The sequence below is a fragment of the Rana temporaria genome, chromosome 3 (assembly GCF_905171775.1).
Source record: "Rana temporaria chromosome 3, aRanTem1.1, whole genome shotgun sequence".
NCBI classification, from domain to species: Eukaryota; Metazoa; Chordata; class Amphibia; order Anura; family Ranidae; genus Rana; species Rana temporaria.
Window position 1 is genome coordinate 195,915,045 of NC_053491.1, and position 72,089 is coordinate 195,987,133.

General features: G+C 45.3%; 2 protein-coding genes across 3 annotated transcripts in view; one reads left to right on the forward strand and one right to left on the reverse strand.

Annotated features, from left to right (window-relative positions):
- Nucleotides 1-28,329: 28,329 nt before the first annotated feature.
- On the reverse strand, nucleotides 28,330-59,490 carry IRAK3 (interleukin 1 receptor associated kinase 3). 2 transcript variants are annotated; one of them, XM_040344068.1, is made up of 10 exons: nucleotides 59,294-59,490; nucleotides 55,851-56,027; nucleotides 53,668-53,819; nucleotides 50,490-50,548; nucleotides 46,755-46,869; nucleotides 46,450-46,568; nucleotides 44,599-44,797; nucleotides 35,430-35,495; nucleotides 29,697-29,861; nucleotides 28,330-29,223 (listed from the first exon to the last, which is right to left on the reverse strand). In XM_040344068.1, the coding sequence occupies exons 1-10, from the start codon at nucleotides 59,409-59,411 to the stop codon at nucleotides 28,819-28,821; spliced, it is 1,575 nt and encodes a 524-aa protein (XP_040200002.1). In that variant the 5' UTR covers nucleotides 59,412-59,490; the 3' UTR covers nucleotides 28,330-28,818. The 2 variants fall into 2 exon arrangements, with proteins under 2 accessions (XP_040200002.1, XP_040200001.1); XM_040344067.1 differs by having other exon boundaries at nucleotides 50,490-50,551; nucleotides 59,294-59,489.
- Nucleotides 59,491-67,397: 7,907 nt separating this feature from the next.
- TBK1 (TANK binding kinase 1) overlaps nucleotides 67,398-72,089 on the forward strand; it is a 67,648-nt gene continuing 62,956 nt past the window's right edge. Inside the window, exon 1 of the mRNA XM_040344069.1 lies at nucleotides 67,398-67,503. The gene's annotated coding sequence lies outside the window, so the exon portion shown is untranslated. The remainder of the gene's footprint in view (nucleotides 67,504-72,089) is intronic.

Genomic DNA, 72,089 nt, shown 5'->3' on the forward strand with positions numbered 1-72,089 from the left:
GTATGCCTGGGTGTGTTCTTACTGTGGGGGGGGGGGGTGGCCTCACTAGGGGAAACACTGATCTTCTGTTCATACATTGTATGAACAGAAAATCAGCATTTCCCCTGCTGACAGGAACGAGAGCTGTGTGTTTACACACACAGCTCCCGTTCCCCACTCTGTACCGAGCGATCGCGTGTGCCCGGCGGCGATCGCGCCCGCCGGGCACACGCACGGGAGTCGGGGGCGAGCGGGGGGCCCCTAGTGGCGGCTAAAAGGCAGGACGTCATATTACGTGCTCTCGCCTAGGAGAGCCACCTTGTGGACGTATTATGATGGTGCGGCGACGGCAAGTGGTTAAAGCAGGGGTTTAACCTAAAAAAAAATTCTAACATTACATTAAGCAGACTTCTGACACTGACAGTACGCTGATCTTTTTAAAAAAAAATTCGTACATACCGTTTTATCGCTGTTTTTCACCCCAGCTTCCGGGTAGTAAATCCCGCGGGAGTGGCCGTTCCTATTCACAGGCTAAGTGATTGACGTGATGAGAAAAGCTTCCCACCGGCGCATACGGGCGCGTCACGAGTTGCCGAAAGAAGCCGGACTGCGACTCGGCTCTATACGGCGCCTGCGCACCGACGTTCGGCTTCTTTCGGCAAGTCGTGACGCGGCCGTATGCGCCGGTGGGAAGCTTTTCTCATCACGTCAATCACTTAGCCTGTGAATAGGAAAGCCCACTCCCACGGTGTAATTTTAGATTTTTTTTTTTAGGGTGAACCCCCGCTTTAAAGCAGTAGTAAACCGCTGAAGAAAAAAAAAAACCTGCAAGACAATAGCATAATGTGCTAGTTTGTGCATCACATACTAGCACATTATTAAAAATACTTACCTTAGAACGAAGCCCCCGCAGCACATCCGGTCACCTCTGAGGGAGCTGACATGTTCCCTTTGTGTTTCTTCTGGGTTCCCAGCAGGGCCGATCCGCCCTATAGGCTCACTATGCAAGCCGCTTAGGGCCCCACAAAGCTGCGGAGTGCCCCCCCAAATTACTAGAGGCCCTGCCTGGTGAGAAGACATTTTCAGTCCCTTGCTTGCTGGCTGCATGGGAGAAGAGGTAAGAAGTCAGCACCCCCGCTTCTCACTTTAATACAAGGTAATTTCCGACAGCAGAACACCCCCTCCCCCCCGCTTCTCAACTTTAATGTGATATGTCATTTTGCTTAGGGCCCCAGGGAGGTCAGGATCGGCACTGGTTCCCAGGCTCCAGTGATGTGAGTGGCCGGAGGCGCGATGACGTCCTCTGTCTCGGCAAGGAGCTCTGAAGTCCCGTCTTGATCCGCCAGATGCTACCTACAGAGCGTATGTGCCGCTGATGTCAGCGACTGCATGCAGGGTGAAAGGGCCTGATCCTCAAAAGGGATACGCCGGCGTATCTACTGATACGCCGTCGTATCCCTGTTTCTATCTATGGAACTGATCCACAGAATCAGTTTCACATAGATAGGGAGAAGATCCGGCATGTGTAAGGGACTTACACTGTCGGATCTTAGGATGCAGTACCGCAGCCGCCGCTGGGGGCATTTCTCGTCGAAATGCCGCTTTGGGTATGCAAATTAGCACTTACGGAGATCCACGAAGCTTTTACGCTTCGTTTTTTCTCCGTAAGTATTAGTTTGCTGTCGCAAAATTAGGGCTGCTTTTACAAGGCCTAAACTGTTTACACCTTGTAAAAGTAGACCCTTCTACCCCGCGTCGCTTTCAATTTTTTTTTTACATTTTTTTTTTCCCTGCCCAACTCTTGTTTTTTTTTTACGCCCGTCGCGATTCTCAAAACCTGGCGCAACATAAAACTGCGCAAAGCACGTCGGGAAAATGACGTCGGGAGCATGCGCAGTACGTCCGGCGCGGGAGCGCGCCTAATTTAAATGGGACTCGCCCCATTAAATTAGGAACGCCTTGCGCCGGACGGATTTAAGTTACACCGCTCAAAATTTCTAGGTAAGTGCTTTGTGGATCGGGCACTTAGGTAGAGATTTTGCGGCGGTGTAACTTAAATGGGAAAAAATACGTTGCGCCGGGTTTTTGTGGATTAGGCCCAAAATTCCTAAACCTTGCACATTTAGGAGATATTCATTTTACCTACAGGTAAGCCTTATTATAGGCTTATCTGTAGGTAAAAATGACCAAGCGGATAATACAACCGATTTAAAGTAGAGCTATAAGCAAAATGTTTTGTTTTTTTCATTTTGAATAGAGCAAGTGAGGCTTATAACCCCTGTAGAAGTCTTCCATTCACTTCCTGTCTTATATCCAATAAGTTAGTGAGAGGAAATTCCTGCAAATTGAGGGAACTCCTTGAGAACCCCCAGCTCACCAGAACTAGTGTCCCCATTAGAAGATTTCCCCTCTATTACTTTTCTGGGGACAGCCCAAAATGTGGGATTTTCTTTTACTTTCACTTTCAGCCTAGGTTCACATTGTTCTGATTTAAAGCGGAGCTCCACCCTCAAATCAAACTCTGCATCAGCACTTTAAAAAAAATGTCATTAGCCGAGTAAAAAAAAAAAAAATGTTTTACATACCTTAAAACGGTTGTTGCTAGGCAGACTTCCTAATCTGCCTTCCTCCTGTACCGCGGTTGTTTTCCTCTGTAACCTACACCCCACAGACTCCTGGGAATGTTTGTCATCCCCCCTCCTGGGAGATGTTTGGCACAAATCCCAGAAGGCAGTAGCCACGCCCTCCCGTTTTTCAATCGCGGCATCACCCCCCCTTCTCAATATTTTTTAAATGAACCGTAATCGTGGCACCCGCGGATCAATCCCCCCCCCCCCTGCTTTTCATTTTTTTTTTCAATGTTTCACTCTATTTACTTTTAGGGATCGGCAACCCCCCCCCCCCCCCCCCGGGTTATCAACTTCGGAGATCGGCAATCCCCCCCCCCCCCATGCCCACTTATCAACTTTTAGTGGGCGATGTCATTGTTTTTTATTATCAACTTTTTATGTCATTTACTTTTAGCGATCGGCAATCCCTATCCCCTCCGCATATCAACTTTTAATGGGTTATTTCAGGAGAGGTTTACATAAGTGGCAGCAACTTCGTCTGACACTGCCGTTGCTGTGGAAACCTGACCTGAAATCTATTACACTGCTTGTGCAGCACTGAGCATGTGCAAGATCTGCAAAGCTGAAATCCAGGAAGTAATACAGTCTGGCTTCATATGCTCACACTTAAGATGGCCACGGTCTAATGCTAGTTTATAAAGTTTCAAAATGCTGTAATAACCTAACAAAAAGGACCTTAGTTTACAGACTAACTTTACTAGAATACATTAAGCAATGTGCAGTAACCTCTAGCAACCAATCAGTGAGCAGTAACCACTAGCAACCAATGAGTAAGTGGTAATGATGTGCAGTAACCTCTAGCAACCAATGAGTGAGCGGTAATTATGTGAAGTAACTTCTAGCAACCAATTAGTGAGTGGTAATAATCTGCATGTAACCACTAGCAACCAATTAGTGCGTGGTAATTATGTGCAGTAACCTCTAGCAACCAATCATTGAGTGGTAATATCGTGCAGTAACCTCTAGCAACCAATGGGTGAGCAGTAATTATGTGCAGTAACCTCTAGCAACCAATCAGTGAGCGGTAATGATATGGAGTAACTTCTAGCAATCAATCAATTGTTTTTTTGGGATGTTGGGGTGGAGAGCAACATTTCTAGGGGTAGGGTTTCCCCAGGGTCCAATTAATATTAAAAACAGCTTCGGGTGTCCCCAAGCTGGCGGGGTGAGCGGGCCAGCACACACTGGGGTAATGGAGGGCCATGGAGGTTCCAGACAGCTGTTACACCCCGCTAACACAGAGAACATCTTATCAACTGCAGCCAATAGCAGTATCTACCGCCATCCTAGCCTTCTCCCAAAGCCGGCACTACATTGCAAGGCACCACATTGTAGTTGTCCACACCACACACTTCATGGCTTGATTTATGCTCATCACATGCCTGATGAAGGGGCCCTGCGCGGCTCCGAAACGTTGCCCCTATTTCTGTGATTTGATCTCTCTCAATAAAAAAACCTTTGGACGGAAGTGTTGATTCATGGTGTGCTGGCGAATATGATCACTTGTTTGATGTTTCCAGGACCCAACTGGTAATCGTTACAGCACCCACCATTTTAAGAGCCATACTTTCCAGGAGCGTGTGCGATAGGAATATTGACAAGATTGGTTTATACCCTGATATGCACTGTTTGGCCCATTTCACACTAGTGGACCATTCAGGTCTGCCAGTCAATTTTTATCGGTGGACCCAAACTGATGCTCTATGCAGGTCTATGGAGCGACTGATGTCAGCGGTGACATGTCCCTTGACATTTGATCTGCTCCAATCCACTGAATCCAGATGGATAGAAACCCTATTTTCCATCCATCTGGCAAATCGGAACGGATGAAAACTGACAGGTCCATTCCTGTACAGTGAGTAGAGATGGACCTGTAATCCGCCGGCTCAGCGGGGATCAACGGAGCAAGCGGAGTCCATCAAAACAGAAAGCCCCATGTGAAAGGGGCCTGAGGCTGGGTTCACACTACTACACTACTTTCATCCTACTTTGCTCTGTGTTCAATGTTTCCCTATGAGAGCGTCTTGTAGCATCCTACACAAGTCGGTCTGACTTTGAAAATGCTCCCTGTACTACTTTTGGTCCTACATTGATCCTACTTCAGGCCCATTGAATATCATTGAAGTCGGACCAAAGTAGTATCCTGTTCATGAAAGTAGGATGGATGTAGGACCAATGTAGGATAAATGTAGGCCCAATGTAGCAGAGCAAAGTAGGATGAAAGTAGTGTAGTAGTGTGAACCCAGCCTGAACTGTGAAACCTTATATAGACACATGTGTACCTTTCCAAATCATGTCCAATCAACTGAATTTACCGCAGGTGGACTCCAATCAAGTTGTAGAAACATCTCAAGGATGATCAGTGGAAACAGGAGGCACTTGAGCTCAATTTTGAGTGTAATGGCAAAGGCGGTGATGCTTACGTACATGTGATTTTTTTTTTTATTTTAATACATTTCCAAGATTTAAAACAAATTTATTTCACTTTGTCATTATGGGGTATTGTATTGCGGGTTTGTAGAATTTAGAGGAAAATAATGAATTTAATTCATTTTGGAATAAGGCTGTAACATAACAAAATGGGGAAAAAATGAAGTGCTCTGAATACTTTCTGGATGCACTGTATAAAATATTTGGCTGTTTATATGTTCTTATTGATTCAGGATTAGTGATGAGCTTCGTTTTCTAGTCAAACGTATGTTCGACTCAAACATTGCCTGTTCGATTGTTCGTCGAAATACGAACAAAACGTGTCGTTCGCTCCAAATTCGAGTGACACACCACGGCCCATAATTCACTGCGGCACTGCGCGCTGATGATTGGCCAAGCATGCACTATGGCCCGCATGCTTGGCCAATCACAGCGTGCAAAAAACGGAGAGACATAATTGGCCAAAGCCAGGGTGGCTTTGGCCAATTATGGCTCAGGGCTTTAGCACATGCCCCACACTATAAAAGGCAGCCTACAAGGCTGCCTCGTGTAGTGTGTTGCGGCGGTGTTAGAGAGATCAGTCCTAGAGAGAGAGAGAGACAGTGACCCAGATTCACGTAGATGGGCGCAAAATTGTGCGGGCGTAACGTATCTCATTTACGTTACGCCGCCGCAAGTTTTTCAGGCAAGTGCTTTATTCACAAAGCACTTGCCTGTAAAGTTGTGGCGGCGTAGTGTAAATCACCCGGCGGAATTCAAATTCGGCGGGTAGGGGGCGTGTTTCATTTAAACGAACTGCGCATGCACCGTCCCTAAAATATCCCAGTGTGCATTGCTCCAAATGACGTTGCAAGGACGTCATTGGTTTCGACGTGAACGTAAATGACGTCCAGCCCCATTCACGAACGACTTACGCAAACAACGTAAATTTTTACATTTTCGCCGCGGGAACGACGGCCATACTTAACATTGGTTGCGCCTCATAGACCCAGGGGCAACTTTACGCCAGGAAAAGCCTAACGTAAACGTTATAACTTTACTGCGTCGGCCGCGCGTACGTTCGGGAATTCGCGTATCTAGCTAATTTGCATACTCGACGCGGAAATCGACGGAAGCGCCACCTAGCAGGCAAAAAAAAAATCGCAGTTTAGATCAGACGGCGTAAAAGACTTACACCTGTCGGATCTAATGAATATCTATGCGTAACTAATTCTAAGAATCAGTCGCATAGATACGAAGGCGCTACGCAGGCAGAGCAGGCAGGCTAGTCAGTTTAGTTAAATTTACAGTGTGTAGAGGATATATATACATCCCAGGTGTTGTACATATATTTATACACTGTAGTTTAGCTAGATCAGCTATTCCTATATGTCAGGCAGTTGATTGTGCTAGCTGCAGTGTTCTAACATGTTGTATTGCCCGCGTGCTGGATAGTTTGCACCTAAACCTACTTGGTGTTTACTGCAGGAATGCAGGCAAAGAGATGCCATGCGGTGCTAGAGCTGGTGTGTTTGGGAGACAGGAGCCACACTGGGGCACACTCAGAGGTGGTTGACGCCACACCAGCTTAAGCCAGGAATGGTGGTTAGTGACAATGGCACCAACCTCCTCTCTGCCCTGCGACAGGGACAACTGACCCATGTGCCCTGTTTTGCTCATTTTCTGAATTTGGTGGTGCAGCGGTTCTTGGGCAGGTACCCGGGCTTACAGGATGTCCTGAAGCAGGCCAGGAAAGTCTGTGTGCATTTCCGAAGGTCATATAATGCCACTGCTCGGCTGACAGACCTCCAAAGGGAATGCAACCTGCCCAAGAACCGCCTAATCTGTGACATGCCCACCAGATGGAACTCTACATTGGCCATGCTGCAGCGGCTGCACATGCAGCAGAGGGCCATCAATGAGTACCTGTGCCAATATGGCAGTAGAACTGGGTCAGGGGAGCTTGGTTTTTTTCCCCACGCCAGTGGGCCTTGATCCTGTCACCATTTGAGGAGGCCACAAGGATGGTGAGCAATGACAGTGCATGCATCAGTGAGACTGTCCCTCTTATTCACATGTTGGAGCACACGCTACGTGGAATAATGGACAGGGCCCTTGAGGCAGAACAGAGGGAGGGAGAGGAGGACTTCCTTACCTCTCAAGGCCCCCTTTATCCAGACGGTGGTCCTGCTTGCCCGCCTAGCACACAGGAAGAGGAGGAGGAGGTGGAAGAGGAGGAGGATGATTGTATTAGCAGCATGGAGGTGGAGCCTAGCACTCAGCAGCAGCAGTCTTCATGGGATCACTTAGGCCCCGTACACACGACCGGATCTGTCCGCTGATATTTGTCCGACGGACAGTTTCAGCGGACAGATCCGGTCGTGTGTACAGCCGACCGGACCGGATTCCCGGCCGAACAGACTTTTTCCAGCTGACTAAAATTTCCTAGCATGCTAAGAAATCTGTCCGCTGGAAACCTGTCCGTCGGACGTGTTCGGTCATCTGTACAGACTCACCGGACATGTCCGACCGACCGCCATCCCTCGCATGCGTCGTACTGATTCAACGCATGCGTGGAAGCTTTGAACTTCAAGGCTGCCATCGCTGCGTCATCGTCGCGGCAACGGCGCGGCCACGTCCCCACGTATTGTTTACGCGCGGATTTCTGTCTGATGGTGTGTACAACCATCAGACAGAAATCTCGGGCGGACATGTCCGCTGAAAACGGTCCAGCGGACCGTTTTCAGCGAACTGTCCGTCCGTGTGTACGGGGCCTTACAGTCCCATGGAACCCATGGACTTTTACCTGGCTGGGATGAGGTGGCTGCAGATCCTGTCGTCCTCAGTGACCCAGAGGTCTGTGCCCCGAATGCCTCAGCAAACCTACGCTGCATGGCCTCCCTGATCCTGCAAAGCCTGCGTAAGGATCCTCGTATTCGTGGTATCAAGGAGAGGGATCATTACTGGCTGGCAACTCTCCTTGATCCACGTTACAAGAGTAAGGTTGCGGAGCTTATCTTGCCGTCGCAGAGGGAGCAGAAGATGAAACTTCTGCGGGAGGCCTTGCAGAAAGGTCTGTGCAACGCGTTCCCAGAACCTGGGGGATTACCAAACCCTGGTCCTGGACAACGTGTTGCTGAGGCTTCGGTGAGTCACAGAATGAGCGGTGGAGAAGGTGACCGTCTGACCGATGCGTTCAGACAATGTTTTAGTTCGCAGCCCCAAGGTATGACCGGTTCCAGCAACCATCGCCAGCGTCTGGTTTACATGGTACGGGAATACCTAGGGGCAAGATCAGACTTGGACACCTTCCCCACCGAAAATCCTCTGGCTTACTGGGTCTTGAGGATGGATCACTGGCCAGAGCTTGCACAGTGCGCAATTGAGCTACTGGCTTGTCCTGCATCCAGCGTTCTTTCAGAACGCACATTCAGTGCTGCTGGAGGCTTTGTGACCGATCACAGGGTGCGCCTCTCCACCGACTCCGATCGACTGACCTTCATAAAAATGAATCAGGCTTGGATGAACACCAGCTACCAAGCACCTGATGCTGATGTAACTGAATAATTTTTTGGAAATGTCAGATCCCTTGTAGATTGCCTATGCTGATGCTGAGTGACTGTCCTGTTATGCTGCTGACTGAATATCCTTTTCCTCCTCAATGATCTTGCTGATAGCTAGTAAGAACATTGTTGGTTCTGAGCACCGCCACCAGTTCCTAAGGCCAAATTTTTCTGCCCCTGTTTAACAGGGGCGTATAATAAAAAATGTTGATGCAATACTTTGCATGTGGCTCTTTGCTGCGCTCCAATGACATTAGCTGTGAGGGGTTGCAGTGTTGTGGCACCGCCACCAGTGCCTAAGGCCCAATTTTTCTGCCCCTGTTTAACAGGGGCGTATAATAAAAAAATTGGATGCAATTCTTTGCATGTGGCTCTTTGTTGCGCTCCAATTACAGTATCTGTGAGGGGTTGCAGTGTTGTGCCTAAGGCCCAATTTTTCTGCCCCTGTTTAACAAGGGCGTGTAATAACAATTTCCGATTAATTTTTTTGCAGCAGGGCTTATTACTGTGCTCCAACTAGAGTATCTGTAAGGGGTTGCAGTGTTGTGGCACCGCCACCAGTGTCTAAGGCCCAAATTTTCTTCCCCTGTTCTAGTATTTTTCTTTGTTTGATTATTTTCTAATTTGAGTTCATTGTAGCTTTCTCCTACGTTATCATAGTGTCATGTTTATTTTCCTGTACTAAATACTCATCATTGTCAATGTAAACACCACAAATCTAGATTTGTTCTTTTAGGCAGCATTGATATAATAATAAGCCACACATTGTTGAGTATCCAAAAATATTTATTGTTTCACAATTAAAATGTGTAATTTTTATTTTTTCAAAAGATATCTTAATAGAAATTCTTTATTTTTTTTATTTTTTTATTCTCAAGAAATATATTTTTGCTTAGAAATATTTGTCAACATCATTTTTTTTGTTGTTATTTTTTTTAGAGATATCTTTTTTTTTTTATTGTATATCTTTTTTTTGGTGTATTTTCTTTGACAATAACAAAATTAACAAATATCTGGTTAAAACGCATGAACAATGACCAACTTTTTAGCAGTTGTCATTGTTTATGCGTTTTAGCCAGAAAAATAGAGATTACACTTTAAAAAAATAAAACAAAACATACATAGAAAACCAAGAAAAACTTTAAAACTTTTTTTTTGTTTTTTTAAACCCTCCCCAGAACATCTATTAAATTCTTTAGTTTTCGCTCCACCGTTTGTGTTTTCTTTCTCATCTGCCCTAAGCAGATGTGGATGTCCTCAATTTCAGACCTGCAGGACAACACCCCCCCCCCCCCCCCCCCCAATTAAGACCAGGGCGCTGTAGGTGTCCAATCCGCCCCCAACAGCACAAATACCTCCTGAAATTTGGAAACAAACCATGTATTACAATTATGCAGGCCTACATCTATTACCTGAAGCTATGCTGTATGACACTGACCTCATGTGGTGGCATTTTCCACTTCCTGCACATCCCGCGGGGGTGGGGCTTGGGTCTGTGTGGGGTTTTTCTGCTCCACTCCTGAAGCTTGATTGCGCCCTATGAGATTGCAAAAAAGGGATACGTGAATCAAAAAGATTAGAGGTCTGAACGAGGAATATCAATCATTCTTTTTATAAAGTGTGGTACAATTGTCTGTTTTTACAATCTAAGCTTAACACAGGATTGTATCCATTACCAAAGCTGCTACATTTCTCTATCTTTGGCCAAGTTTCCTACATGGAAAAACACCAAGTATCCACTGGATCACCTCTGTGTGACACCCTAACTAGGTTGTTCTTGTGGCCAACACTCAGTGCCGATCCTGACCTCCCTGGGGCTCTAAGCAAAATGACATGGCACATTAAAAATGAGAAGCGGGGGGGCGCTGACGACAGTGACATGTCACATTGAAGAAAGTTCAGAAGCGGGGGGAGGGGTGTTCTGCTGTCGGAAATGACATCTTACATTAAATTAAGAAGCAGGGGGTGCTGACTTCTTACCTCTCCTCCCATGCAGCCAGCGAGTTGAGAAGCGGGGTGAGGGGGCCAAAATGACTTCTTACCAGGCAGGGCCTCTAGTAATTTGGGGGGCCCTTCGCAGCTTTGCGGGGCCCTAAGCGGCTTGCATAGTGAGCCTATAGGGCGGATTGGCCATGCCAACACTTGAGCATACTCTCCTTTTACTGCTGAGCATACTCTCCTTTTACTGTATATTGACTTAAGTTGGATTATTTAAATCTAGTTTAGAACACATCTACACTAAATAAAAAATTGGTCTCACATAAATAGATCATAAATAGAATGAACGACGACTCAAACGACCAATTATTATGCCCACAAACATGAACCTTGAGACATCTATTCTTGAACTGTATATTTACAACCTGAAAGAAAAAGCACATGCCGCAAAATAATAAAAACAAATAATCAGAGTACACATGAAAATTACTTACTTCTTCTGATGACTTTTTGAATCCTCTCCATCTGCTCCGGCTCTCTTAATTTAAGGTCAGACCACCTTTTACGCAACTGTTCCCTTGACCTCTGCACCCCGAATTTCTGATGGATACTCCTCTGCACATTCTCCATGATCTGGGCCTTCACTTTCTTTGGGTTCTTGTAAGGGCCATGTTTGCAATCATAGTCCTCCCTCCTTAGGATTGTCACCATTTCTACCATCTCCTCAAAGGACATATTGGTGGCCTTGTACCTCCTGCTCCTGGTGTGTGCTACCGCCTGGCCTCACTCCTGGCTTGAGGTTGCAGCTTGCTGTGTGTCCTCCATGGTGTCTTCACTGTCTTGCATTGACCGACCGAAAAGGGGAGTTGCAAGTACTAGAACGATCGTCAGGGGCGGGGAAACATGCGGAGCTTCTCGCATGCGCAGTGTATAAAGGGATATTGCGTGAGTGAAAACGTTGTTCACAGTCTGTAGAAAAAGGCGGAAAGAAACGATCGTATAGTACGACAGTAAGTAACTTGATTTTGGACTTTATGATCAGTGGATGAGTTTGTGGGTTAGATATGGGGAGAAAGCTTAGTAGTAAGAGGCTTGACTGACATTAGCTTTTTTTGCTTAATTTTGACTTGCAGAAATAATGGAGGCCTTCAGAGAACAGGAGTTCTTCCCAGAATGTGTTCAAAGGCTGTATGGCCATGCTCACGGGCCACCACTGGAACATCAATGGCCTCATCAGGCACAAGTGTCATGTAGTTTGTTGAGGGTCTCTTTAGGAAATTGTGCAATATGCAGCAGCAAAGTATGACATGGTTCAGATTCTACTTAACAAACCTACAGTCCTTTTCTTGTTTGCACCACCTGTATACTGCTGTTCAAAGTATATAGGGCCAAAGGGTCTTGTAATGACCTGGGGGGAGTGGTGGCGGGGAAACCCATGCTATTTTTTTCAATGATTTTTATCCATATTGCAGGGACCAAACATTACATTACATTAAAGCCTCAAGCAGTATTACATTTATTTTTTCTTATAGTAATCTCATTTTGTGCATGGGCAGTTCTAAACACGTGCCACCTCACAGGCATACTATAGACACCCAGCAGGTATGATATTTAAAGGAATTTTTCATATTTTTTCTCACTTTAAGCATCATTAAAACCGCTGCTTCAGAAAAAACTACAGTTTTTAAAACTTTTTTTTCCATTGATACATGTTCCCTTGGGCAAGACCCGGGTTCTCAAAGATGTTTTCCAACATTAACTTGAATATTGGGCTTTAAAATGAGCACTTTTGAATTCGAATGTTCGAGTCCCATAGACATCAATGGGGTTTTAAATGTTTGCGCGAAAGTTCGGTCCGTTCGAAGGTTCTGGTGCGAACCGAACGCGGGGGTGTTCGGCTCATCCCTATTCAGGATACACAGAATGGATGCATCTGATTTTTGTGCTATATTGAAGATGCAGAAAAATAGCCAGACAATTATTGCTGCTAGAGAAGCCTATTATACAGAAGATACACACATTTCAGTTTTATAGTCTGCACTAATAAACTCATCAAACTGAGACTATATAGCTCATTTTTATTGAAATGTTACTTTGCTTTCACAATTCCTGGCAAAACTCTACCATGCTAGTTATTCTAACAATCAGATGGACAAATAAACTGAATATCTGCAACATAATTATATATGAGCTCTGCAATTGTTACTGTTACAACAGTCCTCCTCTACATGAAGTCTGTTGGCTGGTCTGATGAATTCATTCAGTTGCCAGAAAGCCCTTAAAATATTGAACATGATACAGAATATTTAATTTCCAAGCATCTGTTTGCACTCCATTTCTCTTGCAGGAATAAAGCGCCCTCTAATGGAGATTAGATGCCACTTGTCACTTCATACAATGAAATTATAATGTCTTCAATAAAAATGAGTTTCCATTTACCACATCATCCAATAGCTTGTTATTTCTATTCATTATACACAGTTACCAAATTCATCACTGAACTCTAATGACATTTTTATTTATCTTCGCATCTTCATAAGCAGGCTTGGGTACATTTTTGTTTGTAAGCTTCAAGGCAGAGTTTTTACTGCATTGGTGAAAAATATTACAATAGCAATAATAAAAACATATTAGGCCGAAACTAACAAAGTTTACGACCACCTTGTGGTCAGGAAGCATTTTTTTTCATGCAATATGTTTCACATACAATAATTCTGGATGCAAATTAAAGAGGATCTACAGTCCCCCCCCCCCCCCAAAAAAAAAAATATTTAAAAGTCAGCAAATACAAATATTAAGCTGCTGACTTTTTAATAAAAGGACACTTACCTGTCCAGGGATCCAACGCTTTTCTCACCTAGGCTTGGCCTTTGCTGGTCTCCGGGGCCCCGGGGTCACCATGTCTAGTGTGGGAAGGCGGCTATGACTCGTTGTGGCTTCACAGTTAGCTCCCCAGTGTGCATGCAGCACTGTACTGTATGAATGGACCCACATTCTTCTGGGACCTGTGATGTGTCCCAGAAGGCTGTGGGAAAAGGCGGGGGTGGGGGGGACGGGTGAATTTTCCGCTCAGATCTTTTAACTGGTCTGAGCGAAAGTAGGAGTTGGTACCCATCTACCCCACCCTTAAAAAAAAGTTCCCAAAAGTTAGAGTTGGGGGGGGGGGGTGTAAAAGCAGAACTTCCTCTTTTAAAGTGTTACTAAACCCAGAACCTGCATTCACTATATCTGGCCTCCCACAGTACACAAAACATGGAAATGCAATTATTTTAGTAAATATAAACTGCTAAATACCTTTTCTCATCAGCAGTATAATATAGCATAATAAAGTTTGTAGGAGGAGTTTTTATTCTCCCCTGGCCCTCTGTCTGGACATGTCTGGACAGTGCTGATTGGCCCTGAGCTGATCACATGCACTTTCCCAAGAAAAAACAAAAACTCTTTAGCAAAACACACCAAACTGAGCATGTGAAGCTTATCCCCAAGCTCTGTATTATCAGGAAAACATTTGGGGACAATGGAAGAAGAGGAGGATCAGAGAGACAGGATCACACAGCCTTTATACACAATGCAGAGGATTAACCCCGTAGGTTCCACAGTGAGTATAACAAGCAGACTTTACTGCATGTACAGACTGATTTTACTGTTGTGGGTTTAGTAACACTTTAAGTGAAGTTCAGCTTTAACCACTTGACACCCGCACGCCGTCATATGACGTCCAAAACGGGGACCTGTTATCCTGGGTGGACGTCATATGACGTGATGGGCTTTGCGGGGGGATATCTCAATGATGCCTGCACCCGGAGGCATCATTGAGATATCATTTTTTAGCGGCGGCGATCCTGCGCACCGTAAGAACGATCATAGCGGCGGTTCCGCCGCTAGATCGTTCTTACAGGCGGCGGGAGGGGACATCCCCCCCTCCCGCCGCCATCCGGTGCTTCTCCGGGCTCTCCCGTCCCACGGGGGGCCCGGAGAGATGATCGCCGTCCGCCGGATGTTTGCCATAGAGAAGACTGGTGACCATCTGGTCACCAGTCATCTCTATGACCGTCGGAGGCCCGGGCGCGATGTGATGACGTCATGCCCGGGTCCCCGTAAGTAAACAAACCGCAATTGCGGCTAGTTTGAATGAGATCTGTGAATTTTTTTTCACGATCTCATTCTTTCCAGCCTGCAGGAGAGATGTGAGGTCTTATTGACCCCGCATCTCTCCTTAAAGAGGACCTGTCACACACATTCCTATTACAAGGGATGTTTAGATTCCTTGTAATAGGAATAAAAGCGATTGAAAAAAAAAAAAAGTGTAAAAAAAAGTGTAAAAAATAAAGAAATAAGTAAAATAAAAAAGAAAAAATAATAATAAAAAAATTAAAATGCCCCTGTCCCCGGTAGCTCGCGCTCAGAAGCGTACGCACACGTAAGTCCCGCCCACGTATGTAAACGTCGTTCAAACCACACATGTGAGGTGTCGCCGCGTGCGTTAGAGCGTGTGCAACAATTCTAGCACTAGACCTTCTCTGTAACTCTAAACTGGCAACTTGTAAAAATTTTAAAGTGTCGCCTATGGAGATTTTAAAGTAACGAAGTTTGGCGCCATTCCATGAGTGTACGCAATTTTAAAGCGTGACATGTTAGGTATCTAGTTACTCGGCGTAACATCATCTTTTATATTTTACCAAAAAATTGGGCTAACGTTACTGTTTTGTTATTTTTTAATTTATGAAACCATTTTTTTTACAAAAAAAATCCATTTAAAAAATTATTGCGCAAATACGGTGCAAGATAAAAAGTTGCAATGACCGCCATTTTATTCCCTAGGGTGTCTGCTAAAAAAACATATATAATGTTTGGGGGTTCTGAGTAATTTTCTAGCAAAAGAATGAGGATTTGTACATGTAGGAAAGAAGTGCCAGAATAGGCCCGGGAAGGAGGTGGGTTTTAAAGCCCGGTATTGAAGTGGTTAAAGGGGTTGTAAATCTTTGTGTTTTTTCACCTTAATACATCCTATGCATTAAGGTGAAAAAAAGACCTTGCAGTCACCGCCCCCCCAGCCCCCGTTTTACTTACCTGAGCCCAGAATTTCCGAGGGCACGATCCCACATCTTTCTCCCCGTGGCTGGTCGGCTCTTCATTGGATAGATTGATAGCATCGCAGCCATTGGCTCCCGCTGCTGTCAATCAAATCCAAAGACATGGCCTCCGGGGGGGGGCCCAGTCATACAATCGGCGGCTTTGAACGCTGATTGTATGGCATGGGAGTGCACCCGCAAGGTAACCCCCTCAGGAGAGCGCTTCCCAGAGGGGGCTAGCTCTTGCGGGGAAGAGCCGCCGTGGTACCCCAGAAGAGGATGATCGGGGCCACTCTGGGCAAGTATGACGTGTTTGTTATTTTAAAAAAATCTATCACTTTGAGTATTTCATTGAAACTGCATTGGGCCTACCAAACCTCGGATGCCCCAAAGCATGCCTCCTGGGGGTGGTAGAGGATTGCCAAATTTCTTCACATGCTAAGATATTACTGAGAGCATTATATTTCTATACTAACAAAAAGGTATTCTGCATACCTAAAAATTGCTCTCTCTACCTTTGCCTACTGAATGAAAAAAAATAAAAAGATTAAAGGGGTTGTAAAGGAAAACATTTTTTTTCATAATAAGCATCCTTTACCTGCAGACATTCCTCTTTTCACTTTCTCATTGTTCGTTTTTGCTCATAAGTTTCTCTATTTATTCTCTGTTCTGTTCACTTCCTGCTTGTCTGATTTTACTGACCACCGTGATGGGAGGCTTTACTGCGGTGGTGAGTAACGTGCTCGGCCCCTCCTGGGAACTACATCTGTGTGGCAGGACGCAGGGGCGGACTGACCATTGAGTCACTCGGGCACTGCCCAAGGGCCCCATGCCACTAGGGGGCCCCATCCGGGTTGCCAGGCTCAGTAAAACCAGGGACAGTATGTAAAAATCTGTGTTTTTTTTAGATCTGTCCCTGATATGTCCGAAAATGACATGCTTTTAATGTGAATATCCCAAGATTTTAGCTGCCCTGCCTCTGCACTGCCTCCTGGCGTGGTGGCCATCTGTAAGCCAGAGAGGCCCCATACTCTTCTATTGCCCGGGGGCCCCATGAGTTGTCAGTCCGCCCCTGGCAGGACGCTCTCTACATGTTAGAGACTTCAAGGAGGTGTGAATTACTGGGCGTGCCGCAATTCATACTGGGAAATGTAGTTCTTACATGAACAAGCGCTGCAAACCAGGAAGTGAATGAGAGAACAGAAACTAGAACGCCGGAGGTGATATAGATGAAGGGATTTAATAGGTATTTACTCGTTTTTTAACAGAATCATGACACTATTCTGTCTGTCTACCTTGCAGACATTAATTTTAGGCAAAATTATTTTTTCCTTTAGTGACCCTTTAACTCTGCCCTCCTCTGTATCAAATCACATACTCTAACTGATGTTCTCTGCTGAGGGTGGCATCAAATCTGGGGTCCATGATCTTATTCATCTTATACAACATCATCTGCAGATGGAGGAGATAGGAAATAGTATCATTGTTATCTATCTAATCTGATATGTTAAAAGTTTTTTTAGGTGTACTTTACTCCAACCACAATGACTTTGACACTTTTCTGTATTTTTTGAATCAAGGATACAAGTCTATACAGGTTTTTCTTGTATATTTTATTGTAAGATATGTTGTTGCTTGATTGTCCTAATGTATGAGTTTTTGATTACATCCAAATACAATAAAAAGCATCTTTACAAATAAAAAGCTTATAGTGATCTTTTTGGTCTGTTCAGCAAGGGATCCATGAACAGATCCTCTGCTGAATCAGAGTAGAAAGGGATGTACATTCAGGGGCAGATCCACAAAAGGATAACGCCGGCGTATCTATTGATACGCCGGCGTAATTTTAAAATTCCTGCGTCGTATCTTTGTTTTGTATCCACAAAACAAGATACGACGGCATCTGGGATCGATCCGACAGGCGTACGTCTTAGTACGCCGTCGGATCTTAGATGCAATTTTTCGGCGGCCGCTTGGTGGCGTTTCCGTCTAAATCCGCGTCGAGTATGCAAATTAGCTATTTACGGCGATCCACGAACGTACGTCCGGCCGGCGCATTTTTTTACGTCGTTTGTGTCCGGCTTTCTCCGGCGTATAGTTAAAGCTGCTGTTATGAGGCGTACTCAATGTTAAGTATGGCCGTTGTTCCCGCGTAGAATTTTGAAATGTTTACGTCGTTTGCGTAAGTCGTTCGCGACAAGGGATTTGCGTAGAATGACGTCACCGTCGGAAGCATTGGCTTGTTCCGGGTTAATTTCGAGCATGCGCACTGAGATACCCCCACGGACGGCGCATGCGCAGTTAAAAAAAACATTGTTTACGTCGGGTCACGACGTATTTACATAAAACATGCCCCTATTACATCCATTTGAATTAGGCGCCATTACGCCGGCAAAGATACACTACGCCGCCGTAACTTATGGCGTGGATTCTTTCTGGATTTGAAAAAAAAAAAGTAAGTTACGGCGGCGTAGTGTATCTTAGATATGCTACGCCCGGCGCATAAATGCGCCGCTGTACGAGGATCTGCCCCTGTGTTTAGCTTAATTTGAAAAACTGAAGCTTTCCGGATTCATGTTGAATCTATGGGCAGCTGGCCTTCCCCCAAACTTACATGGAGCTTCTGATCAGGTCTACCTAAAAAAACGGATAGGCAGACCTAATGGGACCACCTGCGTAAAAGGAGCGTTATAGCTTTCACACGAGGCACTCTTCTAATTTTGTCTCTGTATTAGAACGTCAGCCATATACATTGTAAAGTCCTATGCTAGCTATCAATCTCTGAAACCCATCAAAACATCCATTGTTTTGGCAGTGATATAGGTTTTTGCTACTGTATGAAGCTTCTAGGAACAGCACATTAAAACACTATGTTCTCACTAATGGGAACTGTCATTATTGTTTATTTTTACAAAAGACCCCTGACTGAGTTACTTAATGTGAGATAAAATGCTTATCAGGAGTATAATAAGTCAACATTTGAAGCCAATAATGAAATGCTTCATTTGTAAGCTCTACACATTAATGAAATATTTATAAATAGCTAACGGAAAGCTAAATGATGTGTTATGTGGAAGCGAATATTTAAAAGCATAAAGATGGCATTAAACATTGGAATTTGGAAAATCCTATATCTGATTACGTGTTAATGTCAGTGGTTCTCAACCTGGGGTCGGGACCCCCTCGGGGGTCAAATGATGATTTGCCAGGGGTCACCGAATCCTGGGCTGTTCCTGAAGTCCGCACTGCTCTCCCAGACTTTTCGCGGCCGCCCAGCAGGGCTGTCCCTTGAGCCTGTGGCCGCCCAGCTGGGCTGTTCCTGGAGCCCGCGGCCGCCCACTCAGCCTCTTTGCAGCCACCCATTCAGTTCATGGCATGGCTGGCCATATGTACTGATTTCGACATAGGTGTCACTGCTGCGAGACACCACAAAGTTGGAGACACAGTGAGTAACAGTACCTGTGATTATAGCTGCCATTAAAAGTCCCTACTACAGTTCTCTGATCAGCAGATGACCTTGATCAAGAGCACCTAAGTTGGCTGATCAGAACTCCCCACTAGCACTGTCACTAAACCACCCCCCACCAGCACTGCCATTGATCCCAACCCCCACCAGCACTGACACTCATCCTATTCCCTCCACCAAGGAGTAAGAGACACTTTTGTAAAAAAACTATATTTTTGACTTTTTGCTATAATAAATATCCCAATTAAAAAAAAAAAAAAGTTTAGGCTGCTGTGTATTCTTCTACATATTTTTGGTAAAAAATTGCAATAAGGGTATATTGAGTTGTTTGCGCAAAAGTCATAGCATCTACAATATAGGGGATATATTTTAGACTTTTTTTTTACTAGTAATGGCAGTGATCAGCGATTTCAATTGGGACTGCAATATTTAGGCGGACAAATCGGACACTTTGACACGTTTTCAGGACCACTGACACTTATACAGCGATCAGAGCTAAAAATAGCCACTGTAAAAATGTCACTGGCAGGGAAAGTGTTAAAACTAGGGGGCCATCAAGGGGTTAAGTGTGTGTTCCCTAGGTGTGTTCAAACTGTGAGGGGATTGGACTGACTGGGAAAGAAGACAGATCATTGTTCCTACTTAGTCGGAATACATGATCTGTTTCTCCTCCCCTGACAGGACAGGGATTTGTGTGTTTACACACACAAATCCCTGTTACTGCTCCCGTGCCCACAACCGCGGGTGGCCAGTTGGGGATCACACCCACCGGCCACACGCATCAGGTCCCCCGCCGTACTGTGGCCGCTACGGCTCTTAAAGTGGCTGCAGTATATATACGAGGCGATTTGTGCAGCAGAGCCATTCTGCCACCATATATACAGTATATACAGGAGCCAGTCAGGAAGCGGTTAATACTTTTGCAAAGATTTATTTAGCATTGTCATTATGAGGTATTGTTTGTAGAATTTAGAGGAAAATAACGAATAATAAAATTAATTAATTTTGGGATAAGGCTGTAACATAACAAAATAATATAACGTAATAAAAATACTTATCAGGAGTATAATTTTTTTTAGATTGTAAGCTCTAATGAGCAGGGCCCTCTGATTCCTTTTGTACCAAATTGTAATGTAACTGTAATGTCTGCCTTTATTTTGTTAAGCGCTGCGCAAACTGTTGGCGCTATATAAATCCTGTTTAATAATAATAATAACTCAACATTTGAAGCCAATAATGAAATGCTTCATTTGTAAGCTCTACACATTCATAAAATAGTTATAAATAGCTACTAGAAAGCTAAATGATGTATTATGAGGAAGCGAATATTTAAAGGCATAAAGATGGCATTAAACCTTGGGATTTAGAAAATCCTATCCCTAATTATGTGTTAAAGCTTGTGTCAACAGGCTTTGTTTGGGTATGTGTTGATGCATAAACACAGATTGCTTTCTGGTGCTTTCTGCTTGCATTTTAGATCATAAAAAGTAAAATAGAGTGCAATGCATAGAGCAGATAAAACCACTTTAAAGCTGGGTACATGCTATGAGAAAATCAAAAGAAAAATTCCATACGAGGCGCAATTGTTCGATTTTCGTATAGTGTGTACAGAGATTTCGACAACTGATTGAGATGTTCCAAACTAAAATTTACAAAGATACAAACTCCAAAAATGTTCATGAACATGAACAGAATGAACCATTTTCATTTAATGTGTAATGTTTTTGTATGGTGTTAATACGAGAAAAATCAAATGTGAAAGACTGCGCATGATTAGAAACAATAAAAAACAAAATAAAGCCTTTGTCGTCTGAGAATTTCCAAACATTATTTCCATCCTTGGTTTCGACTTGCTGTGAAACATTGAGGAAAACGAGATGATCATTCACCTTTTTTTCTTATAGTGTGTCACAATGAAATGACTTGATCAGGGCAAATTACCAAAGTTTGATATTTACAAGAGCACCCAGACATGCCACCAGTTGCAAGACAATCTCTCATGCCGCGTACACACAATGATTTTTCAGAGTTGTAAAAAACAACGGGCCAGATCCTCAAAAGAGATACGCCGACTTAACTCGAGATTTCTAAATTTACACGGCGCGTATCTTTGCGCCTGATCCTCAAAACGAGATGCGCCTGAAATTCCGGCTTTTCCGTCCTACCTAAAATAATTACACCGGCGCATCCTCGGGCGCAAATTACGCTAGGCACGCCGCTTTTTTTGATAGGCAAAGATGCAAATGAGGGAGATAGGGCGATCCACAGAATTAAGTGTGTGCGCCGTAGATTACGCCCTGTGCGCACCTGTTAGTTTCCCGGCGGGAAGTTACACTTTATAAAAGCAGCCCTAATTTTACACATGCCGTGTAAATGTCTGCTGAAGCAACACCATTGAGGAAGAGCTCAGCACACACACACTTGCTGGACTACAATCTGTCTGCCAACATGCCAGGGCCATCCATGATCCTAGCTGCATTAGTGTCTTTAGAGGCGCAAAGAAGGTGGAGGGAATGGAGGAGGAGGAGGAGGGCACAGGAGAGGGTATACCGCCCACGCCAAGATGTGTTTGGCATGACTGCTTCTGAGGTATTCCGCAACTTCAGATTCAACCGTGAAGCCATCCTGGAATTAACCACAATCCTTCAGGATGATCTCACCAGCCCAACACAACGCTCCCATGCACTGCAGCCACTCATCAAAGTACTGGCAACACTGCATTTTCTTGCCACTGGCTCTTTCCAACGCACAAGTGGAGGTGTGGCTGGGATGGCACAATCCTCCATGAGCAGGTGTGTGCACCAAGTAGTCCCTGCAATCCTGCGGCGCATGGGCAATCAATTTCAAAAACCCACCCAGGAGGACCAGCGATTGAAGACCATGACAGACTTCTATCACATTGCCAGATTCCCACGCACCATCGGGGCCATTGATTGTACCCATGTGGCACTACAACCCCCCCATGATACTGAGCACATGTTCCGGAATCGTAAAGGCTGGCATTCCATAAATGTGCAGGTGATCGTAGATGCCCATGGCCTCATCTGGCACGTCTGTGCTAAATTTCCGGGATCCTGCCATGACAGTTATATTTTCCGGCAGACCCAGATCTCCAGAGATTTGGAACAGAACATGTATGGAGACAGCTGGCTGATTGGTGAGTGACATGTGTGTCAGGTATGTCCCCCCCATGATGCTGACATCACAAGGGGCACATGCATGACTAATATCCTCCTGTCTTTTCCCTTACAGGTGACTCTGGATATGCCCTGGGACCCCACCTGATGACCCCATTCAGGAACCCCCAAACCCCAGGAGAGCAACGCTACAACCAGGCGCACATACGTACCCGGGGAGTGGTTGAACGTACATTTGGGCTTATGAAGTCCCGCTTCAGATGCCTGGATAAGTCTGGGGGTACACTGCTGTATTTCCCAGACTTTGTGTGCCAGATAATCAGGACATGTTGTATACTCCACAACTTTGCCATGAGAAGGGGCCTGGAGATTGACTTACGTGCTGACCTGACCCCCGACCCAGGCAATCCCCCCCCAACCAACTCTACCCGGTCTGCTGAGGGCACAGCAGCCAGGAGACGCCTCGCAGAAGGCATTTTTTCCCAGTAAACGTACATGAATAATGTCACAATAAGAATGTATTTTTTCCCTGTAAATGCACATGAATAAAGTCACAATGAGAATGCATGAATGCACACCACTGTGGTCCCTAGCACAGACACATCACATGCACATCGAATTGGATTAGATCCAAGTACCCCCCCCTTTGGTACTTGGGAGCAGTAACGCCACGCCACGGCTCCAATTATGTCACTGTGCATTCATACACCATTCAGGAACCTGGGATTGCACTTCTCCCTGGTCCTGGGGATCCCTACTCCACCAAAACTGAGGGTGACACCCTTATTTTATCAGGAATGCCACCCCCCCACATTCACACATCATTCACACACATAAATCAAATCATAAGTACAGAAGACCAAATTAAATAATAAAAATTACAAAATTATCCGATAAACAACAAAACAAAAGTATCCCTGCTAATTAATTAGCGGCGGCGATTGCTACGCCTTGGCTGGGCAGGGGCACGGGCAGGGGCACGGGCAGGGGCACGGCCACGGCCACGCCGTCGCGGAGGATGTCCATTGGGGGGGGGGGGTGAGCTGGGGAAGGAGGAGCCTCCTGGGGGGGTGAGCTGGGGAAGGAGGAGCTTCCTGGGGGGGTGAGCTGGGGAAGGAGGAGCCGCCCCTGCTGGCCTGCCCTCCATGGCCCCTGCAATTCTAGTGAGACAGGCAGTGAGGGCAGCCGCATTGGCCTGGCCAGACCTAGTATTGTCCTGCACAGCCTGGGTCAGGGCACTCAGCTCCTGGGCCACGCGTGTTGTGGCGGTCTGTAGGTCGTTCAAGCATGTAATGACCGCCGTTGAGTTGGTGGCCACATCACCGAGTGCCTCCATCATTTCACCCTGGCTGTGCTCCATCTGGGTAAGTTTTTGTAGCATTTTCCCTAGAGTGCGGGTCTGCCGGGCATTGTCCTTCACCATACTGGCCGACAGACGCTCGGCCACAGCCACGGTCTCCTGGGTCGGCCTCCTGGCTGCCGCTGAGTCTTGCGGGCCTGGAGGAGGGGAGAGAGTGACCCTTGTGACTGGAGGCCTGTTGGGGGAGAAGTGGGAGGGGCTACCCCTGATGGTGGCCTGACTGGTGCCAGCCTCTGGGGTAGCCTCAGGGGAAGACTCAAAGGTCATCATATCAGAGGCCAGGAGGACTTCCCGGCCAATCTGCATATTTTCGTCCTCCTCCCCCTCATCCTCCTCCCCTTCATCCTCCTCCCCCCTCATCCTCCTCCCCTTCATCCTCCTCCCCCTCAACCTCCTCCCCCTCAACCTCCTCCCCCTCAACCTCCTCCCCCTCAACCTCCTCATGAGGGGAGGTTTGGCCAATCCCCTCCCCTGGGGAATCCTGCCCTTCTTGGGACTCATCATCAGCCTGTCTTGGGGGTGGTGCAGCAGCCTGGCCCGATGGGCCTGCAACCTCCTGGCCTGCAAACTCCTGGCCATCTGTGGAGGACACAAAACAATTACAGGTTTGAGGATCCACACACCTGGCACATCTTCCCTTCCCCCACCCACACATGCTAATCAACAGAGAGCAAAAAAAACAACGTACCTGTCCTCCTAGGAACATCTGACGTATAGCCAGGCAGGCCCACCACCTGCTGTGGGTGGAAACACTGGGCCACTGCCCATTCCTCCTCCGTCAGTCTGACTGGGCAGGGTCCCCCTCCTCCAGTGCCCCTGGTATGGGCGTCGATCCTTGCCATCTTATTCCTGACGACGCTCCTCAGATCATTAATTTTTTTCTGTATGCCAGCGGGGGTCCTGGTCTCCCCCCCCCCCCCGCCGCATTGATCTGGTCCGTGATCCTTTGAATAAGCTGCTTCCTCCTGGCCGGGGTGGTGTTCTGGCTCTCAGGGCCATGCAGAAATCGCCCATATTTCACAATGCCCCGAGCAAGAATTTGCTTCTCTCCCAGGGTGAAATTAAGCTTCCTGCGTTTGGGGGCCATCACATACACCACCCAGCAACAAGAAACACACCCGACAAACAATCAAGAATACACACCCAAAAACCAGACAAAAATATACACCCCAAAAAACTGACAAAAATCTAAACACACAAGGACACAGCTAATATAAATTCTAAAACAAACACGCACAAAAAAAAAAAAAAAAAACAAGCACCAAAAAACAATCAGCAAAAACACTAACAAACAAATTAACTAAATACACTTCTCAAAAACAAACACCAACTAGACTCTCCAACTCCTCAAACAGTTTTCTCACAAACACAACTTAACAACACACCAACAAACAGAGCAGAAGCAAATTGCTCATGGAAGGGAAACAATGGGATATACTTTTGCAAGGGAAGTGTGTTTGTGTGGGGCTTTTTATACACAGGGCGATCCTCAAACTAAGTACGCTTGGCCTTTTACCTATCTCACTGATTGCGCCGAGACCAGTTCTGCACATGCCCAGTGAGGTCCAGATTCGTGCGCGCATGCGCAGTACGGCCGGCGCCTCATTTGCATGGGGTCACGGCTCATTACAATGAAGCACGCCCACTTCCTTCCCACTTGCAATAAGCCCGCCTTACGCCTCGGAATTTAAGTTACGCTGGCGCAAATTTAGACGCAAATGCGCTGTGGATACGGCACTTACGACACCAACTTAGGGCACCGTAACTTAAATTACATAAGTTCGGACGAACTAAATTTGCGCCGCTGGCTGAGGATCTGGCCCAACGTTTTTTAAAAATGTAATTTAAAATGATCGTTTTTCGGGTTGTAAAAAATGATCGTGTGTGGGCTTTAACGACGCAAAAAATCTGCGCATGCTCAGAAGCAAGTTATGAGACGGGAGCGCTCGTTCTGGAAAAACTACCGTTCGTAATGGAGTAAGCACATTCATCACGAATCGTCTTTTCCTAACACAAAATCAGCAAAAGCAGCCCCAAGGGTGGTGTCATCCGCATGGAACTTCCCTTTTATAGTGCCGTCGTACGTATTGTACGTCACCGCGCTTTGCTAGAGCATTTTTTTTTTAACGATCATGTGTAGGCAACTCCGTTTTAATGATGAAGTTGAAGTGAGTTAGAACCTGAAAAATGATCGTGTTTATGCGGCATCATAGTATAGTGGGCAACAAGAGAGTGTAAAGCCTCATACACAAGAACGGTTTTCTCATCAGGAAAACTGCTATAAGAGCTTTTGGCTGGGATAACCGGCCGTGTGTATGGTCTCACACTGCTTTCACACTGGAGCGGTGCACTTGCAGGACATTAAAAAAAGTCCTGCAAGCAGCATCTTTGGGGTGCTTTAGGAACGGTGTATACACCACTCCTAAAACGCCCTGATCATTGAAATGAATGGGCAGCGCCTACGAATCGCCTGCAAAGCACTTCGGCAGCGGCGCTTTGCAGAAGCTTTTAACCCCTTCATCAGTCGCTAGCGGGATATAAAAGTGCCCCTCTAGCGGCCGAAAAACGATGGTAAAACGCAGCAAAAAGTAGCGGCCCTTTACCGCCGACGCCTCCCTGCCCCAGTGTGAAAGTGCCCTAAGTCTTTGGGTCCACAGTGCTGCCATGTTTACTCTGGGAAGCAGGCTGTGACTCCTTTTGGCTTCACAAGTGTCTTCCCACTCTGCATGCATGAATGGTCCCGCAGCCTTCTGGGACCTGTGAGATGTCCCAGACGGCTGAAAGCAAAATAGGGAGTGTTAGGCGATTTGACAGGATGTTGGAGTGACTACCTATCAAAACTAGGGCCCGCACCCCCCAAAAAAGGGGCCAAAAGTGGGAGAGGAGAGGGAGGAGGCGGAAAAGCGTATTTTCCCCTTTGCATAAAGTTCCACTTTAAAGAGTTTCAGTTAGAGAGAGAAAAAGTCTGAAAGGAAACTGCATCTGTAGCTGTTCTGTATCTTTAGATCAACCCATAATACTATATGAATCAGATTTTGACTTCAAAGGCAGGAGAGATGCAGGGGGCATTCTTAAAGATGCCCTTATTGTTTTACTTTTTGTAATATCTAAGTGATGTTATTTTGGGGTCCTGCCCCTTCATGCCTTCCTGCCTGAGCACCTCCAGAACATACAGAATCCTTCTTCAGTTTTCTCCTAGCAAAATTCAGGCTTGAAATTAAGGGGGTGTTTGATCCCAGTTGCATAATATGGACCATGAGAAAGTATAGAGTATTCTTTTACTATCTATCTATCTATCTATCTATCTATCTATCTATCTATCTATCTATCTATCTACCTACCTATCTATCTATCTATCCATCCATCCATCCACCTATCTATCTATCCATCCATCCACCTATCTATCTATCCATCCATCCACCTATCTATCTATCCATCCATCCACCTATCTATCTATCTATCCATCCACCTATCTATCTATCCATCCATCCACCTATCTATCTATCTATCTATCCATCCATCCACCTATCTATCCATCCATCTATATACAATGAATAATTTACATATGGGCAGTAGTTGAATGGGGGACCCTAAAATGTATTCTTGCATAGGGGACAAGACATCCACCACTGTTATTCTCTACACACTTTACCACATTGAACAACTTTAATGTTGGCTGTCAAATGTAATAAGATGGGCAAAGTGGTAAAATAAAATAAATAAAAAAAGTTTTTTTATATGTACTTGTTGGGGTGCTTCCAAACGAATTGCCTTTGAACTTAAGCATCAAATGTACTTGAAAACTAAATATGCTTTAAAAAATGTATTTATTAACTTACATAAATAACAAAGATACTTACATTTATAGAAAAGACAATTGTTTTTAAAGAAATTACACAATAAAGACCAATGTTTGTTGGCATGTGGGTTTTGATCGTTGAATGACATGAAGTAATACATAATACTCTTAAGCCCTGTACACACGATGGGTTTGTCTGATGAAAACGGATCGGTGAAAAAAAATAGTACATGTTTTAAAATTTTCCTATGGATAAAAAAATGATCAGGGAAAAATCCATGCATGCTCAGAATAAAGTCGATGCATGCTCGGAAGCATTGAACTTCATTTTTCTCAGCACGGCGTAGTGTTTTACGTCACCGCGTTTGGACATGGTCGGATTTTTGACTGATGGTGTGTAGGCAAGACTGATGAAAGTCAGCTTCATCGGATATCCGACGAAAAAATCCATCGGATTAGATTCCATCAGATATCCAATCGTGTGTACAGGGCTTAAAGCAGTGGTTTACCCTAAATAACAAGTTTCTACCATGCCATTCAGCATACTAGCGTGAGCTACAGTATGCCTTTATTTTTATTTTTGTTGCGCCGTACTCACAGTTTAATCCCGTAGTTAAGTTTCAGACTCCCCGCGGGGAACGGGCGTTCCTATGCAGAGGGGAACATGATTGACGGCCGGCTATGGCGCGTCACACTTCCCGAAAATAGCCGGAGTAGGACTCGGCTCTTCACGGCGCTATACGGCGCCTGCACACAGACTAGGAGCTGACTGCGCAGGCGCCGTGAAGAGCCAAGTCCTATTTCGGCTATTTTCGGGAAGCGTGACGCGCCATAGCCGGCCCTCAATCATGTTCCCCTCTGCATAGGAACGCCTACTCCCCGCGGGGAGTCTGAAACTTAACTACGGGATTAAACTGTGAGTATGGCGCAAAAAAATAAAATAAAGGCATACTGTAGCTCGCGCTAGTATGCTGGATGACATGGTAGAAATTTTTTTTTTTTTTTTTAGGGTGAACCCCCGCTTTAACTCTTCTGGTAAAAGCTCAATCCCATTTCCCAGCTAAATTTGCAACCTACCCATGTTTCATAATTCTATACCAAGACTCCAATCTCCCTTTTTTCTTGTACCCCCATGCTCCAAAATGGCATATTTCCAAAATCCTCTACAGTCCCTACACTGAAAGCCGCTGGACAGAAGAGAGCTGTTTTCACAATAATGCAATACAACTGTACCTGCTATGTCAGAATAATTAATTCTATTGAAATGATAAAAAAATGTCTATGAAATCCCAGAAAGACGCTAACAAGTAAAATCATATTCTCTACGGTAAAGGTAAATAATTCACATTGCTCTGTTATTATTAACATACCTTAACATCTGTATTACAGATACTATATACTGTACATCATACTACTGTATTGTGTTGTTAATTTTGTTTCTAATGGAATATTACTCAACATTCTTTTACTGGCTAAAACCATTTGCTACACACTCTTCACAGAAGGTTCCATTGTATGGCTCCATTGAGCAGCTGCACTCTACTGGCCTGCTTGTATAAACTGTACCTGGTGTATGCAGGAAAACATCATGTAATACAGCTTTGCTTTGCATTAACAAAGAACTAAACTTTTCTGCAGGCCTATGCTTTTTGGTGTTGCCTAAAAATGACACCTCTGATTGGCCACATTCGATTTCCTTATTTCGTTCACATATATTATTGGGATCCTCCATGGTTTCATCTGTCTCCACAGGAACCTTGAATTGGCTCTTATGCACAGGCCATATGGAAGGGGGAGTGGACATCAGGTACTTTGGGTGGTCCTCATGGGGCTTTTCAGAAGTTGCACAGTTTTCCATTCTTTTCAAAACCTAAATGAACATTAACAATTGATCTTCATGTTTCAAAAAGAATTATAAGAAAATAATAACCATCAGCTCATAATATGGAGACAGAAAAATAACCCCTCACCCATAGCTCCCAACTGTCCCTGATTTTGAGGGACTGTCTCTGATTTGGGGCAATGTCCCTATGTCCCTCATTCCTCCTCATTGGTCCTCATTTTGGTCTGATCTCTATAGTTGTATATAAAATGCACTTTTTATCTATCAAAGTGTTTTCCAGCGCTAAACCTTTCATCTGATTTCTAAATTGCTACATTTGTAAATTCCAAAAGCTAATATAAAGGAATGGTAGTGGTAAAAAAAGCACTTGTGGGTTTAAAAATCTTGTTTTTTTGTACAATTCTTCTTTTAAGGGTTAATGACAAGGTGTCCTATGCCTGCATACTTTAGCTGATAGGTGTCCCTCATTCACATCTCAAAATGTTGGGAGGTGTGCTCACCTCATTCATTGTGGGCCTTCGTCTTTCACGTACTTCTGTACTATCAATGGATACACCAAGAAGATTTTTCATCATACAGGAAGGCCACTTGCTTGTATTCAAATCCTTAAAATGGACTAGATACTCAATTCCATTTTTTTCCATTTGCTCCCAAAAAATTTTCCTCTGTTAAATAAAAAACAAGTTTCATTAAAGATAGGTGCCCAGGAAAACACAATTATAAGTGCCCGTTCACACTACCGCGACTTGGGATCCGACTTGTGTCTCCCCAAGTCGCGTGACATGAGAAATTACATTAAAGTGAATGAGAGCCATCTTAATGCACACTACTGAAGTCACTCCGACTGCAGAAAAGGTTCCTGTACTACTTCAAGGCGACATCTAGGCGACTTGTACCCATTGATTTCAATAGAAGTCGGATCAGTGTCTTAACTGAAGCAACTTTACAGGAAGAGAAAATAGTTTTCTCAGGCAAACCCCTCCCTCCCACAGAGCTGATTATTGTTTGATTGGCCACTGGCAAAGTTGCCTGTCCTGGAGGCGACTTGAAGTTGCCTCGAAGTTGCCTCGCAAAGTCGTGACGACTTTCATGTCGCTGTAGTGTGAACCGGCACTTATAGCTAGATTCACAAAGAGTTACGCCGGCGTATCAGTAGATACGCTGTTGTAACTCGGAATCTAAGCCATCGTACATTTAAGTGTATTCTCAATTTGAGTTACACTTAAATGTATCTAAGATACGACTGCCTGTGCCGTTGTATCTTAGCTGTCTAGTTCACCCAGCCGCTAGGGGCGTGAACACTGATTTACGCCTAGAATGCGCAAATCAGCGAGATACGCCGATTCACGAATGTACGGTTGCCCGTCGCAGTAAAGATACGCCGTTTACGTAAGGCGATTTCCGACGTAAAGTTAGTCGAACAAATAGCTGGCCTAGCCAATGTTAAGTATGGACGTCGTTCCCGCGTCAAATTTTGAAAATTTTACCTCGCTTGCGTAAGTCGTCCATGAATGGGGCTGGACGTAATTTACGTTCACGTCGAAACAAATACGTCCTTGCGGCGTACTTTGGAGCAATGCACACTGGGATATGTCCACGGACGGCGCATGCGCCGTTAGTTAAAAACATCAATCACGTCAGGTCACGAATCATTTACATAAAACACGCCCCCCTGTTCCTCATTTGAATTAGGCGCGCTTACGCCAGCCCATTTACGATACGCCGCCGTAACTTAGGAGGCAAGTGCTTTGTGAATACAGCACTTGCCTCTCTGACTTACGGTGGCATAGCGTAAATACGATACACTACGCCGGGTCAAAATTACGCCGCCATACCTGAATCCAGCTATTAGTGTACTGGATATTCTGTTTCTACCAAACACCTCTTATATACTGCTTCAAGCAAGAATAACATGAAAGGTTACAAGGAAAACCTTTAAAAAGTCTTTGTTATTTTTGACCTCAAGCTTTTTTAATCTCTTAGGCCCCGTACACACGGTCGGACAAAACCGATGAGAATGGTCCGACGGACCGTTTTCATCGGTTCACCTCTGAAGTGGCCGTACGGCCTGATGTGTGTACACACCATCAGTTCAAAATCCAATCGGGTCAGAACGCGGTGACGTAAAACACACGACGTGCTGAATAAAACAAAGTTAAATGCTTCCAAGCACGCGTCGACTTGATTCTGAGCATGCGTTTTGAACCAATGCTTTTCTGTACTAACCATCGGTTTGGTCCGATGGGGCAGCGGTCCATCGGTTCGGTTTTGAAGCATGTTTTAAAATTTTGGACCGAAGGAAAACAGACCGATAGCCTATACACACAGTCGGTTTGGTCCGATGAAAATGAACTTCGGGTCATTCTCATCGGACCAAACCGACCGTGTGTACGGGGCCTTACATGCCACATTTGACATGTAATTTTTTTGGGGGGGAGTGGGGGCTTCAGTAGGAGTGGGACTTCCTATCCCACTTCCTCCTTCTGCCTAGGGACTGCTAAGGCGATATGTCATATTGCCTTTTGGTGGCCCCTCCCTTTAGGCGATCACCTGGGACACGTGACAGGTCCCAGACGATCGCCTGTCCACTCAGGGAGCGCTGCGCCGTTGGCGCATGCGCAGTGAGTGCCTGACCGTGAAGCCGAAAGCTGTCACGGCCGGGTGCCCACAGTTACAATGGAGGCATCGGCTGAGAAAGGGAGGGGGGGAGAGAAGAGGAGCATGCGCAGGTTTTGAACCGATGCTTTTCTGTACTAACCATCGGTTTGGTCCGATGGGGCAGCGGTCCATCGGTTCGGTTTTGAAGCATGTTTTAAAATTTTGGACCAAAGGAAAACAGACCGATAGCCTATATACACACGGTCGGTTTAGTCCGATGAAAATGAACTTCGGTTCATTCTCATCGGACCAAACCAACCGTGTGTATGGGGCCTTACTAGTGAAAGATTTAACCTTTTGCTTGAAGTCACCCAATTAAAACTAAACTCTAGGGAAAAATAAAAGAAGCTAATTAAGCTAACAAGGAACATGCAGATAGGAGGACAGAACAGAGTGACCGTAATGAGCTCATCAGTCTGCTTCTTCTCCTTTGACTGTACAGTCATAGGTTGCAGGAGGAGCCTGTAAGCTTTACAGTACTTTGCTTTTCCCTGTGTTGATGCTAGGCAGTGTTATGGAAAAGCTTAAAGTGAAACTATACTTCATCTGAGCACCACAAACCAAAAATGTTATTTACTACATTTTTATATTCAAAGCAAAGCAAGCAAGAGAGGGCGTGCTTAGCTGAGAAGCACCTCCTTAGCTACTGAAGACTCCTGGAATGTATGGCATCATTTGTCTAGGCATGGAAAACAAGACGTAACCAAAGAAATTTAAAAACAAAGCTTAAAACAAGTAAATATGATATACTTTACTATGCATTCACTAATGTAAAATGGAAAAGGATTAAAAATAGTCAATGTTTATTAAGGCTGGATTCACACCTATGCAGTTTTAGTGCTTTTTGCATGGAACACGTTCTGTAGTACAAATCTGCAAAGTCTGCAAAAAGCACTAAAAATGCATAGGTTTGAATCCAGAGAGTGAAGTTCCACTTTAAAAGAGAGGTGCGGGTTTACAAAAAAACAAATTTACATGCTCATCTAGATGGCTGCAGCATCAATCTGATGCTGCAGATGTCCCCTGCCGGCTCTACACAGAGAACTAAGTAATCAAAGACCGCTGATCACTCAGTTCTCTGTCTTCACTGAACAGAGAGCCAGTGGTGACTGTCAGTCCCTGGCTCTCTAATCTACCCATCAAGCATTCACTGATGATAGCAGCTGGCTCAGGCTTTCAGCGGCACGCTGAGAGACAGAGACAGCTGCCAGTCAGGCATTTGGGCAGATCCCGACATTATTGTGATTTCAGCTGACAGAGGTCTTTATCCCGCTGTCTACTGAACCTGGGAGAAGTACAGACAAAAAAGCTTTGGCCTTACTTCTTTAAAATGGTTCTAAAGCCTGAAGGATTGTTACCTTCAAGCATTCTATGCATGAAGGTAAAAAACCTTTTGTGTGCAGGCCCTCCCCCCTAAACCTTACCTGAGCTCCCTTCTAACCAGCGATGTTCACGATAGCCTTGGCTGTCCCGGGAATCTCCCTCCTGCAGCGGGAGCCCATTTGCTCCCACTGTTGTCAATCACAGCCAATGAGTCAATGAGGAGAGAGCAGGGGTGGGCCGGCTCTATGTGTCTTATGTATGCATAGTGCAGTGGCTCAGGAGCAAGCACAGAGCAGTGCTCCCAGGGTAGGCAACTTTCCCTGGGAGCACTGCTTGAGGGGTAGGAGCTAGGAGTGCCGGCGGAGTACCTGAAAAGAAGAGGAGTGGAGCTGCTGCACAGAGCAGGTAAGTATAACGGGCCAGATTCACGTATCTGCCCGTATCTTTGTGCGGGCGTAGCGTATCCTATTTACGCTATGCCTTTCCGCAACTTGGACAGGCAAGTGCAGTATTCACAAAGCACTTGCTCCGTAAGTTGCGTCGGCGTAGCGTAAATTGGCCGGCGTAAGCCCGCCTAATTCAAAATAGGCTGGTAGGGGGCGTGTTGTATGCAAATGAATCGTGACCCCACGTAAATGACGCGCCTAACGAACGGTGCATGCGCGCGCATGCTTAGTATCACGTCGAATTTACTCCATAAGATATGCCAGGCCCAATGCCTGTGACGTGAACGTAACCTACGCACAGCCCCATTCACGTACGACTTACGTAAACGACGTAAAAAGATACGCTTGCCGACGTCCATACTTTGCATTGGCTGCGCCTCATATAGCAGGGGTAACTTTACGCCGGACGTAAGCCTAACGTAAACGGCGTAGCGGGCGCAAGTACGTTCGTGAATCGGCGTATCTACCTAATTTACATATTCGACGCGTAAATCTACGGAAGCGCCCCTTGCGGCCAGCGTAAATATGCACCCTAGATACGACGGCGTAGGAGACTTACGACGGCGTAAGTGGAGATACGTCGTCGTAAGTCCGCTGTGAATCTGGCCCAACATGTTTGTTATTTAAAGAGAAAAACAAATGTAGCGCTACCCCCGCAGGAGCCGCTGGTTGTTTGTGGGATCGGCGTATGGAGTTACCTTGCAGGGTGTCTAGGGCTGATACTAGTGAGTTGAGGCAATGAGCGAAGGTCCAGTCATCAATAGGGTTTTCTTCAATGCTTTATTCCAAGGCCCAACATGGCCAACATCAACATAAGACAAGATAGGAAAGGTTGATGAAGCATGAGAACAACTTTAGTATCAGGCCTTGGATATGAAAATAGCAGTCCTGCTCTTAGTAATAATAAGATCAGTTCGTCGCCACTCCAGCCAGAGTTGGTAAAGTGCCCCCGGACAGACTTCTGTCACAAGCCTGGCAGCCGAAGTGTCACTTGTAAATCGCTGGGAGGAACAGACCTCTGACACAGGCCTGACTCTGGACCTCTGCCACAGGCCTAGCGATTTAGAGTGCAATAATTGGATTGAGCGAATCCTCCCAGTAAAGTTTAGTCAGGATCACCAGTTGACAGCTGCAACATACCTGTCAGTATCGTGGTGACCAGATCCCCGGTGGTTCGTTCAGGCCTCCTGGATAACCTCTCTCTGGGTTCTCCCTGAGCCGATTCCCCACCGCACAGCTCTCAGCTTAGGATCCTCTTAGCAAAGGTTGGGACCCAGCAAGTCGCTGGGGCCCCTCTCATCATCAGGATGAAGCTCCGCATGGTGTGCAACTCTGGCCAGGTAGGCCATGGTGGCGGGGTCCATGGATGCGCGCACCCTGAAGGTGGAACTCGGACCCCCCGAAAACAGACCTAGAATCAATGGCGTCTGACCCAGATATACCCTTCCCCAGCATGCCCAGCGAGGGAGAAACTCCTCTAATTGGCTGCTGGGCAAAAGTGACTCTGCCAGAACCCCTCTAGTGCCAACTGCCGCAAAGAGGTGGAAACGCACCCCTGAAACGCAGACTGACCTACAAGACAGTTCTGAAAGGACAGCAGCCCTGCAATTTAACAAATTGTGAATGGGAGCAAAATAACTCCCCCTTAGCGCCCCCTTACTGAAAGTAAGGGGGCGCTACACAAAAAACAAAGCTTTAATACTACTTTAATTACACATGATTTTGCAACTGTAATGTATGTACCTGTTTCTGTATGTGATTTCCCAATACAAATTGTATATTTTTTTGTTTTATGAAAATACTTACAAGGAAAGTAGTCTTGGATCCATTTACCACCACAGCTTGATATCCACTTAAAACTTCCATTATGATCTAATATGAGGAATATAAAATCATACATAAAAAATTAATGACATGTTAATTAAAGAGGCTGTACACTTTATACAATAGAATAGCATATTGATTCACAATTCACGATTCACCCTTTTGTGTAGTAGTAGGGTCATTTATGAAAAAAACAATTTCAAAACCTATTGCTGAAGAATTTTTGACCTTGTCACCTCCTGGTACTTCATTATTCGTATCAACTATACAATAATGAAGCAGCAGCTCCAGGATGAATACCACTGCGACAGATGTGAGTGGGTTGCCCTTCTGGAAGCTCATATTTGAGATCTGGAGTAGCAAGTTGCAACACTGGGCAGAATTGGCAACCTTGAAAGGGGTCCTCTGCTCACTGAGCCAGTGGTTAGTAGGGTTGATGGGGAGGATGGAGGGATAAGTCAGGATTACCAGGTAGGAAGATGGATAACTGTGGTCAGAAGGACGGGTAGGAACTCACAGAAAAGGAAGGCCAGCCCTGGGTTTGAGCACCCAAACAGATTTGCCAAGTTGGGTGAAGAAGTGGCGGTGTTAAGCTCAGAGGTGGCAGCCCTAGATGTCACTGCTACCCCTAACAGCCAGGAGAGCAGCCCATCTAGTAGTTTTGAGGGTAGTGCAGGTAGGCCTAAACAGTTGATGGCAATGGAGGATTCTATAATCAGAAGGACTGAATAATTTGTCGTCAGGATCGCCTCAAACGAATGGTTGCTGTCTCCCTGGTGTCAGGGTTCGGCATGCGGTGGACTGGGTTGATAAATTACTGGGAGGGGCTGGGCATGACCCAGCTGTCTTAGTCCACGATGGAACCAATGACGATGAATGCATGGAAGGTGTGGGGGTGGAAGTCTCACTCGCCAATTATGCCCTTCCCATTTGGGCTGGTCTCCCCCAGGGCTGTGGCAGCTAGCAGCTATTGTTTGAAAACTGCCGCCCAGCTGCCCACAGAACTCCTCTCACAGTACAGTGCAAGTGCATTGCATGCAGGTGGCAAAAGTGTGGGCGGGGTTGGGCGGGCACAAATGAGAGGCAGAGTATCTGATTGGACAAGCAGCAGAGTGAGGGAGGGGTTAGAAGGACAGTGTAGACAGGATACAGCCTGACTCTTGTGCCAGCTGGCTTCCCCTGCTCTTACTGTGTCACTATGACAGACCGCCAGAGGCTGTGGAGTGCCGGAGCTAATGAGGTATAGATGCTGTCGATCTCCACACACAAGTCATTGTGCCTGGGGGAGAAGACGCTCTTCCCGCAGCAACCCACACCGGTCCCTGCCCCCTGCTCAGCCCCCTTTTGTTTATCCTCATCCCGGAGCCCGGCTCATCCTCTGGCTTGTCTTCCTACATCCCGCAATAGAGCTCCAATCTGCTCGGTGCGGCAGTGACTGTGATATCAGCGAGCGGTGCAGGGTCACTGTGTCTGCAAGGGTTTTACCGCCCCCTCCATCCTGGCGCCCAAGGCGGCTGCCTGTCCCGCCTAATGGTGACACGGGCCCTGATTACCGTAATAACCTTGAAAAGTATGTTCACCCTTTCAGAAAGAATTAAAAGATTACCTCACACCCTCCTGATCCACTCCAGTCCCTGCTTCACTTACCTCAGTGGGCGCTTAGCTGTTACTGCTCATGCAGCTGGTGGAACAATCAGAATTGCTTTGATACGAGAAGAGCAGGGATTTTAAAATCCTGGACTGCTAGACCGGCTATGTAGGCACTGTGTAACAGCTCTGGTGAATGGGAGTGAACCACAACTGCGGTTAGCAAGGATTTCAATGCACTTCTCTATGTGAGAATTCAGAATTGGACCCCAGGCGTCACTCCACGCAAACAGGAGTTTGGGGGTTCATTACAACATGCGACCAGAGCTTAGCGCTTAAAATTATAGTATACACTTGAAGATTCCAATGCACCTCTATATACAAGTGATTATCAGTACGGGACCCCAGGCGTCACTCCACGCAAACAGGAGTTTGGGGGTTCTCTACATCATATCACTTAAACATTGTAAGGGATTAGCTCGGTAGCGGGGGTGTGTGACCCCCCTGGATGGGTTCACTACACACTGAACGATACAGAGAAATAGCCGAAGACGGTTGAAAACAAAGAATTTGGTTTATTCTTCCATCTTGCTGGAAACAATTGCAAGCATCCAAACAGCATAAACAAAATCAAACATAAAATAAACCCTGGCCACTTGGGGCGTCTACCTTCACCACACAGGAACCTATCTATGGAGTCTGGCACAGCCTACTGCTGAGCAGACACTGCTGGTCATACATTTTGATTTTTATCACACATAAAAATCAACAGCACCTCCCCTCTTCAGAAGTATTTCTGTTCACTGCTCTCCTTTACTCAAAAAGACTCAGGATGCAGCAATCAGCAGTAATCCTCTGGATTACTTATAGAGGCATTAATTGCCTCATTCTGAACAGCTGAAGTTTTCCAACGCCCTTAAATCTTTCTGGCTACTTCTGCAGCCGACACCTGATAATAATTGGTGTATTGTCTAAACAAGGCAGAAATGTATCTCCCGTCTGTGACAACACCCACAGATTTACCTGACTTCCTGTAACATACCCCCCTCTTGTTTCAACCCTAGGGTTGGGACACAGGTTGCCAGGCAGGCATGCACTCGGGACAACCCATCTGCATTCCCCATTTTAGCACCGGGGCGATGCGTTACCACCGAACTAAATTCCTGGAGGCCCAGGAACCATCTATTTATTCTCCTATTGGTCTCTTTGTTCTGTGCCATCCACTTCAATGGGGCATGATCCGTCACCAGTTCAAACTGTCTACCCACGAGGTAGTACCGGAGAGAATCCAAAGCCCATTTCACCGCCAACCCTCTTTCTCAATGGTGGCATAATTCTCCTCATGGGCCTTCAACTTTCAGGTGAGGTACATAACAGGGTGTTCCTCCCCCTTGATAATCTGGGACAGTACAGATCCTAACCCCACATTTGACGCATCTGTCTGAACCACGAAGTCCCGTGAAAAATCAGGCGAATTTAAAACTGGCTGACTACATAAGGCCTGTTTTAAAGCCTGAAAAGCTGTTTCTGCTTCGGGAATCCATTTGGTCATGACAGACTCCTTCCCTTTGGTCAAATTGGTCAGGGGAGCAGCCTGTGAGGCAAAATGGGGGATAAAGCGGCGATAATAGCCCGCGATCCCCAAAAATGCACAAACCTGTTTCTTGTTGGTGGGACGTGGCCAATCCTGAATAGCCTCAACTTTGTTTATTTGGGGCTTGATTAGACCTCTTCCAATGGTATACCCCAGATACTTTGCCTCTTCTAGCCCAGAGTACATTTTTTTGGATTGGCTGTAAACCCGGCTTTCCAGATGAAATCCAACACAGCCTGAACTTTGGTAAGTGTGAGTCCCAATCCTCACTGTGGATGACAACGTCATCGAGGTATGCAGCAGCATAGGCTCGAGGAGGCCGAAGAGTCTTATCCATGGTGCGTTGAAATGTGGCGGGAGCATTCTGTAACCCAAAAGGCATCCTCCGATATTGGAAAGATCCGTCTGGAGTTACAAATGCTGTTTTTTTATCCCTGGCCGACTGAGAGAGGAATTTGCCAATAACCCTTGGTCAGGTCTAACGTCGTCATGTACCGGGCAGTACCTAGGCGATCAATCAGTTCATCTATGCGGGGCATAGGATAGGTGTCAAACTTAGTTATTTGATTCAGGTGGCAAAAGTCATTACAAAACCGCCAACTTCCATCTGGTTTGGGCACTAAGACAATGGGACTGGACCAATCACTATTTGACTCTTCTATCACCCCCAGCTCAAGCATTTTTTTTACTTCCTGGCCAATTGCCTCTCGCCGGGCTTCTGGAATTCTATAAGGCTTCAACTTGACCTTATCCCCTGATGTGGTGATAATGTCATGTTCAACTCCGGAGACCCAACCTGGCAGGTCTGAAAACTTTTCCTTATTACGGAGCACAAATTCTTTAACCTCCTGTTGCTGAGTTTTGAATAGAGTCTCCACTATCCCAACTTCAGGGACAGCCAGGTTAAATGGAACAGTAAATCGGGTAGTCTTCGCGACCAAGGACTCTCTATCCTTCCAGGGTTTCAGCAAGTTCACGTGATAGAGCTGCTCAGGTTTTCGTCTTCCCGGTTGGCTAATTTTATAATTTACCACCCCCATTTTCTCCAACACTTCATAGGGACCCTGCCATTTGGCTAGGAATTTAATTTCGACCGTGGGGACCAGCACCAACACCCTATCACCAGGTGCAAAGGAACGGACCTAGGACCCACGATTGTAAATCCTTTGTTGAGCCAATTGGGCTTGGGCTAAATGTTCCTTCACAATCGGCATCACTTGGGCAATTCTATCTTGCATTTGGGCCACATGTTCAATCACACTTCGATGAGGGGAACTCTCACTCTCCCATGTTTCCCTGGCAATGTCCAGTAGGCCCCGGGGTGCCTCCCATACAGTAGCTCAAACGGAGAGAACCCTGTGGACGATTGGGGAACCTCTCTTATGACAAACATCAGATAAAGGAGCAGATAATGTCAATTTTTTCCATCTTTATCCACCACCTTCCTCAACATTTGTTTTAAGGTTTTTTTAAACCTTTCCACTAACCCGAAGACGGTTGAAAACAAAGAATTTGGTTTATTCTTCCATCTTGCTGGAAACAATTGCAAGCATCCAAACAGCATAAACAAAATCAAACATAAAATAAACCCTGGCCACTTGGGGCGTCTACCTTCACCACACAGGAACCTATCTATGGAGTCTGGCACAGCCTACTGCTGGTCATACAGCAGAAAAACAAATAGTCTTTTTGATTTTTATCATACAGCACCTCACCTCTTCAGAAGTATTTCTGTTCACTGCTCTCCTTCACTCAAAAAGCCTCAGGATGCAGCAATCAGTAGTAATCCTCTGTATTACTTATAGAGGCCTTAATTGCCTCATTCTAAACAGCTGAAGTTTTCCAACACCCTTAAATATTTCTGGCTACTTCTGCAGCCGACACCTGATAATAATTGGTGTATTGTCTAAACAAGGCAGAAATGTATCTCCCGTCTGTGACAACACCCACAGATTTACCTGACTTCCTGTCACAACATATAGAGATGCATTAGGCCACTAAGGGAGTTGGTATGAAATACCATCAGCCCTTAGCATAGAAAAGTTAGAGCGAACATGTTCAGCAAGTTAGGGCAAGGCCCATAAGCAAATAACACTTATGTCAAGCACATAGTATATAGGAGTTGTTTAAGACAACTAGTAGTTGCATATGAGAGGCTGCATATGAGAGGCGAATATAGCTCAGGTAATTTTGAGAGTAGATGTCCCTTTAAGATGTTCCTCCGCAAACAGCCATAGACACAACAGTTTGTCCCAAGTAGTATGTTAATAACTACAAGCCATAATAAATAACAGCAATTGTTTTAGGAGGAATATTTGCAGCAGATCTTTCTATAGTACTACAAGTGAAACAATTGCTACTTATCCGTAGTGTAGGGTGTCAGCAAGGAAGGTCTCTAAGGTTGTCCCCGGCAATGACAGTCTGTTACAGTTAATGTAGCTGCATTAATGCAGGAGTTGCAGGCTGGTGAGCATTGCAGCATGGGGAGCGATGGTTGCTGTAGCTCTTTGCTACGGCCGACAATAATAGAACAAGGTTTCTATGTAAGGTAAATGCCTTTATAGGCAGAAGACAGGTGCAGTGCATAAGCACTGAGTGCAGCGCAGCGATGATGTGCGGCGAACTTCCACGTTCCGATTACTGATACTTTTTTTTTAAATGTGTCCATGTGTCCCCAAATGCAGTCATGTGTCCCCAAATGCAGCCATGTGTGCCAAAATGCAGCCATGTCCCCAAATGCAGCCTTGTGTCCCCAAATGCAGCCTTGTGTCCCCAAATGCAGCCATGTCCCCCAAATGCAGCCTTGTTCCCCAAATGCAGCCTTGTCCCCAAATGCAACCTTGTCCCCAAATGCAGCCTTGTCCCCAAATGCAGCCTTGTCCCCAAATGCAGCCTTCTGTCCCCAAAGAGAAAGCCAAGCCCCCCCCCCGCCGTCTAGTTGATCAGCGCACAGGAAACATAACAGCTTTCATTTGAATAGCTATGTGTTCCCGGCCGTGCGTCGTCATATATAGACCCCCCCCCCTGTCCGGGCACTTTGATAGACAGATCACCCGTCCAATCCTGGGATTGGTGATCTGTCTATCAAAGTGCCCGGACAAGGGGGAGGGGCTATATATGACGACACGCGGCGGGGAACACACAGCTATTCAAATGAAAGCTGTTATGTTCCCCGAGCGCTGATCAACTAGATCAGCGCTCTCCGCCCCCTCTCAGCCAGTTCTCGGGTGAAAAAAATATATCGGGTGAAACATAGGGAGCATTTGCGCGAGTACAAGTACTCGTGCAAATGCTCAGTATCGGTCTCGATACCGATACTAGTATCGGTATCGGGACAACCCTAGTGTAGTGTGTTAGTTCATATTTTTTATTCTATTTTTTTTAAGGTGAACTTACCCTATAAAGCTATTGGATTTGAGATGAGTGATAGTTAAGGTGACCAGAGGTGATGAGAGGGATATACAGTGCCTTGGAAAAGTATTCATAACCCTTGAAATTATCCACATTTTTGTCATGTTTCAACCAAAAACGTAAATGTATTTTATTGGGATTTTATGTGATAGACCAACACAAAGTGGCACATAATTGTGAAGTGGAAGGAAAATGATAAATGGTTTTCTAAATTTTTTACAAATAAATATGTGAGAGTGACATTTTTCACATTCTTCTTTGAAAGTTAGCTCAAGCTCTGTCAGATTGGATGGAGAGTGTCTGTGAACAGAAATTTTCAAGTCTTGCCACAGATTCTCAATTGGATTTAGGTCTGAACTTTGACTGGGCCATTGTAACACATGAATATGCTTTGATCTAAACCATTCTATTGTAGCTGTATGTTTAGGGTCGTTATCCTGTTGTAAGGTGAACCTCCACCCCAGTCTCAGGTCTTTTGCACACTCTAACAGGGTTTCTTCTAAGATTACCCTGTATTTGGCTACATTCAACTCTGACCAGCTTCCCTGTCCCTGCTGAAGAAAAGCATCCCCACAACATGATGCTGCCACCACCACTGTTTCACAGTGAGGATGGTGTGTTCAGGGTGATGTGCGGTGTTAGTTTTCTGCCACACATAGCATCATAAAGTTCAATTTTGGTCTCATCTGATCAGAGCACCTTCTTCCACATGTTTGCTGTGTCCTCCACATGGCTTCTTGCAAACTGTAAACGAGGCTTCTTATGGCTTTATATCAACAATGGCTTTCTCCTTGGCACTCTTCCATAAAGGCCAGATTTGTGGAGTGCACGACTAATAGTTGTCCTGTGGACAGATTCTCCCACCTGAGCTGTGGATCTCTGCAGCTCCTCCAGAGTTACCATGGGCCTCTTAGCTGCTTCTCTGATTAATGCTCTCCTTGCCCAGCCTGTCATTTTAGGTGGACGGCCATGTCTTGGTAGGTTTGCAGTTGTGTCACACTCTTTAAATTTTTAGATGATGGATTGAACAGTGTTTTGTGAGATGTTCAAAGCTTGGGATATTTTTTTATAGCCTAACCCTGCTTTAAACTTCTCTACAACTTTATCCCTGACCTTTCTGGTGTGTTCCTTGGCCTTCATGATGCTGTTTGTTCTCTAAAGTTCTCTAACAAACCTCTGAGGGCTTCACAGAACAGCTGCATTTATACTGAGATTAAATTACACACAGGTGGACTCTATTTACTAATTAGGTGACTCCTGAAGGCAATTGGTTACACTACATTTTAGTTAGGGATATCAGAGTAAAGGTAACTGAATACAAATGCATGCCATATTTATTTGTAAAAAGTGTTGAAAACCATTTATCATTTTCCTTCCACTTCCCAATTATGTGCCACTATGTGTTGGTTTATCACATAAAATCCCAATAAAATACATTTATGTTTTTTGTTGTTACATGGCAAAAATTTGGAAAGTTTCAAGGGGCATGAATACTTTTTTAAGGCCCTGTAGGGTTTGTCTGAGTACACAGATCCCACATGTCATAATTTATGCTAAAGACTGCTGCTTTTAGCTGTAATTTTTTTTATAACCACAGGTCTTTTTTAGAAAATCCCACTACACAGAGGGCCAAATTGAGATACAATGGCGTATCTTTTGGCTGGCGTAGCGCATCCCATTTGCACTACGCCGACGTAACATAATGAGGCAAGTACAGTATTCACAAAGCACTTGCTCCGTAAGTTACGTCTGCGTAGCGCAAATGGGCAGGCGTAACCCCGCCTAATTCAAAGTAGGCATGTAGTGGGCGGGCTACATTTAAATTAACCGTGACCCCATGTAAATGAGGGCCGTTCGTACGGTGCATGCGCGCGCATGCTTGCGCATGCTCAGAATCACGTCGCAAATACTCCCTACAAAACAACGTCGGCTCAATGCTTTCGACGTGAACGTAACCTACGCCCAGCCCCATTCACGTACGCTTACGCAAACGGCGTAAAATACGACGGGTGTTCCGTCGTCCATACCTTGCATGGGCTGCACCATCTTTTTGGTGGTTTATCTTTACGCTGGCGTATGTCTTACGTAAACGGCGTAGCTTACTGCGACGGGCGTACGTACGTTCGTGAATCGGCGTATCTTGCTCATTTACATATTCAACGCGTAAATCCACGTACACGACCCTAGCGACCAGCGTAAATATGCACATAAGATACGACGGCGTAGGAGACTTACGTCGGTCGTATCTTAGCAACAGTGAGGCGTAAGTCATTTTAAGAATGCGCGCAAAGATACGACGACGTGCATTCGGACTTACGACGGCGTATCTACTGATACGCCGTCGTAAGTCTTTCTGAATCCGGCTAAGAGTGTTGAAACCCTTCTTACAAACATATTTCTTTGGCAGACCGTATTTAGTTTACCCATTATTTCTGCAAGTTATACTTCAGCATTAACCGCAAGATTCATCTTCATAGAACTTTATATGAAGTATAAACCTCTCTAATGAAATTCCTGGTTCAGAATCAAAGTTTTAAAGGTGATTCTTCACATACTTACAATTCCATAGCTATACACATCAGTTTTCACTGACAGATCCCCCCTCCTAATGTACTCCTCTGGCAAATATCCCAGGAACTTCAGAGTGGCATGATCCATCTTGATAGTTTTAATGTGATTTATCAGGTAAGACCTCAAATGGACCATGGCAAAGTCAGAGAGCTTTGGCTGAAAATGCTGATCAAGCAATATATTTTTGCTGGAAGAGAAAAAAGGAAATGATGAACAACAGTTAGATTTGAAAATGGTGCAACGCCATGGTGCAATATAATGTTAGCAATAGTATTGTGTTAGTGATACGTTAGCGCAATAATTTGTAATGTTACAGTATAACAGAGACACATAACAAGGCAAGTAAAAGTGATCATTACTCTAGAGCAGTGGTCTCCAAACTGCGGCCCTTTGTTTGCCTTTACCCAGCCCTTAGGGCACTCACTCACAAGACACTATTCTGCCAACTGACATCAACAATGGGGCACCATTTCTCCCAGAGACACCAACAACGGGGCAATATTCCATCCAGCTATACCAATGATGGGTACTATTCCTCACAATGATACCAACGATGGGGCACTATTCCTCCCCCTAATACCAAATGTGGTGAGTTTCCAGTCGCCACCCTCTTTAAAGTCTGAAGGACAATAAACTGGCACTTTATTTCAAACATTTGGAGACCCCTGCTATGTGGCCTGGAAAGTAAGTAAGTTACAATCAGATGAGAACTGGGGGGTAAGGGGGGCAGGAGAGCATTTGCCACCTGAGCCAGTACTAATTTAATATGTTGGGTTAAGGACCCAGAATGGACATTTAGACATCACTCCAGCATCATCTTACTTGGTGGCTCTGATTTGCTATGTGAACGATGATGCTAGAAGATGTGAAGTTGTCACAATAAACCATGTCGTTAAGAATATCCACTTTCGCCACCAATCAATGCAGTACTATGTCACACTGTGCATGGTAAACTTTCTTTAGTGCACAGAAATAAGCTTTCTGGCCAAGGCCAAAGTTTTCCACTTTTTTCCTGGTTACAATAGACAGTCTGTACCCAGGGCCGATGATTCACAGGTAATGGCTTCATTAGAGATTACATGCAAATGGCTGCAAGTGGTTGCGATTAGCTGCGTGAGCTGTTAACCTCCCATTGTTTTCAATGGGACTGCCGCCCGCAGCTGCTGGGTCACCCCCATGTAATCACTAATAGCCTCATTCGCAAGGGTGAATGGGGCCTAAAGCTTGACTCCAGGCAAACAGCTAAATATGAGATTGAAATATATAAGTAAAAAGCCATAACTGCCAAAGGATTAACAACTCTGCTCAGCCAAACAACACCTGGTCTGAGGCTGGGTTCACACCATTGCCAATTGGATGAGGGTTTCCCCGTATCCAATTCACAATAGCAGGAGATTTTGACCGGCTCTCTTTGGAGCCGGTTCACATAGCTCTGCTGCAGCGAATTTGCACAGTCTTTTGGTCCATTTCAGGTCCAAATTCAGGCAAAAATTTGTGCTGAAATCTGACCTGAAACCATGAAACAGGACGCACCGGAAGCCCTGCTGGGGGCCACATGTGGCAATGGTGTGGACCCAGCCTTAGGCTTTTGTATCCAGTTTATTGCAGCTGACCAATATAGCCTGGTCTAGCACTCATTCCCTTGGCTGGACAAATAAGTAGCAGCAGCATATTGATGAGGTCACCCCTGTTTTTTCCTCTGTCAGTCAGAATGTTGCTGTGCTAAAAATTATAAATAGGCAGATTCAGGGAGTTTGGCTTGTTTTATGTAAAAACACATTTTACAATATTTTATTGTATTGTATACATAAGTAATTTTTTTTTTATGGCTCTACATACCTAGTTATGTTTCCACAGATCACAGGACTAGGGCTCATTGTGTGGAGGTGAAGGATAGCCTTTGCCACTCCAACTAGAATATTGTAGCGTACTTGCCAGGAAAGAGGTGACGTCTTATCCTATGGTAATAATGAAGTAAGCCAATATCAGGGCAAATTGATTTACAACCACTGACAAAATAACAGAATTATCTACCAACAACCATAACAGAAAATACCAAATGTTACTACACAAAAGTTCAAATAATACCACCATTCTGACATAATTATGAAAACATTTGTGAACAGATAATAATTGAAACTTACAGTATTATGCAACTTATTGAAGAGGGATCCGTGTTTCAGATATGGGTACACCAGACATGTTGAGTCATCGGCTCTGACATATCCAAGCAAGTCTAATACATTTGGATGCTGGATTCTAAAAAGATGAAAAGTGTTTTAAGTTGAAGACAGTAAATTGTCCAGTTATAAGTTTGCTGGCTTTTCTATAGAGCTCATTTAAGCTACTCAAACATGAGGCTAATGCCGCGTACACACAATCGGGTTTTTGCCCGACCAAAAGCACATCGGAACTCCGATGGAATTTCTCCGATGGGGCATACACACGGTCGGAATTTCCTATGGAAAAATCCCGTCTGACTTTTTCCATTGGAAATTCCGATCGTGTGTACAAGGCATAACACTATGGAGTCTATTTATAAAAAATGTGCAGTGAAAATGTCTCATTCATGCAAAAGTCGCAAATAATGCCCACTATGTTTGATATTTTTGTGAAATATCTGTTTCTACTTGTCTTTTGAATATAACATTTGTTCCTAATAAGTTAAAGAACATTCAACCAATTGAGAGAACCTAGGCTAAGAACATTCAAACACAAGAGGAAATAACATGAGGGAGACTTTACAAACACTACAGGGACTTTTTGTGACTTACGCACAATTTTGTTTAATAAACAGGCTCCTAGGTATACTGGGTACCAGGTATACTGGCAGGTTTACAAAAGTCAATATGCCAGAAAACCCTTGATTAAGGCCACGTACACACGATCGGTCGATCCGATGAGAGTGGTCTGATGGACCATTTTCATCGGTCCAAACTGATCTTGTGTGGGCCCCATAGGTTAGTTAACCTTCGGTCAAAAAAATAGGAACTTGCTTTAAAATTTAACCGATGGACGCCTAACCGATAGGTCAAAATCGATCATTAGTATGCAAAAGCATTGGTTAAAAACCTTTGCATGCTCAGAATCAAGTCGACGCATGCTTGGAAGCATTGAACGTCGTTGTGTTATACGTCACTGCGTTCTGAAACGATCGGTTAATTAACCGATGGTGTGTAGGCGCGATGGACAATCAGTCAGCTTCATCGGTTAACCGATGAAAACGGTCCATCAGACCGTTTTTCATCGGATGGACCGATCGTGTGTACGAGGCCCAAGACAGTCAGAGGTAAAGGACAGCATAAAGGGAACTGTCTAGAGTGCTCATGTATTTAGGTGCCACCCTTGATGTTGGAATGTCCAATCGTGTGTACACGGCATTACACTCAAGTGGCTGATCTTCTGGTGAGCACCAGAAGATCAGTGTTCTAGCAGCCAGGAGAAGATTTCCACAGCAGCCAGGAGAAGATTTCCATGCAGCATACAGATGGACATAGGACACACTTCATTAGAGATAAGTAATATCCCTGGTGCTGCATCGAAAAACGTAACTAAGCTAAAACTAAACTAAACTTAAGCTTTAGGCTGGGTTTACACTGCTGCAAATTCTTTTGTGAATTTGAGCCGTTGCGATTGCTCAAATTCGCAAGTCATTAAAATAACATGGTTTTCCATTAGTGCCATTCACATCAGTGCGGTGCGAATCTCAGGCCCCGTACTCACGACCAAACATGTCTGCTGAAACTGGTCCGCAGACCAGTTTCAGCAGACATGTTTGGCCGTGTGTTGGCCCGAGCGGACCATTTTGGGACGGATCGGACAGGTTTCCAGCGGACAACTGTTTCCCGGACTTGTTTTAAAACAGTCCGCTGGAAACCTGTCCGCCCGGACATGTACGGTCGTCTGTACAGACCTACCGTACATGTCCTGCCGCCCGCATCCCTCGCATGCGTCGAATGACTTCGACGCATGCGTGGAAGCATATTTAAGGCGGCCCGCCCACGTCGCCGCGTCATTGTCGCGGCGACACCGCGTCATCGACGCGGCGACACCGCGGACACGCCCCGCGTAATGTTTACGCGCGGGCTTCTGTTCGATGGTGTGTATAGCCATCGAACAGAAGTCCCCGGGCAGTCCCCGGCCAGACATGTCCGATGGAAACGGTCTGCAGACCGTTTTCATCGGACATGTCCTGCCGTGAGTACAAGGCCTAAGCTGCGTGCAAAAAGGGTCCTGTGCGAGTTTGATCTGTGTGCATTGCGAATTCAAATGTACATATTATAAAGAATATTACAGGGAAGCTTATACTTATGCAAATATACTCATGACATGAGATCATATAGCATAGAAGGGTGTATGTAAACTTTTATTCCTTGAAACTGAGTTTGGTATGTGGAATGGTTACCATTCCGCATACCAAACTCAGTTTCAAGGAATAAAAGTTTACATACACCCTTCTGTGCTATATGATCTCATGTCATGAGTATATTTGCATAAGTATAAGCTTTTTTGTAATATTCTTTATAATATGTACTGAGTTAGTATGCCGATGTTGTACTGTCCTCACGAAGATTTATATATTCTCTTTTATATACTTTCTTTTATAAAATAAATATTTATAGATTTTTTACATTTATCATTTGTACAGTCCAAAGTCCATTCTAATAGTCCAGACTAATTTCCATTTTCATATTATCGGGACGTTTGTACACTCCAATATTTGCATTCACAGTAGTTAGTCGCCCTGTGTTCTATGCATGTTTCTGGCTAGATCCACTTAAATTTCAACAGACTTATTTGTGTTACTCTCTATGCATATACTATATGAAAAAGATTTTGTGCAACTATAATTATGTTGCAGTTTTTAAGTACATTTTAAATGAAGTCATCTTATGTAAATCATCCTTTCTCAAACAATTTTCTGGATTCAGAGAACCCCTGCTAAAAATTATGGGCCAGATTCAGAGAGAATTACGTTACGCTGCGGCGGCGTAACTTATCCCATTTACGTTACACCGCCGCAGGTTTACAGCGTAAGTGCCTGATTCACAAAGCTCTTACCTGTAAACTTGCGGCGGTGTAACGTAAATCTGCTCGGCGCAAGCCCGCCTTATTTAAATGGGGCGGGCACCATTTAAATTAGGCACGTTCCCGCGCCGAACGTTCTGCGCATGCTCAGTTAGGAAATTTCCCGACGTGCTTTGCACGAAATTACGGCGTCCCAACATTTTTTTTTGAACGGCGACGTGCGTTACGGCGTTTCCGATTCCCGGACGTCTTACGCAAAAAAAAAATTGAAATTTGACGCGGGAACGACGCCCATACTTTAACATGGCTGTTCTAAAGATAAGACATGTTAAAGCAGGCCTAACTTTGCGACGGGAAAAAAACACTAGCGGCGACGTAAGAGATTGCGACGAACGCGCATATCTTTGTGGATCGCCGTAAGTAGTCATTTGCATATTCTACGCCGACCACAATGGAATCGCCACCTAGCGGCCGGCCTAGAATTGTATCCTAAGATCCGACGGTGTAAGTCAATTACACCTGTCGGATCTTAGGGCTAGCTATGCGTAACTGATTCTATGAATCAGCCGCATAGTTAGGACGGGCGGATCACAGAGATACGACGGCGTATCAGGAGATACGCCATCGTATCTCTTTTGTGAATCTGGCCCTATGTTTACAGCTCATGGTACATTAGTATGCTTTGTAAGCTGTAGACATTATAACAGATGAAAAAAGAATGGGGACCTGTGGTCGCAGCGCTGGATTAGTGGTCCCCCACACACCAGAACATGACTTTTTAATAATCTTTACGATTTACACAAATAAAGTGAAAAAAGTGTATAAATAAATATAATTCCACAAATTCTTACCTAGGTAAGCACTGGCATTGTGCTAGGAATAATTGAGCTTGCTTCTGATGATCTGCCTTCTTCTATACAGACAAAAATCAGAAACGTCATTGGTTGCATTATTTTGATAAAAAAAAATTGAAAAGTATTTTACAACGCATATTGGCAAATCTAATGATGGCAAATAAAACATTTAACAAGAACATCTATGCACTGTCCACTTAAAAAATAAAAAATACATTTTCCCATCACTAAAATGTTACATATAACCTTTTGCAAATCACTGCAATCCAAAACTAACTGGCTATGGCTTTGCTACTTGGCAGGCCAATGCAATAAGCAGAGCAAAGTTAGGCCAATCTTAGGCCAATCAACCAAGAAGGGTTATCTGTTAATTTTAAAGAAGAATTATGTTGATCTATAGATAAACATGACTATCAAAAGTATCATGTAAAGCTTTTAGTTATAATTCTACTTACAGGAATGGCTTCTGATGCAAGCCAGTGAAGATTCTCATCTATCCCCTTCATGGTATAACTTGTAGTAGTTAGATCTCATTTCAAATATATATTTGTACGACAATTTAAAACAGATTTTTGATATAATTTCAGTGTATTCCAACGGCTGTTTTTTCTTTTTTTGTTATTTTGAACATGAAAGAAGCCTTATCTGCAATCCCAATGTGAAAGCCCGAGTGCTTTCACACTGAGGCGCTGCGCTGGCAGGGCATCAAAAAAAGTCCTCCAAGCAGCTTCTTTGCAGCGCTTTAGGAGCGGTGAATACACCGCTCCTAAAGTGCCCCTTCAGATCAAGTGCCCCTTCCCATTTAAAATCCCCTTTCACACTGGAGGCATTTTTCAGGCGCTTTAGCGCTAAAAATAGTGCCTGAAAAAAGCCTCATCTGCAATCCCAGTGTGAAAGCCCATCCCATGCTGGCAGGACATCAAAAAAAGTCCTGCATGCAGCTTCTTTGAGGTGCTTTAAGAGCGCTTTTAGAGCACCCCTGCCTATTGAAATCAATGAGCAGCGCTGCCGAAGCACATGCAAAGCGCTTTGCAGTGTTTTAAACCCTTTATTCGGCCGCTAGCGGAGGTTAAAAGCTCCCCGCTAACACCTGAAAAGTGATGCAAAAACGACGGTAAAGCGGCACTAAAACTAGTGGCACTTTAAATGACATGGTGTGAAAACACCATCATTTTTATACTTGTGTCACTTCTTCAAAGCATGTTCAGATGAACCTGTTGCTTAGAAACAATAATGGGACTAATAACTGTACAAAATATCCACAATTAAATGAGCTTGCCATTATAGTACTTCTAAAGCAGACCTAGCTTCAGATACACAGTATTTTGTTATGTTAAGTGCATGTGTAGGGGTAGCATTAACAGCAATCTATCAAAGGGACCACTGTACTATCTATGACATTGCCTTTACTTTCCTTTGACCTTAAAAAAATCTGACTCCAGCCTTGCTCAGACATCAACATTTTTTTTTCTTTTAATTACAGGTACTTATATAGCGCTGTCAATTTACACAGCGCTTTATACATATGTTGTACATTCACATCAGTCCCTGCCCTCAAGAAGCTTACAAGGTCCCTAACTCACATTCATATACTGGGCCAATTTATACAGAAGCTAATTAACCTGTCAGCATGTCTTTGGAGTGTTGGAGGAAACTGGAGTACCCAGAGGAAACACACGCATGCACAGGGAGAACATGCAGACTCCAGGCAGGTAGTGCCGTGGTTGGGATTTGAACCAACGTCAGCAGAAACTTCTCAGATTGCAATGCTGGCCTAAGAGCCGGTTCACACTGCAGAGGCACGACTTCGGGGGCGACTCTGCAAGTCGTCCTGAAGACGACTTCAGAGGCGATTAGCAAAATGACTTATGTATAGAAGTCAATGCAAATCACCCCGAGCCGCCCCCGAAGTCGTACAAGAACCTTTTCCTAAGTCGGAGCGACTTGTTTCGCTCCCATTAGAACGGTTCTATAGCATAGAATGGGACGCGACTCGTCAGGCGGCTGAGCCACCTGACGAGTCGCCCCAGTGTGAACCGACTCTTAATCTACTACCCACACAGTAGCCTTTATTGTTTTGGCTATGTGCATACAGGTAGTATTACACATTACATTTGCTCATCTGCTGCTTCTCAGTCTTTGACCATCCAGGGTAAAAATCCATCACACAGTTTCTAAACTCAGTGCTTTTGCTGTCTCTCACTCTGTGACCTGCTAGGGCAAGGGTGCCCAACCTTTTGAAGAGCGAGGGCCACTTAAGCGACTTGGTAACAGGTCGTGGGCCACAATGAGCAGAGGGGGCGGATGGCTGGTCCGTGTCTGCTCTGTATATGCAGAGCGGACACGGACACAGCCCACTATACTCTTTATTTTTTTTCTGCGGATTGGATTAGAGGTAGGACACAAATCGGTTTACATCTGCCCCTCCTTAGAGGTGAATGAGGGGCCCAATTGGGTCAGAATGGCGTGTGTGAAAGGGGCCCAAGGCTGCTTTCACATAGATGCGCTGCAGTTTACCCGCACCGCTGGTGCAATGCAGTGTACCTTCAGCTTTCCTGCACTTTGCAATAGACTTCTTATAATCTGCAGGTAATCTATGGCTCAGTGCAGGTAACCCGCAGGTAAATGGCTCTGCACCTGCGGATCAGTTTGAAAGCAGCCCAGTAACCACTGCAGAAAAGATATGCCCATATATACACTGTGATTTTAGTAATACACTGACCTTTAATAACAGTATTCTATTCTATTCCATCCCAGAGCAGGAGGCCGCGGGCCACATCAGAGGGCTCGGCGGGCCACATGTGGCCCAGGGGCCACTGGTTGGGCACCCCTGTGCTAGGGTAACATTCATTAAAGTAACATGCAGCTGAGCTTCCTTGCTGCAACATTTCACTGTGTGAACTGCCAAAAAAGGGTACAAGGGACAGTATGAGTTATTGAGAAGGGGGGCTAAGAAAATCAGTGTATTCAAATAGCTAAACTTCCCCAACGTGTTTTTCTCAGGCAGATCTTGACTGGATCTCAAGGGTTGCTCATTAATAGAAAAGATTATGGTTATTTTAATATTCTCTGCGACTTACAAAGAATGTGTTCATGCAGCTTGTAAAGTTAGATAGCACTACGTTAATTGATTACAGAGTAACGGTAAACGGCTTCTATGTAATTATTCCTTCACCTGTTTAAGCAGCTTGACAACACATGACTGTTTCTTAATGTCTGCTTTGTAAACATCAAAGAAATGTCCTTCTCCAATTAGGAAGTCTCTGCTGAAGTTCTTCGTTCCTTCTTTAATCTCGTGCAAGCTGACAGGTGACAGAACATTTATCTCTATGAAAAAGATGAAAACATGAAAGATGTTATCCTGCCATGCATTATTTCACTTTACTGAGCTATTAATTTAGTGGTTGGTCATGAAGAGCTTTCAAAGCATTGAACCCTACAAGACAGATGAAACAAAGGACACTCTGAATGTGCAATTATTCAGAAAGTAAACGTTAGTTGCAAAGGCAGAAGCACATTCACACTCATATGGTCGTATTTGTTAAAGCCTCCAAGAATTTTAAATAATGTACCCTTGTAGTGGGGCCCTCCTGCATTGCAACACTGCATAGGTTAAATGGTAGAGCCTGCGCTGTGTACCCCTGAGCATAGCTATCACTGACCCTAGGTTCACACCAACGTGGTGCCCGAAACACTGATCTGTGTGCGCTTCCTGAACCACATTCAATTCACACTGTCCTTGCGATCTGCTGCAGGTGTCTGTGCAATCTTAACGACACCCCAAACACAAGTCACAAACGCAGTGCACCCCAAAGCTCAAACACACACTACCGATCACTCACGATTATCATTCAGAAATGGAAGCGGCCAGTAAATTACATTTTTACTGGCTCCTTCTCCCACTCATTCTAATACATCCCCACAGCAACAGCTGACTGGAGAGGAGAGGAAGGAAGCTGGAAGCGATGTGACCGGGGTAGGGGAGGAGCTAGGCCCATAGGGGGAAATGTGCTGCACAGGGTGATTACGGTGTGCCTGGGCACACCCCGCACGCACGCCTATGGCAGTGCATTTGCCGCCACCGGATTGCATGGTACAAAAGTATCACGTGGTCCGGTTGAAGCCCAGTCAAAATCAATTGGTCAAATTCACACAACAATGAATCGCATTTGAAATGAACATGGATGCAGTGCGGTTCCTGTGTGATTTACATACAAACATAGTGTAAACTGAAGCTTACTGTATACCCCACTGGCAGGGTCTGCCACTCTCCTCCCCTGCCTGAAGCTCTGGACTGTGGGCACAGCCTCTGCAATATTTAATGACCTTTTTGGTGAGCTGCAGTACTCCCAAAGGAAAATCACATCTATGGGGATGCAGACCCTGCCAATTTCCTCATTAGAGTCCTGCAGGTGCAGCAGCTGAATGATAATTCTAAAACCACTAACATACAGATTCACATGGACACAGACAAAAAGCTATCTCTCCAAAATAACAAAACGTAGGAATCTGCAACAAAGTTTGTTAGCCTCAAAAGCCTCAAATGTACATAGATATTTTTTTCTCAACAAAAGTGGAGTTACTCTTTAAATACATTTCACCACTCATCCAAGTGGTTTCTTCTGTTAGGCCTCTTTGCTCAGCGGGGATCGCTCCGTCGATCCCAGCTGAGCCGGCAGATGACAGGTCGGTCTCTGCACACTGTGCAAGGACCGACCTGTCAGAGCGCCGCTCTCCCCTATGGGGGATCGGATGACGACGATCCGCCAGACGGATGGAAAATAGGGTTTTCCTCCGTCACACTTTGGCGGTCTGTCCGTGTGAAAAAGCGCTTAAAGAATACTTTGAATTGAGGAAGCCACTTACAGTAAATGGTGAAATGTCATCAACATTACAATGCCAAGTAAAGTTCAATGTGCCCAGCTACCACCAGATAAGCAGTATATACACATTTCATCGAGGCAAAATTATACAGTGTCCCTAAAATGCTTGTGAAATATTGTTTCTGGTTACTGTTCATGCAAGTGCATTTGATTTTGGTTTGGAATCAATATGAACATACAATGTTCCAAAAGATCCAATTCAAACACTGCAGTTAGAATCTGTAAAATCTGTAAAATCCAACAAACAGAATCACATGCCTGTTGCCCAAAAGAAGTTCCGGATTCTGCTTGCATGATTTTACTGCGATCACAAGGGCGTCCCGCGATTTGCGACGATTCGGAATCGTGAGGTGAATCGCAGCGATTCCACCCGCGATCCAGAACACCATAGTGGAGCCTTAAGATTGTGTGTGTGTTTTTTTTATCAGGCAGATTATTCTGACTGTTGCAATATGCGTCTTTGGTATTTCCTTACCTCTGAATAAGGAGATGGCTCTCTGCTGTCCCATTTCCTGTAGAACTAATAACAAGTCACCGACTGTCTTATTTTTATGTGCCCAACTCCAGACAAGCTCCTTTGTACTGCTTTTTCCTTGTTCAGCATACTTCTCAAATTTACGAAAGTCTCTCCAATCAGAAGATAGCCGCTCAGCTGCAGGAAATAAGGTCATTTACTAAAACGTTTATTTACAACTGAAATATGTTGCCTTTCCCATTACTTACTGTATAGGAGACAATGGTCACCAGGACAAATAGAGAGAGTGAATTTCATCACTCTGTCCAAAACAAAATATTCATACATTTATATTAGGCCCCTTTCACACTGGAGTGGGGGCAGCGTCGGCGGAAAAGCGCCGCTATTTTTAGCGGCGCTTTACCGCCAATTTCGCTGCGCTATTCGGCTGCTAGCGGGGAGGTGGCCTACCTAAAACACATACCCTGTTCTATGTGTGTGTGTTCTGACATAACCTACATACACTGACCTGTCCTACATACACTGACCTGTCCCACTGACCTATCCTACATACACTGACCTGACCCACTGACCTGTCCTACATCTACTGACCTGAGCCACTGACCTGTCCTACATACACTGACCTGAGCCACTGACCTGTCCTACATACACTGACCTGTCCTACATACATACACAATCAACTACAAACCATACAAGTTATATGTAGAACCATGCAATATATTTGTAAACATATACAAGTTATTTGTAAACTACTCTATACAGCTAAATACATAGAAGTGATATGCTTGGCTCTTGCCATTTTACTTAATCTGTACATGCTACCTAATACCTATTATTAGTGATTGCCAGCACCCTAGACCCAGTATAAATGCAGCACACATGTAAACATATGCATATATTATAGTTTCCTTGCTTTTTCCTGTGATGAATGATGGTGTCACAGAGATCCTGCACTTTGATTGTCAGTGTTGCTGCCTAATGTGTTTAGGGTTAATGTACACACCTAAATAAGGATGATAAATAATAGAGCTCACCTTCATTGCTTGGGCCAGCAATGGTCTTGGAGTAGGGGCTGGTGATCAGCCATATCCAAATGGTTAATTGAGTTCCAAATCCACCCCACCAAGAAGATCCACTATGAATCCAGGACAGTCCAGAAGCAGCAGATTTGGCACCACTAACATGTAGCATCTTATGTCAGCAGCAATCCCTTATTAAATAATAATAATAATAATAAAAGCCCTCTTGCCTGGGGGGGGGGGGGGGGCAGAGAGCACTAGGGGGTGGTGTGGCAGAGAGCACTGGGGGTGGTGTGGCAGAGAGCACTGGGGGGTGGTGTGGCAGAGAGCACTATGGAGGGGCTGTGGCACAGAGAGCACTATGGAGGGGGGTGGCAGAGAGCACTATGGAGGGGGGTGGCAGAGAGCACTATGGAGGGGGGTGGCAGAGAGCACTATGGAGGGGGTGGCAGAGAGCACTATGGAGGGGGGTGGCAGAGAGCACTATATAGGGGGTTGGCAGAGAGCACTATGGAGGGGGGTGGCAGAGAGCACTTTGGAGGGGGTGGCAGAGAGCACTGGGGGTGGCAGAGAGCACTGGGGGTGGCAGAGAGCATGGAGGGGGGTGGCAGAGAGCATGGAGGGAGGTGGAGAGCACTGGGGGGTAGCAGAGAGCATGAAGGGAGGTGAAGAGCACTGGGGGGTGGCAGAGAGCTCTGGGTGGAGGTTAAGGGCACTGAGGGGTAGCAGAGAGCATGGAGGGAGGTGGAGAGCACTGGGGGGGTGGCAGAGAGCTCTGGGGGGTGGCAGAGAGCTCTGGGGGGAGGTTTAGAGCCCTGGGGGGTGGCAGAGAGCCCTGGGGGGAGGTGGAGATCACTGGGGGTGGCAGAGTACTGGGGGGAGGTGGAGATCACTGGGGGTGGCAGAGTACTGGGGGGAGGTGGAGATCACTGGGGGGTGGCATCTCCCTTCTGCAGTATTGGAATGCCTGCTTTTCCGCCACCTCCCGCAGCCTCAGGCATTCCAATACTGCAGAAGGGAGGTGGGCCGGTGTTGTAGCAGCAGCCAGTGGGTGTCTGCTCTAGTTTCCCCCCCGGCCGCGGAGAGGCTAGATGAGACTTGTCTTGCAGCCTGGCGGCCTCTCGGTGGCCGCGGTTCGGGCATGGCCCGATCGCTTCTCTGCTGCCCTGATCTCATCTCTCCTCAGTCTTCTGAGTCGCGCTTCAGCGCTGAGTGGGGATCTCAGTGATGTGGCGGCGGCTGCGGGATTGGAAATTCCCGCCTTCTGGAGCTGGCGGCGCGTATGATGGACGTCACACATCCCACGGTTGGACATTGGACCACTGGGATGTCCATCATATGTTCTGCAGGCTCCAGAAGGCGGGACCTGTGACTCGGCGGATCAGATCGCTTCCTGCTCGGTGGCGTTCGGGGCTAAATAGTGTATGGTGCCTTTTTGAGACTCTGGGCTTTTCGGGGTCACATAATGGGCTCCAATCGATAACTCTTTCGGGATAAGCGTAACCAGCGTGCACCTCTCAAACTCGCGCATTCGCGATTCACCGGTGGCCATAGTGCCGATTGTTTCTAAAGTCCTGCCCCGTTGTTATGGCAACATAGATAAACACATCTCAACGCTGTGATCCGCCTTAAATCGCGTCAATTCCTTTCAGGAAATAACACGATTTTTGATCACAGTACTGCCCACAGACTCCTGGGAAATGATGACACATCATTTCCCAAGAGTACAGGTTAGGGAGGAAGTGACGAGGAGCTCCGCAGAACAGGAAGTGGCAGATTAGGAGGACTACATAGCAACAGGGCATTTTTGGTAAGAAGAAAAAAAAAATTACACCAAAATTGAAAAATAAATATATTTTTTACTTACAAGAAATTGCGCTTCCTAGGCGGATCTTCCTAATCTGCCTCTTCCTAGTCTGTGGCTGGTCTTCATGCTCGCGGGCGCGCTGCCTTCTGTGTGGGAACTGTGTGCATCCCAGAGTGCAGCCACCCATTCATACAGTGCCGCGAGACTCGCACATGCGCAGTAGGAAACGGGCAGTGAAGCCCCAAGATTCCACTGCCTGTCTCCCTTAGTGAGGATGGCGGCGCCGGGACCTGCCACGATCAAGGGATCGGCTTCGGGGGGGGGGGCGACATTATGAGCGCCTAGGACAGGTAAGTGTCCTTATTAAAAAAAAATGCTTTAAGGTGTTAATTACACTCAATTGGTGCCTTATCTGAATTAAATTAGCCTCAGAACCTGTGTAATTCATATGTGTTTGAGTTTAAAGGGATGAGGTGGCAACTCTAGGTGGAACTCCGCTTTAACCTAAGATAGTATTCACCCAGACTTCCACTTTACAGATAAATCAAAGACATAATTTACTAAAACAATCAATTATTCCAAACTAGGCATTAGTCATGAAGGTATGCCGTACTTACCCAGCCCTCTCCATCCTAACTCTCCATCGCTGCAGTCCATCAGTTCACAGAACTTTTCCATAATAACTGGAGGAACATCAAACAGAGATGTGCTACAACTGGGGCTAAGATGTGCCATTGTTCAGCTATGAAAGTCATTAGGTAGACTGAATCCTTACATACCGTATTCACACACGTCGTAGGAGTTCACAGAGGCAGGAATTTCCCACACAGTACACACCCAGCAAAGCGAACAATTACTTAAACAGGGAAATCCTGCTGTTGCACAAGTACAGAGCTTGGAGCTCGCCGGGAACAGCTGGAACTTATAAAATATGTTCCCTCTGTTGGGAAAATACAACTTTGTTTTCTTTCATCAGAACCAATGAAGTAAAATGAGTAAAATGAGTGTTGTATCACTATAGATATATAGGAAGTAACTGTATGTATAGTGTGGTGTGGTGAGGGCTTAAATCTACTTTAAAGTGTCTGTAAACCACAGGCATGAAATAAGAACTTGGGGCCAGATTCACAAAAGGGATACGACGCAGTAGGTCCGGCGCGGGAGCGCGCCTAACTTAAATGGCACACGCCCATTTGAATTGGCCCGCCTTGCGCCGGAGGCTGCCAGCGTAGTTTTAATCGCAAGTGCTTTGTGAATCAGGCACTTGCGATGAAAACTTGCGGCGGTGTAACGTATCTACGATACGTTACGCCGCCGCTCACCTACGTGAATCTGGCCCCAAGTATATCCTTTTATAGTATGTACTTGTCTCAATTAACCACTTCAATACAGGGCATTTTCACCTCCTTCCTGCCCAGGGCAATTTTCAGTTTTTGCTATAAAAATGCACTGATTACTGTGTAAATGTCACTGGCAGGGAAGGGGTTAACGCTAGGGGGCGATCAAGTGGGTTAAATGTGTTACATAGGGAGTCATTCTAACTGTAGGGGGAGGGGACTCACAAGGGGAAGAGACCGGGGACAAGGGGAAGAGACCGATCGGTGTTCCTTTGTACTGGGAACACACCATTGGTCTTCTCTCACCTGACAGGACATGGATCTGTGTGTTTACACACACAGGTCTACATCCCTGCTGTGTGACAAGCAATCGCGGGTGCCCGGCGGACATCGCGGCAGCCAGGCACGCGCATTGGCTCCTGAGTGACGCGGACATTATATGTCGGCCATAGGGAAGTGATTAAGAGCACTAAGAGTCATTTCTGTCTGCTGCTTTGTTCCTCTGCTATCAGCATGAATCACTTCTAACAAGTTTTCCTGACACCAAGAGAAAAATGATGACAAGGGATGACAAGGGAGGAAACTTCAACTGATTGACAGCCTCAGCTTTGTTCCTGTATGCTACTTGAAGGATGGTGTGTCCCTTCCCTCCAATCAGCTCTCAGAGCTCTCCTCACTGAGCTCTGCAGAATGTAACTTCAACTCTCTGCCTCCTTTTTCTGACAGTTCAGACAAGGGGCCAGATTCAGAAAGCCCGGCGCAAAGTTGCGGCGGCGTAACTTTTCTTATTTACGTTAAGCCGCCGCAACTTAACACGCAAGTGCTGTATTCACAAAGCACTTGCGTGTTAAGTTGCCTAATTTAAAATAGGCGGGTAGGGGGTGTCTCCTATTTAAATTAGGCGCGTCCACGCGCCGAACGTATTGCGCATGCGCCGGCCTTAGAAAAATCCCAGTGCGGGATTACGTAAACCCTTACGTAAACGGCGTAAAGTGACTGCGTCGGGCCCGCGTACGTTTGTGAATTGGCGTATCTCGCTGATTTACATATTCTCGGTGTAAATCAGCGATAACGCCCCCAGCGGCCATTTTAAAATTGCAGTTAAGATCAGACGGTGTAATACAATTACGTCTGTCAGATCTTTGCTGCAAACCTGCTTATCTTGTTTTCGGCATACAGAAAAACAGATAAGCCGGCGCAAAGTGTGAGTTATGCCGGCGTATCACTGGTACGCGGCATAACTCTTTCTGAATCTGGCCCAAGCTTTATAAATTTGGGACAGATGTAGAGAAGATAATACTGCAGATAAACAGGTACAACATATGTAGGAGTAGGATCATTTTTTTTTCATCTCTGTATCACCTGAGGCCAGTCACTTTACTGGGTATATGTAAGGGTTTAGAACCACTTTAAGTTTAATCCATATTTAGCATGCATTCTGTAGTATAAAAAACATAAAGTTGTCTGGTGGTCATTTGAATCATCAGAGATCTAATTTTGAGAAATCAAAATACTGAGTAGGACAGCTCCTGCAATGGTAAAAATATATCATAGATAAGCCGGTCAATGGAAGATAAGCTATAACTGACAAAGTAGTAAGTCATTTACAAGGAGAATATAACTGGATATTAATATTTAAAGAAAATACATTTAAAGATTATTGATCCAGGGAATATCCGAATGCTTTTAGGGGAACATGAAAAATTTGTATTTCTTCTTTTGGAACAAATTGGACAATTCTGCACAGTCTGCACTCTATTAGCAGTGGAAGGCAGATGAGACATCAGGGGTCTATTAGATGCCTTATATCTCAGTAGAGAGAACCTGTTACAACATAATGACGTCACAAAGGAGACTTTTGGTCCTAAATGTGATCAAAATAACATTTTGTGAAAAAGGTGTAAAAAATAAAAAGCACTAACCCCACTCCTTCCAAAAAAAATAATTAAAAATTGAGACGCTTATGTACGTGCACATATAAACATAAACAAGCATGTTGGACACCTGCATACGAAAACATTGATTACTAGACATGTGCAATTTGTTTTGTTCCAAATTCATTTTCCAACAAAATTCAATAAATCAGTTAATTCAGAAATATTTGAAATAACGAAAACTCATGTAGTGGTGCCCCCGTGGGGTCGCTGCGTGTAGTAGTTCCACACATCACCCTGCTTGGCCAGGTATTCACCTCAGACACACTTTGCCAGTCAATGAACAGTCCTTTCGCTTGTTTGTTTTTTTGTTATTTTATATAGGGGATTAAACTTGGATGGGTAAAAGGGACATGGGATGCCCAAATAATGAATCTTGCTTGTTTAAACAAAGATGGTTGAATCTATATGGACAGTCTCTAAAGCTTTACACTTTCCTCCAGCACACTACTTGAGATCACTTTGCTTTCTCTACTGCGCCATCCTAGATTCCTGTCACCATTAGCACATGGTTAGGCCTCACTCTGAATAAGTACCAACAGTTAAATAATAGCCATTTGCTGGCAGGGGTCTGCAGTCCCCTATGGTGTACCAACCAATAATGACGAAAAAGGACATTTGTGCTAACTGAAACTTGCTGGACTACTGATCCCAGAAAGTCCAGTGCAAATCCTGCCAACCCGCTTGGCTGCAGCAACTTGACTTCAACCACACCACAGTCTCTCCCTCTGGCTTCACATCCAATCCTGGCATGTCCCTCCCAGAGCTTCTCACTGTGTTTTTCACTCAGCGACCCCGGCGTGGATCCCTCCTGAATGACTTGCCCAGCAATGGTCTCCGCTGTCCTCTTCCTGCTCCTGTTCCAGGACACATCTCAATGACCGTGTAGGGAGAGGCTCCCTCCCAGCTCGTTGTATCTACGCTTCCCCCTCCTGCATGAGCCCATGTTCTTCATCCCCCCAATTCTGCTCACCCCCCTTCTCTATCCCCCCAATTCTGCTAACCCCCACTTATTAATTTGTTGCCCTTCAATTAACTCATTCTAGTTCAACAATTATTTTCCAGAGGATTGGTGACCAAAACTGATCAGCATATTCAAAATGAGGCTATACCAGTGCTTGTAAAGGGGTAGAATTATTGATAAATCGTTCTATTGAACGAAACGCGTCGGGAGAAGACACTGACCTTTCTGCCATTTTACGTTTAAGCGCTTTTAAACTCCAGTCACATGTGAGTGTAATTTTCCCCTTGTTCAATAAATTATTGATTCATATGCAGTATTACGCTATGTGTGTCTCAATTTTCCTTTGGTAACCATCCCCATCTCAAAATCTGAGAACTTCTATCAGCACTGCTCTACATAGAAGTAAGGATCCATACAGCATCAAGTTCATCTCTTCAACTGATGACATAGGGTTCTCTGACACCCCACAAGCCTGTATGACTTGATAGGTATACACCTAATCGGGTCTCATCATCTGGTAAGCAGATCTTCATTCCATTTCCATTGTCAAGGATTTTGCATTTTCATTGATCTTCCTCTCCTTCATGGGTTGGATTACATTATGGACTTTGGTTTATCTCATCATTTGAAGCTGTCCTACCATATGGATTTTTGTTATTAGACTTTTATTTTAGCGCCACACTTTTTCTGTGTTATGCCTCTTTAACCGCTTAAGGACCGCCGCCTGTAGATATACGTCCACAGAATGGCACGGCTGGGCAGATAGACGTACCGGCACGTCCTGTACATCTACAAAGCCGTGGGTCGCGGCGTGCGCCCGCGACCCGGTCCGAAGCTCCGGGACCGGGACCGTGGGACCCGATCGCCGCTGGGGTCCCGCGATCGGTCCCCGAAACTGAAGAATGGGGAGAGCCGCGTGTAAACACGGCTTCCCCGTGCTTCACTGTGGCGGCTGCATCGATCGTGTCATCCTCTTTATAGGGAGACACAATCGATGACGTCAGTCCTACAGCCACACCCCCCTACAGTTGTAAACACACACTAGGTGAAACATAACTCCTTCAGCACCCCCTGTGGTTAACTCCCAAACTGCAACTGTCATTTTCACAATAAACAATGCAATTTAAATGCATTTTTTGCTGTGAAAATGACAATGGTCCCAAAAATGTGTCAAAATTGTCTGAAGTGTCCGCCATAATTTCGCAGTCACGAAAAAAATCGCTGTTCGCCGCCATTAGTAGTAAAAAAAAAAAATGTATAAAAATGCAATAAAACTATCCCCTATTTTATAAACGCTATAAATTTTGCGCAAACCAACCGATAAACGCTTATTGCGATTTTTTTTACCGAAAATAGGTAGAAGAATACGTATCGGCCTAAACTGAGGAAAAAAAATGTTTTTTTATATATTTTTGGGGGATATTTATTATAGAAAAAAGTAAAAAATATTGCATTTTTTTTAAAACTGTCGCTCTATTTTTGTTTATAGCGCAAAAAATAAAAACCGCAGAGGTGATCAAATACCACCAAAAGAAAGCTCTATTTGTGGGAAAAAAAGGACGTCAATTTTGTTTGGGAGCCACGTCGCACGACCGCGCAATTGTCTGTTATAGCGACGCAGTGCCGAATCGCAAAACCTGGCCTGGGCCTTTAGCTGCCTAAAGGTCCGGGGCTTAAGTGGTTAATGCATGAAAGTATTTTGCTAGCTTTGTTAGCTGTTGCTTAGCATTGCATGCTATTGCTATGTTTGTGATGTACAAGCACCCCCAGATCCTTCTCCATCACTGATTCTCCCAGGAAATCCCCTTCTAATGCGTATTTTGTCACCCAAGTGCATAACTTCACATATTGGCCCTCATCTGCCTTGTAACTGCCCAACCCCATTTTTTTTATCAAGGTGTTCCTTTAATAATGCCACATACTGTGCCAAATATATTTCCCTTCATAATTTGGTATTATCAGTAAACACTGAAATTGAGCTCTTCATTTCAACAAGGCCCCTTAGTTGTGTAGCAAAAAGTCAGTGTCCAGCTTACATCACTGCGGCTACTGATCCCAGCACCACCTCTTTAGGCACTTCCAGCCCGCCCTGCTGCAGCTGCCCCTTTCACTAACCCTTCTGGCTAACTTTTCCACAGACTGACGCTCTCTTCACAGTCCTCCCAGACTGAACACTCACCGGCCCACCCGGCTGACTTCTCAGAAGATCTCCCAGAAGCGCTGACCTGCTCCCACTGTCCTTTCCTTGCTCCCATGGCTCCAGGAAGGGGTTCCGCCATGTGTTGGCCCAAGGTCACCCCACCCCCCAGACTAGGGGGCACCCTCAAGGGCCACGACAGCCTCCTCAGCACTCCATCTCTGCTGGCATGACTCATGTATGAGTGAGTGAGAAACTTGTAAAGCGCAACACATGCAAACTGAATCGCCTCTGGGCGATTATGAGGTGGCCTGCCCCCTGTCAGCCCATTTGCCAGGGATTGGCTGGGGCCCTCATACATACGGTAAGCATCTCCTCCTCCCACTATATCTGGAAGCTGCTCCAAGGATCCAGAAACAGGGGGAGGCACCCAGAGGCGTATTTAGTGAAAATGGCGCCTATGGCAAGCACTGAAACTGTGCCCTTGTAAAAACATTTGAAACCCATCTTTCAGATAACCAGGGACATGGTGGGGACAGAGAGGGACACTGGGGACCACTGGCGGCGCAAACAAACTGAAAAAAAAAACATCAATTGCAGCCACTGTGCCCATAAAACGCAGCCACTACCCTATGTGGATCCGGTCTAGCCAGTCATTGGTCATCTTGGGTGCACCTGTCACTCCCCTCCCCAGGCAGAAGGAGAAATATTAGTGTAGCGCCTGGTTACTTCTAAGTACCGGTGCTGTTCGAAATTTAAGGGATGATCAGGGTGTAGTTTGACTCTGATCCCAATTCTAATTGCAAAAAGGGTCTCTGTTCCAGCTGGGATGTACTGTGGGCTCATTCTGTTGTTCCCGGGGTGCTAGACAGGTGGTGCTGGTGGAGTCCAGACTGGGGTGCCTCTTGCCAGCAGCCAATCGGGAGAGAGTTTCTCTCGTGGGGCATGCTGGGAGAGGGTACTTCTGGAACAGACGCCATTGAGGCGGGGTTCTTTTCCGGTGTGGCACCCACCTTCAGGGTGACCATACATCACGGCTCCCTGGCGAAATGGCCTACCAGGCCGGGGTGCGCATGCCACACGGTGTTCCTGGTTCCGGGACCATGTTGGCCCCCCTCCCCATGGCACTTGCCATGGCTGCCATACCCTAGATACGCCACTGGAGGCACCAGAGATGCTGCTTGCGGAGTCATCCAGCCTCCCTGAGTCACTTAACCCTGACTCAGATTCAACCCAGGCCTGGCTCTCAGCCAAACCAATTTAGTTCCATTATTAGTGGAAGAATTGTGAATAGTTCCATCATTAGTGGAAGAATTATGAATAGTTCCATTATTAGTGGAAGAATTGTGAATAGTTTTCATCATTAGTGGAAGAATTGTGAATAGTTTTCATCATTAGTGGAAGAATTGTGAATAGTTCCATCATTAGTGGAAGAATTGTGAATAGTTTTCATCATCAGTGGAAGAATTGTGAATAGTTTTCATCATTAGTGGAAGAATTGTGAATAGTTTTCATCATTAGTGGAAGAATTGTGAATAGTTCCATCATTAGTGGAAGAATTGTGAATAGTCCCATCATTAGTGGAAGAATTGTGAATAGTTTTCATCATTAGTGGAAGAATTGTGAATAGTTTTCATCATTAGTGGAAGAATTGTGAATAGTTCCATCATTAGTGGAAGAATTGTGAATAGTCCCATCATTAGTGGAAGAATTGTGAATAGTTCCATCATTAGTGGAGGAATTATGAATAGTTCCATCATTGGTGGAAGAACCTGTGGGCAGCGGCACCGCTAATACTATGCGGTCCGCACCCCTACACTGATCTGTGTCTTGCCGGCTGTCTCCATTAGTAGAAGAATTGTGAATAGTTCCATCATCAGTGGAAGAATTGTGAATAGTTCCATCATCAGTGGAAGAATTGTGAATAGTTCCATCATTAGTAGAGGAATTGTGAATAGTTCATCATTAGTGGAAGAATTGCGAATAGTTCCATCATTACTTGAAGCAGAGCTCACCACACGTCTGATAACAGGAAGCACAGCACACACCTCTTTCCATTCCTCACACACACACACACACACACACACACACACCCCTTTCAATTCCTCACACATCAGCACAGCTTTCACTTTCAGTCTGCACCATCCTAAGCCAATACTACCACTATATAAGGCTCACTATTTCATACCAAGCTCAATGCAAAACAAAAAAAAAAAAACCTACATCTATCGCTCTCAAGTTACAGGGATATCAGAAACGAAACTATCAGAACATCCTTCTAATCTATAACTAGTCTTCCCTTAACAAAGATGGCGCGTACACAACTGCGGCCATTCAATTGGACAAGTTCGGGCCCATTCTTCGCGTAATCGGTCAGGTGACCTCCTGATACGGAAGTCCCGCAGTCTGTGCTGGGAAGTGTGATAGAGCAGAGGGACGGAGACCGGGCACACAGGTATGGTTGGTAACGGGGGCTGTCCGCCGTCCTGGCACAGGCTACTTCCGGTGTATGTTTCCTGCCAGGCACCGAGCACACGTTCTACGTGTACGGGCTGTGATGGAGTACAGTACATAGTGCGTGGCCTGGGAGCAGTGTTTTCATGGAGGACTCCTTGTTTGTGTCCTAGAGAGGAAGTAATGAGGGATTTTATGGTGACAGTGCATGCACAGTGTGTGTGTGTATGTGTGTATATATATATATATATATATATATATATATATATATATATATATATATATATATATTCTCCTTATTGCTAGGTTGTTACTGTCTCTTACTACTTACCTACAGAGCTCTTGCCACACCTGTATGATGTACCATACGTGGTGAGCCGTGTCGCATGCCTGCATGTCATCTGTCATGGCATTTAGAATGCAAGTGACGTTAAAGCACTCTACCTTATAATAGTGGTAAGAAAAGAGGTTAAATATATCTAATGGGAAACTTTTTCTTTCGTTTTGTTATCACCGAAATTGAAAGCGGGAAAAAAATTGTGTCGTCTCCAGGACAGGAATAGAGGGGACATTTTCCAATGGGGACCCTACCAATGGTGACAACCAGGGATGTTTCACACTTTGGAGGGATTTTTTTTCAACCCCCTTTTTTTTCCCTATGGGACACAGAGGGCAAAAAAGGATTATGATCCTTCCTTAAAGCGGGAGTTCACCCATAAATGTATTTTTACCCTTAGATGGATGCTCATTTAGTCTAGGGGAATCGGCTAGTTGTTTTAAAATCCGAGCAGTACTTACCGTTGTAGAGGGGCGATCTTCTCCGCCGCTTCCGGGTATGGGTTTTCGGGAGCGGGCGTTCCTTCTTGATTGACAGTCTTCCGACAGGCTTCCGACGGTCACATCCATCGCGTCACGAGTAGCCGAACGTCGGTGCGGCTCTATACTGCGCACCGACGTTCGGCTACTTTCGGAAAATCGTGACGCGATGGATGCGACTGTCGGAAGCCCGCCGGAAGACTGTCAATCAAGAAGGAACGCCCAGTCCTGCAGCCCATACCCGGAAGCGGCGGAGAAGATCGCTCTCTAAAAAGGTAAGTACTGCTTCCATTTAAAAAAAAATAAATAGCCGATTCCCCTAGACAAAATGAGCATCAATCTAAGGGTAAAAAGTTGTATGTCCGGGTGAACCCCCACTTTAAAGCAGATTTCCACCCAAAGTGGAACTTCCGCTTCAACCACTTGCTGCCTGCCCACCGTCAAATGATATTGGAGGAGTGCGGCTCTTTGTTCTGGATGGACGTCGTGTGATGTTCCCGCGCTCGTGTTCCTAGGACATGGCACAACCGCAATCTCTGTAAAGGGCCGATGATGAGGCTCTTTATCCATGTGATCGGCTGTGTCCAATCACAGCTGGATGGCTCTCATCGCCTCACACTGACAGTGTGTGGTGAAGAGAGCTAATCAGTGGCATCTCCTCGCAGGGGATACCGGACAGGTTTACAGAATACAGTAAAGCCTCCAATTGCTGCCCATTTGTGATGCCAGTCAGTGCCTGCCCGCGCCACCTATCAGTGCCCACCATGCCGCCTCATCACACATCAGTAACGGAGAAAAATTACTTATTCAAAAATGAACTGACAGAAACCAAGAGAACTTTTTTTTTTCCAAATTTTCAGTCTTTTTCTTTTTTATAAAAAAAATAAAATAAAAAATCCAGCAGTGATTAAATACCACTAAAAGAAAGCTCTATTTGTGTGAAGAAATGATTAATAATTCATTGGGTACAGGATTGCATGACTGCGCAATTGCCATTCAAAGTTCAACAGCGCTAAAAGCTGCAAAATGGCCTGGGCAGGAAGGGGATGAAAGTGCTCGGTATTGAGGTGGTTAAGGACTCCTGACCCCCTTACATTTCACTTTTTTTGGGGGGAGGGGGCAAGCAAGTACCTAGTTTTTGACAGGTACCAAGCTTGCACTTCCGCTCTCGCCACCTAAGCGATTCGAGCAAAAGTTCTCCTCCCCCTCATTACCTGCAGTTCTCCTCTCCCCCTCATTACCTGTAAGTTGGTCACAAGGAGAATCTATGGAAAAGTTTGGAAAACGTATTTCCTGGCAAAGGAAATCCGGTTTAGATTCTTTCCACTCCCTGTAAATTGGACTTTTTGCACAAGGGAGTAGAAAAAGGACTATCTGTCAGCACCCTTATGCCACATACACATGACCATTATTCATGTCATGAAAAAAACGAAGTTTTTCTCGACGTGATTTGTCTTGATTCCTCTCAAGCCTGCCTTGCATACACACGTTCGTGAAAAAAAAATGCTCGAGCAAAGTGGGGTGACGTACAACGGCACTATAAAGGGGAAGTTCCATTCAAGTGGCGCCACCCTTTGGACTGCTTTTGCTAATTTCCCCATCTCATAACTTGCTTCTGAGCATGCGCGTTCCCCCCCCTCGTTAAAGCGTACACACGATGAGAAAAAATAGAGCAGATTCTAAAAAAAATTTGCCCATTTTTCTCGTCAAGAAAAATGCCCTGGAGCATACACACAACCGTTTTTCACGACCAGTTTAAAAAATTGCATTTTTCTCATCCTGAAAAACGCGCCATTAGGGTTCAGGTTACGGCCCTGTCTTTGTTTTCAGACAAGAAACTAGCGGAAGATCGTTTAGTCAGGAGGTTCCTTTCAGCCAGATCTAGACATGCTCCCAAGGTCGTCAAACATGTGCCTCCCTGGGATCTGTCATTCGTGTTAAATGCTCTAACAAGGGCTCCTTTTGAGCCTTGGCAAGAGGCTTCCCTGAAATGTATTTCCTTGCAGATTTCCTTCCTTTTGGCTATTACGTCAGATAAGGATTTCTGATCTGCAGTCCCTTTCCTGTAAAGACCCCTTCCTGAGGATTCTAGAGGACAGGGTAGTGATTAGACCTGATCCTTTTTTTATTTGCCCAAAGTATCTTCAAACTTTCATAGGTCCCAGGATGTAGTCCTGCCTAGTTTCTGTACCTCTCCCAAGAACACGGAGGAGGAAAGATTTAGTCTTTTAGAGTCGGTTCACACTAGGGCGACACGACTTCCAGCGCGACTTTCAGAGGCGACTCCGACACGACTTGAACATGAACCACAGGGCGATCTGGGGCGATTTACAACATGACTTGAAGTCGTCTCCAGGACAGGAGACTTTCCAGTGGCCAATCAAACAACAATCAGCTCTAGGAGAGGGAGAGGGAGAGGGAGGGGGAGGGAGAGGTTTGCCTGAGAAATGTATGTTATCTTCCTGGAAAGTCGCTTCAGATAAGACAGTGATCAGACTTGGATCAGACTTCCATTGAAATCAATGGGTACAAATCGCCTACAAGTCGGATTGAAGTAGTACAGGAACTTCTTTTGAAGTCGGAGCGACTTGAGTCGTGTGTATTAACACCGCTCCCATTCACTTGCATTGTTTTTCTCGACAGCGCGACTTGGGACGACTTGAGGCGACTTCAAGTTGGATCCCAAGTCGCCCCAGTGTGAACCGGCTCTTAGACATAAAGAGATGTCTTCTGCTTTACCTAGAGAAATCCAGTGGTTTTAGGAGTTCCTCCCAGCTGTTAGTGTTATTCAGTGGCCCCAAGAAGGGGTCTAAAAGCTCTATTTCTAGGTGGCTTAGGGAAGCTATTTGTGAATCATACAAAGCGTCAGGTCGCATCCTTCCTTCTAGAATTAGGGCTCATTCAATGAAATAAATTGCCACACCATGGGCAGAAAGAGCAGGGGGATCATGAGAAGAAATTTCTAAAGCTGCCGTCTGGTCCTCCTCTCCTGCATTTGTAAAACATAGAGTTCAGATGCTTTCCAGCCAGGGCCTCTCCTTTGGTAGGAAAGTGCTTCAGTCTGTGATCCCTCCCTAAGGTATAGTATCTTGCTTATCCTCTCAAGTAGCTGTCCTGGAAGGTGAGGGGGGGAAAACCCCCGTTAGACTTACCAGTAACTGTATTTCCAGGACAGCCTCTATGTTACCACCCTATTCTACTTTTCGCTGGTCGACCTTTTCACCTGGTGGTGTTTTTATTTTATTTTTATATATATATATATATATATATATATATGTATATATATATATATATATATGTATATGTATATGTATATGTATATATATATATGTATATGTATGTGTGTTTAAAAAAAAAAAATTTTTGGTGGAGGTTTACTTGATCTTCTAAACAACTGAGGGTCAGAGGAAAGGGAGGGGCCTTTTAAATGGTATCTGAGTTGTTTCCTGTAGAGAGAGGAGCCAATCATCTCTCAAGTAGCTGTCCTGGAAGGTTCCTGGAAATACCATTAGGCCCCTTTCACATGTACGGATCCCATGAGGGATCCGTATATGTGGGTTTAGAAAGGATGAGAGTGGGTTTACATCCACTTTAAGTCATACTCAGGCCTCGAAATCCCTATCTCCTACCTTATCACTTGAGGCCACAGATGTTGCAGTGAATGCAGATGGAGAATCTAGTGAGGAACAAAGAAGATTGGAGGGGCCTTTCTGCTTACCAGTATCATTGATATATATATAAAGCCTTAAAAGTCTTTGTAAGCAGCATTAG

Excerpts from the sequence above, each read along its gene's own strand:
- IRAK3 (XM_040344067.1), bottom strand. The coding sequence starts at position 59,411 with ATGGCACATCTTAGCCCCAGTTGTAGCACATCTCTGTTTGATGTTCCT. Across the intron at positions 44,798-46,449 it reads ATCTGTGGAAACATAACTAG|CAAAAATATATTGCTTGATC; the intron begins GTATGTAGAGCC and ends TTTCTCTTCCAG. Across the intron at positions 29,862-35,429 it reads GATCCAAGACTACTTTCCTT|AGGAAAATTTTTTGGGAGCA; the intron begins GTAAGTATTTTC and ends TTTATTTAACAG.